General features: G+C 38.0%; 2 long non-coding RNA genes and 2 other non-coding genes across 4 annotated transcripts; all 4 read left to right on the top strand.

The window, feature by feature from the left end:
- The first annotated feature begins 46451 nt into the window (after positions 1-46451).
- On the top strand, positions 46452-51314 carry LOC113285543. The gene is made up of 8 exons (XR_003328721.1): positions 46452-47386; positions 48546-48617; positions 48883-48939; positions 49248-49583; positions 49733-49808; positions 50179-50275; positions 50853-51065; positions 51277-51314. It is a non-coding gene; the product is annotated as an uncharacterized LOC113285543 (long non-coding RNA).
- Positions 51315-53296: 1982 nt separating this feature from the next.
- LOC113292298 lies at positions 53297-53436 on the top strand. The gene has a single exon (XR_003331780.1). It is a non-coding gene; the product is annotated as a small nucleolar RNA snoR134 (small nucleolar RNA).
- A 108-nt stretch (positions 53437-53544) lies between these two features.
- On the top strand, positions 53545-53623 carry LOC113292251. The gene has a single exon (XR_003331743.1). It is a non-coding gene; the product is annotated as a small nucleolar RNA R11/Z151 (small nucleolar RNA).
- Positions 53624-60298: 6675 nt separating this feature from the next.
- LOC113286355 lies at positions 60299-61007 on the top strand. The gene is made up of 3 exons (XR_003329247.1): positions 60299-60354; positions 60492-60652; positions 60801-61007. It is a non-coding gene; the product is annotated as an uncharacterized LOC113286355 (long non-coding RNA).
- Positions 61008-72089: the final 11082 nt, after the last annotated feature.

The raw sequence follows: 72089 nt of genomic DNA, 5'->3' as shown, positions 1-72089 counted from the left end.
CAGCGTCCGAGAAGGATCAAGGAAGAGTGAAGTAAGCGATCATATACAAGGGAGTTCTTCAAGTAAGATTTTAATCTTGTTTTTCTTCTCTCAGTTTACTATTTTTAGCTATATATGAAAATCTAATGGAGATGATAAGAGACTAGGAAGAATTTCTAAGGGTCTTGTTGCATCCACTCACATAAGTAAGATTATACCAAGTGATCAAGATCATATTAGAATTGTGTTTGTTAATGATTCTAGTAGTAAGACCTTTGAAAAAATTTCTACTAGGGATTTCATCATAGAGAAGAAATTGGTAAAGGAAAGTGGTCAAAAAGAAGATTTATCTTTTTTTGAGAAGTATAATCTTGGTAACATCTTCAATGGTCTTGGCGAAGGATTTGACACTCTTACAAGAATCTTTTATGCTAACATCTATGATGTTAATCTTGATAAATTTGTCTTCATGACTATGATTAATAGGAAAAAGATTCAAGTTGATAGAGAGTTGATTTCAAAGATTACCAAAATTTCCTTAGGTATTTTTTGTTTTCCTAGACCAAAGGAAGAAAAGCCATCATGTGAAACTATTTCTTATGGTATTTTGTCATAAGAGTTTTGATTGGATAGAGGAAAAATCTCCTATCCAAGATCTTAGTGTACCTTTAAGGATCTTCGGTAAACTTGGCATTTCTAATCTTCGTCCCTTAACAGTTGAGAATTCTCGTTGGAGTCGTGAATTTTCGGAGTTGGTTTATTTTCTTGAAATGGGTGCTCAAGGTCTTGATATTTGTGGATTTATTATTCTCCAAATGATTTCAATGACGTCATCTAACAAGAAGTTAGGCTTCCCATGTTTAATTGGGAAAATATGTCGAAAACACTCCATTGCTCCCATTGGTAACTCTATTAAATCCCAAACCGGTTCGTCCAAGCATTATCAAAGTATGAAGATGAACTTCTACAAAAGACAAATATGTGATACCCTTGACGGTTCTTGTGATCATACCACCTTGAGTCTTCTTCAAAAAATTCACAAGGGTGTTTGTAAGGTCAATTCCAAGATAAAGTGTGTGCAAGAACAATTAAGTGTGATTGCTACAAAATTTCCCGAAATCAAGGAAAAAACGGATAAATTCAAGCTTATTGGATGTATTCCGATGATGATGAGGATGATGCTTAGCTTATTCGTTCTATATCATTAATTTTTAGGAAACTCCTTGTGAGAATTTATTCTTGTGTTCGAGAAGGATAATTAGGGTTTGGTATAGCATATACTATGATTACACAAGCTATTTCCAACATTTTTCATCTTGCATGTTTTTAGATTTGTTTATTTAAGTTCTAAGTTTTTGGAAGATGAACTTGCAGTATTTAATATTATTCGTTTTATATATTGCAAATGTCTTATGAGATATATGTGCCTTTACATTTTTTGTTTTGTGCTATCATCTCATAAATGCTCAAAAATTAAGTCTACTATGCTATATGCATATAGTGATAAAAGATAAAATGAACTTTTTGAGATATTCCACAGTATTGATTTTTCCCTGATCCCCTTTATGTGAAAGTACTGTATTTACTCCGTAAGTTTTCTTATGTTGAGTGTTTCCGGTTAAATTAATCAAAAAGATTATCTTATGGTTAATTTACTCGATGTTTACTGGATACAAATCCGTGTAATTTGTTAATGTCCAAAGAGATCCTTCTTTTCTCGTAAAAGTAAGGTCGCTCATGTTGTTCTCATGGGAGTGATATTAAATGGGGGAGAGTTCTTAAATGAACTTGTGCTTAATTGCTATATCTTTGTGGGGAGAGCAGTTGTGGAATTTGTAGGGGTTAATTTGTATCTTAATAAACTCCTTGACGAATACACTAAGTTTTGACAGTCATGAATTATCTTTTGATAATTCATAACGATCCCGTAGTTTTCATAACTTTGCCGATTTATATTGAAAAAAAGGGGGAGAATCATTTAGTAGTTCACACTACATACATATGGTTTACGGATCATTATGTAAGGGGGGGCAGATACCATTCTATAGGTTTTACCTATTGTGCAAAAAATGGAAGTATTGACTAAGGGGGAGTGATACATATCACCGTAGTATTATTTCAAAGTTGTGACACAATTGGACTTTGATTAACATAATAATATACTATGACACTGAATAACAATGATTAAGAACATTTGTTCTTGAATTGTTATTGCTAGAATCTTCAACAACAATGATGCTGAGTTGAACACATTCAGAATCGATGGAGAACTTGAAGTAACTAAGAATTCAAGGAAGTTGAAGATCCAAGGACAAGCATGATGGATCATAAGCGACAAAGTTTATTTATTTTGTAATCCATATGTATTGATAGTTTTGTCACTAAAATTGACAAAGGGGGAGATTGTTAGAGCACTGCTCAGTCGAACTCGCAAGCATTGCTATCTCAAGATTGTTTGTCAAGTTTAGTTGATCAAAACTATATCTTGGTTTCTAGTCTACTTGTAGTTATGTCTCGTATTAGGACAGAAGTGTGCAGTTGAGCATTAGACTTCACGACATTCACCAATTGAAAAACAAGATCTACTGAAGACCTTGGAGAAACTTCGACGACAAAAGGTATGTGGATACTAAGACTTATCTATCACTCAGAAGTCTATTCAATTTTATCTTCTAATGAGACTAAGTCGTATAACTATATAGACTTTGTGTTATACACATTTGAAATTTTGAGTCGAGTTAATATCGTTTATATAATTCTCGAAATTTGAGTTTAAAGCTTAGAATGCTTCATCATCTACTTGAAAAATTTAGTTGTAAACAATTCATTTGATGGAAACTAAATATTAAGTCATGATTGATCATGTGAAAATAACCTTGAACATCTTACATGATCTGTGTGAGACAATCATTTGATGTTAACTCGGGATGTTTCATATTGATCAAATAATCATTTGAAAATTACTCGAAGCTAGTGGTATGTGTAATATTACCATTATCGTATTCTAAGGATGTTTCAAATTGATTAATGAAAGTAGTTTTAGAAATACTACCAATATCTGGATACAACATAGTATGCGTACCCAGTATGCGAACTGTGAAGTGCTAGTTCAGGTCCGAAACTCTTATTTACGAATGAGTTTATCTGTGATAGGCCTGAAACTGTGGTTTGCGAATAGTGTTTGCAAACGGAAAAACTAGGCAAGGTCCGGAACGGTAGTTCGCGAACTCAGTTTGCGAACTCGGTGGTTAGGTTCTAAAATCGGTAAGTATGGCAACTTGTTCACATACTCTGTATGCTAACTATTGTCTACAGTCATGAACTCAAGTTCGTTTGCAAACCGTGGCATTATTTTCATGAATTGGTTCTTGTATAAGTACTTCGTACACTTACAAACCAAGCCGAATATGTTTCAAATGATTCATGGATATTTCTATGAGAGAGTGGACATTTGAACAACTCTCTTATAACACATTTAGATACATTTGATTATTTATGTCATTGGTTGATTATCAGATTTGATCTAGAAGTGTTAGATGAATATAACTAAGCTAAAAGTGTTCATATAGCTAACTTCGGTTAACTGTTATTAATCCAACTTGTTATACACGTTTAGGTACGGTTCATGCATATCTAAATATAAGTATATTTCATATGTGTATATCAAGCTAAACCATCTAACCATGGAGATTGATTGCTTATTTTCTAAGCAAATTCAGCTTGAATCTTAAATCAGGAGTTTATCTAACGGTGAATATTAATTGCTTTGTTATTAAGCTATCTTAGCTTTGATTGTAAGCATCCTTGATTTGAAAGACTATATAAGGAGAATCTCTAGCGCCTGGGAAAGAAACCTAATCCCGACACTTCCACATGTCCTAGTTGAAAATTAGAGTCGATTCTCTCTTAACCTAGGTTTCCAGTTCTTCTGAAAAACATTACTAGGTTTAACGACTTAAAGACTTCGGTTGGGATTCGTGAAGCCAGGTCCAACTATTTTCTTTGTACTAGCGTATCCTGATCTTACTTTTTCTATCGTATTGAGTTTAATCTTGTCTATGATTTTCTCGAGATTTATATCCGATAGGTAATAAAAAGTAATCACAACGGTTTCTTCGTTTCAGACTCTTGTGATTGCGCAATAACTTCTTTTCTTAATCAGTTAGGTTATTGTGAGGTGACTAATATTCTAGGATGCTCTTCGGGAGTATAAGGCCGGATTATTAGTTGAGTTTCCTGTTCACCTTGATCTTTATCTTAAGATGGAAGCAAAAAATAGAATAAACTTATATGTGGGAGACACGTTTGTTTAGAAGTCTTTGACTTTGGGTCGTAGCAACTTCTAGGCTGTAAAGGACGTCAGCTAGGAGAATCAAGTGCGCAGAGTCTTGCGAGATTCAAGAGGTGTAAGGAACGCGGCTGTACCTTAACCGATGTGAGACTTGGTTAGGGATCAAATAAATTCCATTTAGAAGTTAACTTGTGGCAGGCTAGAGTGTGTAGAGGCTTAATGCATTCTGGTGTTCAAGTCTGGACTAGGTCCCGGGGTTTTTCTGCATTTGTAGTTATCTCATGAACAACGCACAACTATGATTGGTCTTAGGTACCATCCGAGTTATTCACATAACAATCATATTCACGGATTCCTGTTGGATTTACTGATTGTGTTAAGAAAGGGATAAAACTCTTTGATATCTTTCTTGTTTAGTCCATACATATTTTTGAAAGAAATAGTTGGGTGTGATTGTTGTACCCCCGCTTCATATTGTTCAAGGATCATTAAGTTGGTCTACTTGCAATTATATTGGGTATTGTCGTATAGGTCCAAACAAAAAAGTTGGTGGTGTATTTTGGTACCCACGCGTTTTCAAAAATTAAAGTAAAAAATACTAGTATATTAATTACACTTAGTTATTAAATAATTTGTTCAGTCTTGATTTATGATTACATCAATGATGTATCTGATATACGTTAAAAGGAAAAAAAAATGCGAATTTACTCAGTACTCGTCTTTTAACATATTGATATTTGTGAATTTATCAAAAAATAATATTTTAAATTCGTAAGGAACTACTAACTATAAAAAGACCAAGATTATACGCCAAAAGTGGCACTAGATAGTGATTGGCTTATAAGAGAGTAGTGTAGATTATACTGGTCGGTATTGTAATAATAATGATTATATGTTACAATATTTATTAATAATAATTGAGGTAGTGGTGATGACAATAATAATTATGTGCAGCGAAAATGATATAGTGTGAATACTTGATTTATACTTGGTAATTAGCATATAGTTGGACCATATGGAGGTATTTGTGTTTAAGTGGAACACAATAACAAATAGATAGCTAGAGGTGGTGATGAGGATAATATTAGATAAACAAGGTGGTTACAATCCGTGACACCATGAGTCGCCGACAATATAGTAATTCATAGTTCCACTGTATAAACATAAATTTTACAAAGCTATCACATTAGCTCAAATTAACGTTTGATTATTGTTTCACGTTAACGAGCATACAGATGAACTAATACGTTCAAATAATAAAAAAATCAAGTGTTAACAAAGTTTAGACACCAAATATAAGATGGTGACCATGTATTGGTGCCTATCAATGATAAACTTATTAAGAATTAGAGAACATAACTAAAAATAAATACAACAAGGAAGAAGTTTTACCATCCCGCTTCTTCAAAATTATTGTAATGGTAACCTGAGGAAACTTCTCGACTAACTCACTTATTTACCGGGTATTTAAAAGGAGAAAATCAACACAAGGTCATAGCCTTCGATTATAACAATAACATTATTAATCCATCAGTTTTACGAATATTTGTATAAGTGCTGGAGTATCAAGTGAAAATAATACTTTATATATGACAAAATGAAGATCAGGAAACTATAGTTCAATTATTTAAAATCAAGTAACGATGTCGTTTACTTCTGGTTGCTCAAAATTTGAAACAAACGCTCACATACCGTAATAAAACATCTACATCTACTTCCCATGCATATGCGTCACAACGGATAGTTGCTCTGGTCCTAAACTTCCGGTTTAGACATTCGATATACTTCCCATTGGCGCTGCTCTCTTAGCAAGTAGTGTAAACGGATAACATCCATGCATAATGAATCATCAAATATAGAATTAACTATAAAAAATGCAAAACACTTTAAATTTCTTGAAATTTAGCGTATACATTGCGGTTTAAGCTTCAAGCATATAAATACAATGCAGTTTCACAAACTAACATGTAGGCACAAACATTTATTCATGACTCTTCTTCTCTAATATACCATCTATACTAATTTAATCAAAATGATATTTTTACCATACATTCATTGTTATATTAATTTTTCATGAATTTTAAAAAAAATAATGGTTCAAAGTCGAGTTACGAATGGTTCCATATGCTTAGCCTAGTTTGAAATCCAAAAGCGTTACTGCCAGGAATATGTTATTTGTGGCATTTCATGAGCCTTAAAGTTTTTCCAACTTAAACATAACAAAAATGGGTTACTCATATCCAAAAATCAGAGTACTCTATGTAGAATAGGTTGTTTAGTAAATGATGCCATGTTTTACAAAATCCACAACAATGTTCTCTATAATACAAAAAATTTATCACTTCTACTAGTCTGATTACCTGGAATTTTGGTCGAGTTCTTCTCACATTGTTAAATATGATATATCCAAAAATCGCCAAGAAATTAGGTGTATACCGAGTTAAGCCGACTGAAGTTCGGAAAAAATGTTTTTTTTCTTTGTTCTATTTTTCTAACCTATTCGAGTTAATGCATTTTATTGCACCTATAAATCAAGTTGTACATCCTATTACTAAACTAGGCTTTCAAATCAGGATTAATAATTATAACTTAAATACTAGAACTTATTCTTGTTTACGTTGATTTCTTCCTTGTTGTTGCTGGAATCTATCCTTATTTTCAACCAGAGAAAAACTATGTTTATTTACTCTTTCTAAGCTAAAGTTAGGGTTTCTGATTATCTTCTAGGTCGGTTCTAGAATAAAGCGGTTAGAAGATAACCAAAGAGGAGAGAGAAATATTAGAAGTCTGATTTCTATTAAAGAAATGATCTTGTTTACATTATCAGCATTTCTGGCTAATTATACATTGTACAAACATGGAAATTACATGTAAATGACTAAGCATGTGACGGAAGAGACCCAGTTGGATTTTCCTCCTTGCGCTTGTTTGGACCTGGGATAGCTCTTCATCATAACTAATCTATCTTTCCAGGTCTTTATTCTGCTGACAGCGTCAAGGTTCTTCTCAGCTATGCTTTTGTACTTAGGTCTTCCGCATCTCTGTTGTGTTTGGAAACCTGTGGTTTAATCTTCAAACATTTAAATCAGGTCCTCGACATCTGACCTTGAGTCTTATCTCATATCTCAGTTGTACTACTTTTCAACTGTGAGTTCTTGGATAGATGTTATATTTTGTCACCCCCCCTCCCATCCCTCCCGTTTAATTAAAGTGAGTATGTATACCTTTTTTTTTAATTAAGATTTAGCACATTTTTCTTTGACAACTCATAGTTCTTCGATAGCTCATAGATTTATTTGTGTCGACCTCTATCAGCTTATTTTTCTGATGTTTAATAGGATACCTGGGTATATTATTTAGGTGTCTACTCCACCTTTTCAAGTGACTTCTGGGTATTTTGGGTTTTTACAGGTTGTACACTTGTCTCCTTTCCTTACCAAAAGCAAAGTGTCTTTTCAAAGATATTATACATCAAATTTTCAATGATCTTGTAGTTTGTCTTGTTATGTCAGACTAGGTGGTTTATACCGTCTTAAAGACTTAGTTAATTTTTGTAACTTTTTATATTATGTCAGACTAGGTGGTTTATACCGTCTTAAAGACTAAGTTAATTTTTGTAACTTTTTATATTATGTTATGCTATTGAGCTGTTTTGCTTTGTGATCGAGCTAGCCAATCTCGTGATACTCAAATATTCGCTTAAAGTATTTTTTTGTACTGTCGCTATTTATTAGCACAATTTTGAATTTTGGAGTATTGTTCGCCTTAGTCGGCGCTAATGAAGATAGCCAACTTTACCGAGAAGCATACCTTCACAATTTGGTGATCGTAGTCCTTGATTTGAGAACTCAATCATTGTTATCACTTTAATCTAGGATCTATGATCAGATTTTCGGTAATATGAAGTTAGGGTATTTGATTATCTTCTAAGAAATAATATAAGTCTGATTTCTATTAATCAAATGATCTCGTTTACATTACCAGCCTTTCTGGCTATTTATACATTGTATGAACATGGGGATTACATGTAAATGACTAAGAATGTGATAGCTGGGACCAATTAGATTTCCCACCTTGCACTTGTTCGGACCTGGGACAACTCTTCGTCATGACTAATCTAGCTTTCCAAGTCTTCACTCTGCTGATAGCCGGTTCTTCACAGCTACGCTTCTGGACTCGGGTCTTCCGTATATATGTTTGTTTCTCTGTTGTGTTTGGAAATTTTTGGTTTAATCCCTAGACATCTGACCTCGAGTCTTATCTCACGTCTCAGCTGTCAGTTCTCAGGTAGATAGCTTTTCAAACTACTGAAATCAGATATAAGTTCTCATTGTTAATTCTCATATTTTTATCTAAAATACCGTAATTAAATGAAATGTTCATGCTAGGGTTATCTTTAACTAGAAATAACCCATGTCGTAATGGCACAACATTCATTTATTTTGTGTATGATGTAATTAAATTATTTTGAATCCCTTTTAGTTATTTATGCATCCATCAACATGTTTCACATATTATGTATTCAAAAAAGAAACCATAAATACTCTAAAATTTTCTATTTATTGTAATATGTGTAACGAAAGGCCGAATGCACATGAATTATTTTTACACAAAATGATGTTCAAAATCTGTAAAAAAAAAAAAAAAACTTTTGACAATTAATTTTCAACTAACCCATGGCTCTAATTAAGGGAACCCTTTTGTTTCATGTGCGGCAGGACTAACAATAGTTTGCCACACAATGCGAGTTTGAAATTTTTAGATACAGATGATCAGTATATACTAAATGAATGATATACTTTTCACTTAATTGTCTTACCTTTCGTCATCATTTACCCAAAAAATATCACCAGGTAGTCTGAAAGATGTTACATAACAAATTTAAAGTTAAGGATCTTGTGTGAATGCAACTGATATATGAATATATGTTAATAACCGAAAATTAAAACTTAAACATATCCGTGTTTGACGTGGTTGTTTGTGGATAAAAATTATGGAAGAAGAGACAGAGACAGTAATCAGTGTACTTAGATTACGCGTGTGAAAAATAATATGAATAGAAGGTGGAGTTTAATTATTACCATTTTTTTAATCGTAAAAAATAAATAAATAATTTATTTGGTTTTATTGGTTAAGTATGACGTTTTAGTAAAAACGAAAAGGTTATTAACCTAGTTCAACTTAAATTAAAAGATATTTGATAACCTCATGAAACATACGAACTTATGATAATTAATTTACTAATTCTAATTATGATCATGTTAATATCAATTTGGTTGAATGGCATAATTAATTAGTTTTAAGGCTCTTGAGTTATGAGATGATAACAAACTACATAAATATCCTAACATTGATGCATTGAGAAACTCCACAAAAGGTCAATCCATGTAAATTCACGACGGAGGGAGGTTACAATTCATAGGGTCGTCAGATGTCTATGGCTAAGATGAGACTATGATGGTTGGATCATTCGCTTGTCTCTCAAAATGTTATTCGTCCGTACAAAGTTTAAAACTCGTGTTTTTTTTTGTATTATAGAAGATAATATGGAAATTAAAAACATTATTTATAAAAGAGATGAGGTCAGCAGATACTCCAATTGCAAATCCCCTGATTTACCAATTGAAGGTATTATGAACCAATCCTTAACTTGTAGTTTATTGAACACTTTTTCTTATTAAGGCATTTTAACTCTGGTTTTTGACAGGATGATCATATATATCTTATGATTTTTACCAGGATTGTTCATATGGTATTGCTTCAAGGCAACTCTAATGCCCTGGATTCCAGGATAAAATCTTAAAGTGAATACACATATGTTCTTTCTTCCATTCCATTGAAGGAAAACAAAAGGTTGGTGTGGAAAGGGAAAAGATTTTGTATCACGCAATTCATGTAGATGATAACAAGTTTAAGAATTTTTCTAAATATATATTTACTAAATATGGAAACATATTTTGGTGGCCACTAAATATTTGTTCACTCAATATGGAAGTAAAGCATGATTTTTGATGAGAGTAAATAGAAAAATGTAGAACATAATTTTGGTGGTCATTATGCATTGATTTTTATAGCTAATATAAATGAGTTTTATGAAATTTTCTTTTACCTCCATTTGCTCCAGGGAAATAAAAGTATTAGCAGATTGATCACTAGAGACCTCCTCGGTAGTTACTATTTGCATAGTAGATCCAGGATCAACCAAATTATTAGCTCCAGGACATAATTTATAACTTACATATGTAAACTAGATGAGTTTGTGAAAGCCTCTCAAACAACTATAAATTCTCGTAAAGATTTAAAAGCACACGGACCTAAGTGGTCCAAAAACGCAAATACATTGTGACTTTAAACTGTGTGAACCTAATGGATCTGACCCGTATCCTGCTAAATTATTGACCCGTATTAGGATCGCATACGACCCATATTCGACCTAATATACAGTTAACTCGATCTACATCAACACACAATATGACTCACACTAGTCAGAATCTGACTCGTCTAAGTCACTTCATCTTCTCCATGAAGAACTTTAAAAATTAAGTTGACATCTTGTCTTCTAAACTTCATATCTTATTCATTACTGTTAGAGCACTGATCGGTCGAACTCGCATGCGTTTCTATCTCCAGCATGTTTGTCAATGTTAGTGATCAAAACTATAAGGCTTGATTTCTAGTATACTATAGCTACGTCTCGGACTAGGATAAAAAGTGTAGTTGAGCTCAAGAAATCCATGGCGATCATCATACAAGACGAAGAACTACTCAAGGAACTGGTGGAACTTCATCGACTAAAAGGTATGTGGAGACTTGAACTTATCTATCACTCAAAATTTTATCTACTTTATATCCTATCTTGAGATAAAAGTCGTTTTGCTATATAGACTTTGATTATACACGTTTGCTATTTCGAGCCGAGTTTATCTCGCCTATCTATTTCTCGAAATATGTGTTGGTAAGCTTTCGCTTTGGCCAAGTTCATCTTTACCTAGTGATGAAAGTCATGTTATGTTTCAATCACTTTGATAACGGCTTTGACGAAAAATGGTTTGTGAATAACAACTATATAACGTCCTCTAAGAATGTTTCAATGATTGAAATGAAAGTTTAGATTATATAACCAATGTTGGATATAAGCATTGTGTGGTAACACATATATGTATAAGTCCTTATTCCTTGAACCAAAGTATGCGTACTTTGTTGATCAGGAAAATCGGAACAAGAGCTGTGAACCCAGTCCGCGAACTGGCGGAGGTTCTCATCCCGAGAATATCTGCTGGAGTTTGTGAACTCCTCCCGGGAACTTAAGTCCGCGAACTAAGTTTGCGAACTTAAGTTAGTTATATCTAAAGACGATTAATTGTGAACTTATATTTATATAAACTAAGGAATGCAAATTGCAAATCGTGGATGTAGAGTTCATGAATCGATTCGAGTGAATCGAATCGTTTTTGCTTCGATTGCGTCTTGTATAGTTATATAAGATTTATACAATTGAACAACTCTCTAACTAGTTCATTTGAGTCATTTGAACTAGTTATGGTAAATAAGAATATGGTTGATATGAAAGTGCTCATATGGCTAACCATGCCTGGGCGAAGCCATATTCTTTTAGTATATACTTTCATATGTCTCTCTCCTAATTGCTCTGGCGACTTTTGATTTTTTTTTTTAGGTTTTTTTTTATTTTTTCACGTTTTCTTCATTGTTTGATCATCTTTGGATGGTCTACAATGGGAGAACAACATGATCATGGTTCGTCTAAATCTGTTACTGCTTTTACATCCTTTACAGACATGGTTAAAGCTAAACAAACGCTGAATCCTACCATTATTGATATTGGCAGCCTGCCAAACCCTATTTTTCATGATGATAAACCCTCTATGGAACTTCCATTAGATTTTTTTCAAGAGGAGTGTGCGGCCTGGAATTTCAGTCTCATTGGAAGATTGGATTTTAGGGTTTCAAAGTTTACTGATGTTAAAAGATCCTTGGAAAATCAATGGAGTTTTGGTCCAGGTAGGGTTAATTTCACGCCTATGAGTAAGGGTTTCTTTATTATCAAATTTTCATCTGAAGAGGATAAACAAAAAGTCTGTGAGGAAACATGGACAATCAATCAACAGGAGTTACGACTTCAGGATTGGTTTCCATGGTTTGATCCGGACAAAGAAAGTTCTTCCCATGCTGTTGTTTGGGTCAATTTTCCTAGTTTGTATGTAGAACTATGGACGGAAAAAGTTCTTTTATCTCTTGGAAAAAATCTGGGCGCTCCAATTATGGTAGATAAGAAGACGTTGAATCATGAGTATGGGTTTTATGCAGCTGTTTTGGTTAATATTGATTTTGCGAAGAAAATTCCAGATTCCATTCATGTAACAGTGGGTGGTAGAAGTTTTGATCAGTTTGTTGAGCTACAAAAGAGAACAAGAAGAATATTGTGAAGAACGTTCAGAAGTGCCAGCCAAAAAATAAATCTTTGGAAAGTGTTGATGATGTTATTGCCCATGCAGATCATGCAAATCAAGGAAAAGATGATGTTGCAGCTCAGAAAATCAATGATCAGTTGGAGAAAGATCTTGCAATCTCTGAATCTGAGTTTCGTGAAGCTCATATGAAGTTAATTAGGTGTAAGAATGCTATTGCAGCAAAGAAATATATTGATGTTCGTAAAGTAGCTGAATCCTTGAACAATTCTGGTAGTATTAACGTTGTAGCTGTTCAGAAAAATAAGATTGCTTCAGTTTCAACTCAAGCAAGTGGCGAATTATTGGTGTGCAACGATATTGCTTCTCAAAAAGCTATTGAAGCATGCAGATATGGTAAGTCAGTTTCAAAGCATGGTACGGAAGATGGAAAAGTGCCCATGGCCAGGTCCGTATCTTTGCCAAACTCTGTAGAAGAGTCCGTGTCTAAACAAACTACTTTGGAAGGAATTTCTGACGCTGATTTGGAAGCCAAGTACCCTGTTTTGGTAACCAATTCCGTGTCCTACAAAAAAGGAATTTCTGACGCTGATTTGGAAGCCAACCCTGTTTTGGTAACCAATTCTGTGTCCAACAATGTAGTAGACAATTCCGTGTCCAAAACTGCAGGCAAGTCCGTGGGAATTAATTCAAGAGAAGATTGGACACAAGTTAAAGGTAAGAATTCAGGAACCAAATTTTCTTTTACTCCTATTTCTGATGAGTTTCTCAGTTCTTCTGAGTTTGTTTGCCAAAACAAATATGATTCTCTAAGCTTAGAATTGGGTTTTAGAGATGATGTTGAGGAAGTTATACAAAGTGTTGCTGAAAATTTAGAAGATGAATATTTGGATGCGGCAACTATGGCAGCTGAAGTTATGAGCTTAAAAGAATGGGGTACGGTTGTGGAAGATAATAAAAACAAGAATAGCAAGGTTTCAGACAAGGAAACATAACCAGGGCTAGAGGATATTGTCTTTGATATGAATAATATTTTGACTAAAGAGGAACTTGAAGAGGCAAGCAACATTCAGAATAATGATGTGCGTCCTAATTTTATTCGAAATCCAGCTTTTAGACAAGATTATTTTAAGGAAAAAATGAGCTAAAGGATAGAATGTCAACCAAGAAAACAGATCAAAGGGAGGTTTCAAATCTGGGCACGCAAACTCAAGATGAGCGTGATAGAATTTTGAAGGAACAAAGAGAAGTTTCTTTGCAAGCCAAAGCACTTTTGGATGAATTGAAGGCTTCTCTGGATATAGTTAATAATAGTCTGTCTTTTAAAGATAAAAATGTAATGTCTCTTGGGATTAATAAGCATAAGAATTTAAATGTTAATAATCAGCAAGCTCTAACTCCAATTAAGCTAGTTCAGAGTAATTCTACTTCTACTTCTGACGAAGAGGAAGAAGAAGAATTTTTGGGTGGTATTCAAGTCTCAGGTATTGAAGTTACAGGTGTTATGGATGCTATTTTTTCCAAGACCAAGAAGAAAAGAAGATTGAGGAGTGTTAAACGCAAATAGAGTCTTCTCTTCTTTGTGTTTTCTCGTTTTATCATTGATTTGTTGTTTAATAGCCTTTTAGGTTATGTCAGTTTGTTATTTTTAAATACACCTTTGGTTTATGGGAGTGGGGAGGCCTTGTGCCTCCCATTTTGTAATTCTTGTAATTTCGTTTTTTTGCTTTAATAAACCATTTTTACCTAGCAAAAAAAATAATCATATGGCTAACCATTTGGTTAACTACTGTTGAACCAACAAATGTACATGTTTGGGTACGGTTACGCAAACCTAAAATCGTGCATTTCATTTGTGTGTAACAAGCTAAGTTTTCGATCCAACGGTTGAAAGATATTAGCTTGAATCTAATCAGGTTTTCATCTAACAGTGAATATTGAATACTTTGTTACCAAGCTAACATTGATTGCAAACCCTGATTTGAAAGACTATATAAGGGAGAACTATAGCAACTGGGAAACCTAATACCCACACCTCCTGTGTGATACTAGTTGTATTAGCTAGAGTCGATTCTCATTTAACCTTAGGTTTCATCTTATAAACCAGGTTAACGACTTAAAGACTTCATTGGGATTGTGAAGCCAGACCGATACTACTTTCTCGTAGTTGTGTGATCTGATCTTGCATATTCTACCGTGTTGAGTACAATCGTAACGATTGTCTTGAGATTGTTATCTTCGATAGGCAAGATATAAAAGTAGTCATAAACATCTTCGTCTCATCGTTTGTGATTCCACAGTATCGTCTTTCGCCGCATCGATTAAGATTATTGTGAGGTGATTGATAATTCTAGGCTGTTCTTCGGGAATATAAGTCGGGTTATCAATTGGTTCATGTTCACCTTGATTTATCAAAGGACGGAACAAAAACTTGTAGGTATTTCTGTGAGAGACAGATTTATCTATTACCATAGACTTTCTTGTGTGATACAGATTTGTTTATTAAAGTCTTCGACTTTGGGTCGTAGCAACTCTTAGTTGTGGGTGAGATCAGCTAAGGGAATCAAGTGCGTAGTATCCTGCTGGGATCAGAGATGTAAGGAGCGCAACTGTACCTTGGATCAATATGAGATTGATTGGGGTTCAACTACAATCCAGACCGAAGTTAGTTTGTAGGAAGTTAGTGTCTGTAGAGGCTTAATACAGTGTGTGTTCAATCTGGAGCATTTGCAGTTTCCTCGTTAACAAAATCCTGGTGTCTGTGTTATTTCTTTTCTGCATTATTTTTTGTTATATAATTGAAATATCACAGGTTGTGCGTTATAATCAATCAATTGGAAATACGACCTTTGGTTGTTGATTGAAATTGATTGATACTTGAACATTGGTCTTTGGTACCGTTCAAGTGATTTCTCTTGTATTCAATTAGACTCGCAGATTTCTATTTGCTTGAGTAAGAATTGAATCGAGAAAGAGAGAGATAACTCTTTGATATAGTTTATTAAGATTAAGTCTAGTTGATTCTCTTGAAAATATGTTGGAGTTAGTCCATACAGATTTCTAATCCAAATATTGGTTGTGGTTGTTGTACCCCCACTTTTTCAATTGGTATCAGAGCAGGCAAACACGTTTGAAGACCTTACAAGTATGTGTTTGTGGCAATCTGAGTCTGAGGATAGAATCTCTTCTCTGGGATATACGCATACCAAGATGTCTTCTAAATCTTTTAACTATGCCAAATGTCTTGGGAATACCTTAAAGGATTATTCCTTAGTTGATTCTTCTGAATCCCGAGGTAGAAAGGTTGTTTCATCAATGTTGACATCTCTCCTTCCGATGAGACATTTGGCACTATGGAAAAAGCTGAAATGGAGCTCACCAGAATTTCAAAAAACTCTACTAAGACAATTGTTTTTCAGGATGATGCTCAGCTTATTGATGAATTTGAAAAGTCTTTTGATCGAGAACATGAACTCAATAACATCAATTAGTCCTTCTCTAACAATATTGAAAAACTTCTCCAAGAAACTACTCTACAACGAGAAAAGATTAGTGTTCTTGAGGAGATTGTCAAGGAATATTCAATCAGAGATAAACGATTGATCGAAACGTATTCATCAAATCTTAACAGACTTCGTGTCGAAAAAGAGAAACTAGGTGCATCTCTTATTCTAGCCCATGAACAATGCAGATCCTTGGAAAAGGAAAACTCTGTCTTAAGGAGAAATTCTTTTGTACCGACTAATTCTCATGAATTACAGCACTTCAAAAAATGTCCTCCAGAAGAAGGTTGTGTTAAGAAGAATTTATGTGACTTACAATCTTCCCATTTGGCTATGAAGTTAAAACAGGTGTGTTGATGGTGGTTTTTCGAATAGGGCTAAAATTGTAAAACTCTGTATTAAATGCGCTGACGACCTGCAAGGGTATAAAGCCATTTAAGAAGTGATGAGGCAAAAAACTTCTTCACTCATTGAGCAATTCAATCTGTATGGAATTCATTCAGAATGGTGCAACAATCCCGAATATTCTACGAATTTTCCTAGTAACATTATCCATTTAATGCATTGTACGCCTGGTATTTTTCCATGCTATGTTCTCAGCCGAACTCTCAATACTAACATGACATGACGATCAATGCTCACTCTCAGCAGAGTAGCATGAATCTCCCGAAGTGCTAATATCGGGATCTGCGCAAAAATACTCATACATGCTACATCTCTCTAACAAAGAGATCAACGCGTTCACACACTTTTAATAAAAGTTAGCGTGACTGAACACACATTTATTCTTAAAGAAAGTCTAGACTGTTAATGTCAGTCTCAGAAACAATCACGACCACACAGTTTAGCCGCGCGATTTAATAAGCATGGCCTATTCCTAGCAGAACTAGGGAATCACTATAGTGACCACCAGCGGGCCCACGAGTGCCCTAGCCGGTCGAACACCACACATACATCTCCCAGCGCCGTCAAAACGCCTACCCCAAGCAGGGTGGCCGCGTTGTTTTGGGAGAAACTCGACGAGCATAAACTGTTCAGGGCAGTCTTAAAACTATAGCAACCATCCAACTTCGCCAGCCTGGTTGGACGGATTAGATCATCCCATGAATGATCAGGGAAGCGCTAACGCACACGTTGGCGGGCCCACTTTTCCTTCACCCAATCAGTTTCTCACGCCAAGGCCATGAAGCAATGAAACGTTTGCTCGAACTATGATAGGCGTGATGCTTCTAAGGGTCACGGAAGTCTACTAGTGTCTTAAATCGATCACAACCATCCAACTTAGACATCCTATTTGGATGGCTTAGATCGTATTTAGTACCATTAGGAAGGTGCACATGCATTCACCGTCAGCCCAACATGGGGCCCACTTGATCGATATCCCAAGAGGAGGATCACGGCGTGCCAAACCACTTGGCCAAAGTCACGTGTGCGTGACTGATTCAAAACCCTAATTAGGGTTTGCGGCACTGCACATCTGTCGTAGTTCAATCATGACCATCCATCTTCGCCAGCCTAAACGGAGGGTGTAGTTATAAACTCAAGAGGTCCCAAGGATGTCAACGTGATCACCGTGGGACCACCTTCGCGTGTGATCGGCCGGCCTATGCATACTAGGGCCCGGTACCTCGAAACGCACGCCCAAAGTTTGCATGCCACACGACTTTTAAACCTTTGCGGCAATGTATTTCGGTCGCAAATCGATCACGACCACTCATCTTTGCCGGTCAAATTGAGTGGCCTAGATCGAATCTTTGTGGGACCGAGAGGTGTAGACATGCACACTGACGGGCCTTCTCCACGCATGTGTGGTCGGTCCCTCCAAAATTAGTGCCCATGCTTGGATCTGATCAAGCCAAAGGATGTTGTGCACCTCTAAAAAACCATAAAATCCATCAACGACATCAAATATGTGTCGTAAATCATCTTGTCCGTCCAACTTTGCCAGCTTGGTCTGACGACTTAAATTAAAGTTAGGTGATCAATGAAGCGTCTCAATGATTACCGTCCGCCACTCGACCACAGGGAGTGATCGAACAAATGGTGGCCCGCCCATGCGGCCTCCAAACGATCACTCGAACATGGTTGGACGTACTGCCATTTTAAGACGCTTAATCCGCGACTTGTTCAATTAAGCTTTAAAACAACGATACTTCATACATATCGATTGTTTTGAGCTACTTTCTTAAAAGCGATGCATTACATGCATCGAGCATACACGATATTTCATGAATATCAATTCCTTAAATAACTTAGTTACTTAACCTAGTAGCACCGTATGCTATTTCTTACGGCAGGTCCCACGACTTGACCCACTCATTCGAGACATCAAACATGTCACAAACTGGGGGATACTTACTGGGGTATTGGTCTAGCGGTTTACAGCGTGCGGCGTGCAACGCGTCCATTACGAGAACGTGTCAGGAAGCATGGACGGTTAACGATGATGAGGGAATTGGGCAAAGGCGTGATCGTGTGACAATCACCTACACGGACCCACTACTCCATCACTCAACTTCCTCCACTTCCTACGAGATGAGGATTGCGCTCAAATGACTTGTATAAATAGGTTCTCCAACCTATTTCCAAACAACACGAACAACGCAAGTGTTAACACAAGTATCCAGAAAACGCCCAGAATTGATAGCTTACATTATGCAATCCATTTCCACATTCTGATACAAGTCATAAATAGCCACACCTTAAAAATTCAATATTTTTGATCTCAACACCTTCTTCGCTTCCCTCCCTATGATCTACCCTTTTCCTTCACTTTGTGACCGAAGCTAGTATGAAAAGACCATTTCTTGGTTTAGGACAAAAATGTACAGATTGATCTCTCGAATCTAAAGTACTCCCGTGCAGTGCATTTGTTTAGGGTTTAGATTCGTTTCTCATCAACACACCCCAAATTTACCAAAAACTACAGAAACAGTTTTCACCCATAAACAATCGGCGACCACATTGGGAGGTTGATCTCTCGATCGCAAAAAAATTGATTTCAATCTTCCTAAATTGAGAACGGGTAGATCTTAGTTCTAAACTAAGTGATTAACCTGATTTCATTCCAATTACCAATCTCAATATCCGCTCCGTGATGTATCCCTACCAGTTGATTCTCCGAAAATCACAAGTGATCAGAATCCAATCACTATGAAAGACATGGCCAGGATGTTAGAAGATGTTCTCGCGAATCAAGCTAACATCGCCAAGCAGCAAGACGAGATGCTTCATATTCTAAGGAATGTAAACCGAATGTAGGAGGAATCGGCACGCGTCCACCCAGCGAATGCCATCAACGATGCAGACATCAGACATGAGAAGAAAGGAAACAATCCACAAGATTCAACCAACAGCAAGGAGCTGGAACAGTTTCACGGGGCAACGACTCTCCAAGAGAGTCATGGTACCGGCGAGATAAAAGATAAGCACCCAGCTTATGCAGATTTATTAAAAAATATGTATCAAGAGACCCTCGCATAAGTCTGGAGGGTTATTCAACAATGCGCATCCTCAACTGCTCATACTCTCCGCCAGAAGCACCTGAAGAAGGAGAAATCAACCAAGGCCTTCAAGAAAACAAAGACTGCGCTAATGAACGGTGCTTAGTTCACCACCTCATAGTGTTACTGTTACCGATGCATAGTCCTTGAGAAAATTTATGCGTCTACAAGATCGTCGAGCTGAACGGTCTGCGTTTGCGTCAACATACGCTCGCGTCTCTACTCTGCCCTTGAAACGAGCTTCGTACCAAAGTCCGCGGAAGTTCTCACGACGACAGTTGTTAACGCAAGAGAAACCAGATATGGAATACCCGCACTTCCCATTTCCAACAAGGAAGATTCTGGAATTACTAGAAGTTTGGGTGCAAGACGGGGAAGTTCAATTACCTCCCGTATGGCGTCCTCCAAATGATCAAGAGATGACGGACCCGAGGTACTGCCACTGCCGCAGATTCATTCATCGCTCTACCAGTGAATGCAACGGCCTGAAGCATATTCTCCAAAGGAATATTAACTCAGGAGAGTTACCCCCTTTCTCCGAAGATTTTCGTGCGCATTTTCATCGAAGTGATCGAACCAACTACGGGTTTCTCGTGGAGCGCCATAACAACTTGGATTCAAAGCGATCACCCTTGGAGAATTCAAGTCTCGTTCAACCTAGATATTGTGAACAAGTAAGTTTTGATAAACAATTTTACATTTTAAGCCTGGGGACTTGACGCATGCGTCCCACATCGAGGAAGGGAGTCAATGATGCAGTTGTTCTTAGACACCACATTATCTTCCTTTTACATGTTTCCCTTTTTATGCAACATTTTTAATTTTTACGAGATACTCAGAATGATTGTATTCAAAACCAGAATGCCGGCTTTCAGCCGATTCAAACATAATTCCTTTCAGAAATTCATTCATAAAATCATCTCAAAAATAAACCAATTCAAAATTCAATCACCTACTAGTTCAAAAACCAGAAAATCAAATTGTGAAAGGAATTCCTTACATCACTCAAGACACCTAAAAGGCAAATATAAAAGAAAATACGCAATTATTCAAGGGAAGCCTTTCAGCAACAACTCATTCTTTTTGGAAAGAGCGCCTTTCATTTTGCGCAGAACAGCCTGCTTCAGCTTCAATTCCAAGGATAGCCTCTTGATATCCTCCTCTTGACGAGCAATGAAGTCCACGGAGGGAAATTCGTTTATTTAATCTTACAGCTTCTGGATTTTAGAAAACCCTTCATAGAACCAGGAAGCATTGAACACATCTCAGTAGAACTCCCAGTTTGAAACCACCTCCTCAGAAACAGTGCACCCAGTCACGCTGGTCATGACATGAATGGAGGATAAAGCTTCTTCGACACGTCGGACCAACAGGCAATACAACCTTCAACCTTCTGTAAGCGGTTTCACTGAAGCAGCAAGAGAAAAACCACCGAGATACAACATCCTGCGCATCCAAAATCGCCCACTTCAACTACAGTATCACATGCACGACTGCCACAATGATAAAACAACATCCAAGATATTCCATATCTGGCTCGACAGCAACAATATCTATGAGGGACGCTTTCAGAATTTCGTCTCCCGTAGAAGAAGTAGTTGCATCACCAAAGGAGGTTGCGCCTGAGAATTAAGAGGTACACACAGACTCTCCATGTCAAGAGCTTCATCATATTTGCAGGACCTATTAGTTAAGTTATTCACATGAGGAGACTTCCCTACTCCTCAAAGAGACGATCCAAAGATGATACAGGCAAAGGAGCATCGCTGGAGACTTCTTAGCACTACCCATCTCAAAGATGCTGAATTTGGAGAGACGCAATCCCGCTCTCATTATGATTCCAAGATGCCCAAAGACGTAGACGTATTCGAGGGAGCAGATGTATTGTTTAAAGACCAGCGATATGCCTGGATGTCTATGAAAAGCAACGTAGGCGCAAAGACGTCCTCATGATCAGCAACTGGTATTACCCTCATCAACATTGGGTTCAACTCCAACTCTCTCCCAAATTATTTCTTCAGAAACCCAGCGTGACAACATCTATGAAGTTGAAAGCTCAGTAGATACTCGTGGTTAGGGGATTGTCTCCCTCCTTTCCGTTTCATGAGGAAACATCAAGGAAGCTATTGGTTCTATTATAAGCTTCTCCCTCTAATAACGAGACGATCTCTACCATTATATGAAGACTGCCAAGATCGTGCAAGTATCTACCACGCCTCACCTTGCCAGTATCTTCTGATCACAGCTGCTGCCAAGAACCGTTTTTGCTCGTTGATTTATACTAGCTAGAGCTTCACCATAGCAACAACCACTATGGACAGAGGTAAATCACGCTTGGGGACTGAGGCTCAGCATGAAATTCCTTTGCCGTCAGTCAAGGACTTCTTCAACAAAAGAGAGACGGTCAATCAAGAAGCATGTAATTTGCAAGGGAAAATCAAACTGAAGAAGAAGCCGCTTCAACGCTCTCTCCAGAAGCTGCTTCAAAGTGCTCTCTCTAGAAGAAGCCGCTTCAACACTCTCTCTCGAAGCTGCTTCAACACTCTCCCCCAAAGCCGCTTCAGCGCTCTCTTCAGAGGCTGTAGACACTACAACCTTACCAGCAAATGCAGTGGAAGTACGTCTTTCAAGAGAAAATAAGCTCGGGATAATTACACCTGGGGACTTCCAGGATGCCTTCACATCCCTCAACCGGTTTATTTCTAATATCAGCATCATCACTATTGAAGCTTTACGAGCCGCAAAAAATTCTCAACATGAAGACGTACATGTGCATTAAAGACTCCAAAAGTACAAATCGGAGATGGTTTCACGTATCCAGCCATGCCATCGAATATGAAGTGTAACTGGGGACTGCTCATCGCATCCCATTCCATACAACCATCCAAGATTCAGAATATGGTTCAAATGACGTCGCTTAGAACGAAGTCCTTGAAGACTTGATAGCAGCACGTCGGCAACAGAACGCCTCTCGGCTCGTTTACTTCACTCAAAGACTCCGAAAAATTTTGCCGATACAAGCATTCCAAGCATTTCACCATCGGAATCAGAAGGGAAACAATGAGCCTATGAGATAAAGGGTCAGAATGAACGCAATTCCATTCCAGTTAATGTTCAGGAGTTTAAAGAAGATTTTCGTTGCGACTCAGAAGTCCGGACTCCAAGCAACTTAAGTCAAGGCCTCTCGCAATCGAGCGCAATGGAGTTTAGCAAATTTCGAAATCTACCTGGAGGCAATTGACGTATGATAGGAGGACGATCACTGCAAGCCTTGATACTTCGTTAAGCGTATCTTGCTCAAAGACCTAGCCGGCCTCTATCCTGGAAATATCTGTCTACCTTGCCTCATAAGTTTTATATTTAACCGTCACTATCCATTGCTTATCCCGCAACAATGTCACTGTTACGTGCTAAGCAAGGGACTTAATGTTGATGGTGGTTTTTGGAATAGGGATAAAATTATAAAAACCTGTATTTAATGCATTGACTCCCTGCAAGGGTATAAATCCATTTAAGAAGTGATGAGTGCAAAAAACCTCTTCATTCATTAAGCAATTCAATATGTATGGAATTCATTCAGAATGGTGCAACAATCCCGAATATTCTATGAATTTTCCTAGTAGCATTATCCATTTAATGCATTGTACGCCTGGTATTTTTCCATGCTATGTTCTCAGCCGAACTCTCAATACTGACATGACATGACGATCAATGCCCACTCTCAGCAAAGTAGCATGAATCTCCCGAAATGCTAGTATTGGGATCTGCGCAAAAATACTCATACAGGCTACATCTCTCTAACAAAGAGATCAACGCATTCACACACTTTTAATAAAAGTTAGCGTGACTGAACACACATTTATTCTTAAAGAAAGTCTAGACTGTTAATGTCAGTCTCAGAAACAATCACGGCCACACAGTTTAGCCGCGCGATTTAATATGCATGGCCTATTCCTAGCAGAACTAGACAATCACTATAGTGATCACCAGCGGGCCCACGAGTGCCCTAGTCGGTCGAACACCACACATACATCTCCCAGCGCCGTTAAAACGCCTACCCAAAGCAGGGTGTCCGCGCTGTTTTGGGAGAAGCTCGACGAGCATAGACTGTTTAGGGAAGTCTTAAAACTTTCGCAACCATCCAACTTCTCCAGCCTGGTTGGACGGATTAGATCATCCCATGAATGATCAGGGAAGCGCTAACGCACACGTTGGCGGACCCACTTTTCCTTCACCTAATCGTGTTCTCACGCCAAGGCCATGGAGCAATGAAACGTTTGCTCGAACTATGACAGGCGTGATGCTTCTAAGGGTCGCGGAAGTCCACTAGTGTCTTAAATCGATCACAACCATCCAACTTAGCCAGCGTATTTGGATGGCTTAGATCGCATTTAGCACCATCAGGAAGGTGCACATGCATTCACCGTCAGCCCAACATGGGGCCCACTTGATCGATCTCCCAAGAGGAGGATCATGGCGTGCCAAACCGCTTGGCCAAAGTCACGTGTGCGTGACTGATTCAAAACCCTAATTAGGGTTTGCGGCAATGCACATATGTCGTAGTTCGAACATGACCATCCATCTTCGCCAGCTTAAACGGAGGGTGTAGATATAAACTCAAGAGGTCCCAAGGATGTCAACATGATCACCTTGAGCCCACCTTTGCATGTGATCGTCCAACCTATACAGACTAGGTCCCGGTGCCTCGAAACGCACGCCCAAAGGTGGCATGCCACACGACTTTTAAACTTTTGCGGCAATGTATTTCTGTCGCAAATCGATCACGACCACTCATCTTTGCCGGTCAAATTTAGTGGCCTAGATCGAATCTTTGTGGGACCGAGAGGTGTAGACATGCATGGCGATGGGCCATCTCCATGCATTCCTGGTTGGTCCCTCCAAAATTATTGCCAATGCTTGGATTCGATCAAGCCAAAGAAGGGATGTTGCGCACCTCTAAAAAAAACTTAAAATCCATCAACGGCATCAAATATGTGCCGTAAATCATCTCGTCCGTCCAACTTTGCCAGCTTGGTCTGACGACTTGGATTAAAGTTAGGCGATCAATAAAGCGTCTCAATGATTACCGTCCTCCACTCTGTCATAGGGAGTGATCGGCCAGATGGTGGCCCGCCCATGCGGCCTACAGACGATCACTCGAAGATGGTTGGACGTACTGCCATTTTAAGACGCTTAATCCGCGACTTGTTCAATCAAGCTTTAAAACAACGATGCTTCATACATATCGATTGTTTTGAGCTTATTGCTTAAAAGCGATGCATTACATGCATCGAGCATACACGATATTTCATGAATATCAACTCCTTAAATAACTTAGTTGTTTAACCTAATAGCACCGTATGTTATTTCTTGCGGCAGGTCCCACGACTTGACCCACTCATTCGAGACATCAAACATGTCACAAACTGGGGGATACTTATTGGGGTATTTGTCTGGAAGTTTACAGCGTTCGGCGTGCAATGCGCCCATTACGAGAACGTGTCAGGAAGCATGGACGTTTAACGATGATGAGGGAAGTGGGCAAAGGTGTGATCGTGTGACAATCACCTACACGACCCCACTACTCCATCACTCAACTTCCTCCACTTCCTACGAGATGAGGATTGCGCTCAAATGACTTGTATAAATAGGTTCTCCAACCTATTTCCAAACAACACGAACAACGTAAGTGTTAACACAAGTATCCAGAAAACACCCAGAACTGATAGCTTACATTATGCAAGTCAGTTCCACATTATGATACAAGTCATAAATAGCCACACCTTCAAAATTCAATATTTTTTTATCTCAACACCTTCTTCGCTTTCCTCCCTATGATCAACCCTTCTCCTTCACTTTGTGGCCGAAGCAAGTCTGGAACGGCCATTTCTTGGTTTAGGCCAGAATTGTACAGATTGATCTCTCGAATCTAAAGTACTCTCGTGCAGTGCATTCTTTTAGGGTTTAGATTCGTTACTCATCAACACACCCCAAATTTACCAAAAACTGCAGAAACAGTTTTCACCCATAAACAAGGTGCTAGTTATTGCTTCTCCTCCACGAACCTGTACTTTATGTAGGAAAAAGAATCACTATGCTATTCATTGTTTTTCCAGAAGGAAACAAATCTCGAAACTTCATAATTTGCTTCTTTATACTATCAATACAGTATATAGTCTGCCGACTTCTGCAGTGAATCTCGTGCCCATAGAAAACCAGAAATCTTATAAAAATAGTCTCTACTCTAGAAATCATCACAGGGCACAAGCTCATCTCAATGGTATAAATTCTTGTGCCACTAATGAACACATTCCCTGTGCATATAAGAATGAATCTGGTAAATCTAAGCCTAGAAAATGGATCCGTGTCTATTCTGATCCTCTTGAACCAATCTCAAGAGGTCCTAGACTTAGTCCTCAGAGAAATCCTTCTGACTGATATGTTAAACAAGTTGTGTCTTACTCTTCTAGGATGAGTGTCAACCGAAGAAAGGCGAAGAACACAAAGATCAAACTGTCAGATGATATGTACATCTCATTTCTCAATGATCATAGTGGGATTATTTCTCACTCTACCACCTGATTCTAGGTATTCTTTTCCTTGTTTCTGACTTGAGAGATGCAAGGATAATTATTGAGAAATTATCAAGTATATTGTATATTGGTTTTCTGTTAAGTTTTTTTTTGTGTGTGCTGACAGTCCACGAACGTTCGCATCCTCCTCTTGTGAGTTCATAGGGTTTCCAAAAAAAGAGTTTCCTTCTCCTGTTTACATACACATATATATTACTCTATATTGTGTTTTTCCATCCCCAACAAAAATTATATGGAGAACTCTGCAAAATCTCAAGAGATTGCGCATCTTGATATGGAGGAAGACACTCAAGAACGAGAGTCGATTCAAGAGCTGGTTCTAAAGAAGATGCTTGAAACAAAGGATCACAACTCTTGGATCAATGAGTCTGTCAAGGATTTAATTCGTTCTCAGAACGATTCAAAGGTCGAGTTTGCAAATCTTCAATTGCAAATAAACCAACTATTAGATGGTCAGGACAAAATCCTTGCTAATCAGAATATTCTGATACGGAATCAAAAGAAGCTCATCATGGACTGCCTCAAGGCTAAACAACTTGCTAGGGTTGTTGATCGCGAAGTTAGTATTCTAACTCACGAACATGGTGTGACTACGGTCAATAGAATAAAGGAAATCAGTGACACCTTCTTTGATGGATTCATTGAAAGACATGAGGTTCTCAATGAACTCTGATTTTATTTTATTTTCCTAGTAAATCTTCTATTTTATTTTTTTGTTTAGAAGAATAACTAGAGTTTGGAATATCCATTATTGTGATTACACATAGCTATGTCCAATGTTTTCATCTTCATGTTTTTAGGTTTGTTTGTTTAAATTCTAAAATTGTTTGGAAGATGATTTTTTCAGTACAAATCTTTATGGTTTTATATATTGCAATTTGTTATGGGATATGTGTGTTTGCGTCCGTGAACTGTGATTGTCCTATACCTTGTCAAAAATTAAGTCTTTCGTATGTCGATATGCATGTATTGATAAAAGAATGAATGAACTTTTGAAAAATACAAAAGTTAAGCCTATTATGTAATTATTGATGGAAGATAGGATGAACTTTTGTTGACAAGGATTATGTCCATTGTATGTCATTATGCGAATAGTGATGGAAAATAGAATGAATCCTTGTATATTCCGCAGTATTGATCTTCCCTGATCCATGTTTTATGTATATACTGTGAGGCTCCATAAGTTCTCTTATGTCGAGCATGATCAATTAAATTCATCACTTTTTGTGGTTAATTTGGTTGTATATTTTCCCGATTAGATTAATTATGGGTTCTCTTGTGATTATTCTAATTGAGTACTTTTGGATTCAAATTCATATTCGTATGTGATTTGTTATGTCCAAAGAAATCCTTCTTTTCTTTTGAAATTAAGGTCGCTCTTTTTGTTCCTTCGGGAATGACATTTTATGGGGGAGAGTTCTTAATTGAACTTGTGCTTAATTGCCAAATCTTTATGGGGAGTGCGGCTGTGGAATATTATAGGGGTTATCTTGTATCTTTATAAACTCCTTGATGAATGCATTTAGCTTCGGATTTATGATTGCATCTAAACAAGTTGATATATGCTTTCTTTTGGTCATGAAATGTCTCTTTTGGAAATTTCATTAGGATCCCGTTTTCGTACCTTTGACAATTTTATTGATAAAAAGGGGGAGAATTAATATGTAGTTCACACTACAAATACATATGGTTTTCGGATCATTATGTAAGGAGGAGTGGTTTCCATGTGAGATGGAGTATTGACTAAGGGGGAGATTTAACTTTGACGTTGTGATACTTATACCATGACATTGTATAACAATGATTGAGAATACTTTTTTTCTCATTGTTATAGCTACGGATTTTCAACAACGATGATGCTTAACTTACAACCTTTGGGATCATTCGAGTACTTGGAAGTGACGAATATTTCGAGTAATGTTGAAGATTAGGCATGTGGAATAGGAATTACAAAAGTTTATTATGTATTTTTGTATTCCATATGTATTGATAGTTTTGTCATTAAAATTGACAAAGGGGGAGATTGTTAGAGCACTGCTCGGTCGAACTTGCATGCGTTGCTATCTCAAGCATGTTTGTCAATGTTAGTTATCAAAACTATAAGTCTTGATTTCTAGTCTACTATATCTAAGTCTCAGACTAGGATAAAAAGTGTACTTGAGCTCAAGAACTCCATGGCGATCATCATACAAGACGAAGAACTACTCAAGGAACTGGTGGAACTTCGTCTTATAAAAGGTATGTGGAGACTTGAACTTATCTATCACTAAAAAGTCTATCTACTCTATCTCTTATCTTGAGACAAAAGTCGTTTTGCTATATAGACTTTGATTATACACATTTGCTATTTCGAGCCGAGTTTATCTCGCTTATCTATTTCTCGAAATATGTGTTGGTAAGCTTTCTCTTTGGACAAGTTCATCTTTACCTAGTGACGAAAGTCATGTTATGTTTCAATCACTTTGAAAATTGCTTTGACGAAAAATGGTTTGTGAATAACAACTATATAACGTCCTCTAAGAATATTTCAATGACTGAAATGAGAGTTTAGATTATATAACCAATGTTGGATATAAACATTGTATGGTAACACATATATGTATAAGTCCTTATTCCTTGAACCAAAATATGCGTACTTTGTTGATCTGGAAATCCGGAACAAGAGATGTGAACTCAGTCCGCGAACTGGCGGAGGTTCTCATCCCGAGAATATCTACTGGAGTTTGTGAACTCCTTCCGGGAACTTAAGTCTGCGAACTTAAGTTGGTTATATCTAAAGACGATTATTTGTGAACTTATATTTATATAAACTAAGGAATGCAAATTGGAAACCATGGCTATAGAGTTCATGAACCGATTCGAGTGAACCAAATCGTTTTTGCTTTAATTGTATCTTGTATAGTTATATAAGATTTATACAATTGAACAACTCTCTAACTAGTTCATTTGAGTCATTTGAACTAGTTATGGTGAAGAAGAATATGGTTGATATGAAACTGCTCATATGTCTAACCATTTGGTTAACTACTGTTGAACCAACAAATGTACATGTTTGGGTACGGTTACACAAACTTAAAATCGTGCATTTCATTTGTGTGTAACAAGCTAAGTTTTCGATCCAACGGTTGAAAGATATTAGCTTGAATCTAATCAGTTTTTCATCTAACGGTGAATGTCGAATGCTTTGTTACCAAGCTAACATTGATTGCAAACCCTAATTTGAAAGACTATATAAGGGAGAACTCTAGAAACTGGGAAACCTAATACCCACACCTCCTGTGTGATACTAGTTGTATTAGCTAGAGTCGATTCTCCTTTAACCTTAGGTTTCTTCTTGTAAACCAGGTTAACGACTTAAAGACTTTATTGGGATTGTGAAGCCAGGCCGATACTACTTTCTCGTAGTTGTGTGATATGATCTTGCATATTCTATCGTGTTGAGTACAATCGTAACGATTAGCTTGAGATTGTTATCTCCGATAGGCAAGATATAAAAATAGTCACAAACATATTCGTCTCATCGTTTGTGATTCCACAATATCTTCATTCGCCGCGTCGATTAAGATTATTGTGAGGTGATTGATAATTCTAGGTTGTTCTTCGGGAATATAAGTCCGGGTTATCAATTGGTTTCTGTTCACCTTGATTTATCAAAAGGCGGAACAAAAACTTGTAGGTATTTATGTGGGAGACAAATTTATCTATTATTGTGGACTTTTCTGTGTGATACAGATTTGCTTATTAAAGTCTTCGACTTTGGGTCGTAGCAACTCTTAGTTGTGGGTGAGATCAGCTAAGGTAATCAAGTGTGTAGTATCATGCTGGGATTAAAGACGTAAGGAGCGCAACTGTACCTTGGATCAGTGTGAGATTGATTGTGGTTCAACTACAGTCCATACCGAAGTTAGTTTGTAGTAGGCTAGTGTCTGTAGCGGCTTAATACAGTGTGTGTTCAATCTGGACTAGGTCCCGTGGGTTTTCTGCATTTGCGGTTTCCTCGTTAACAAAATTCTGGTGTCTGTGTTATTTCTTTTCCGCATTATATTTTGTTATATAAATGAAATATCACAAGTTGTGTGTTAGGATCAATAAATTGGAAATCCGACCTTTGGTTGTTGATTAAAATTGATTGATACTTGAACATTGGTCTTTGGTACCGTTCAAGTGATTTCTCTTGTATTCAATTAGACTCGCAGATTTTTATTTGTTTGAGCAAGAATTGAATCGAGAAAGAGAGATATAACTTTTTGATATAGTTTATTAAGATTGAGTCTAGTTGATTCTCTTGAAAGTATATTGGAGTTAGTCCATAAAGATTGCTAATCGAAATATTGGGTGTGGTTGTTGTACCCCCGCCTTTTCAATTACTGAACCAAAATAAAGAAATTATCATATGACACTAGAAACGTAAGATGATAATTCAACTTACGCCTAGTACAGCTTACGTCAATGCTTATTCCAACATATCTAGAATTGGTCGTAAAAATCCATATACATAACTGCAACCGTATTTGACACCAATGAAAATGAACAACATATCAAGTATAAAGATTTCTTTAGTTTAACTAGGCTATCATAATGTCAACTAATGAAAAAAGTGTTTGTCTTTTCATAAAGTTTATCACAAGTCTATTTTGTACTTTGTTTGTATCATATTTTCACACTTTTATTTTATTAACAAAACTAGGTATCACCGGGGCCTTACGGCCCCGGCTCAACCTCCCATGGTTGTGAAAGTAACTTGACGCATTTATTTTATCTTTCTTTTGTTTATGCATTCACAAAGAAAGACTACCGTACTATTTTTTTGTCTTCTCTTTTCGTTCTAAATATATATGATCCTATTGTAATGACCTTTAATCCAATCTTTTTTAGATTCATAAATCTCAATCAGATAATAATGCAAAAACGTCATCTTGTGCCACTACTGTTATCCATGTATGCGCCATTCCAACTCATATTTTTTATTGGTATCCATCGATTTTTTATTGATAAAATAAGGACGTTATGTGTAGGGTCTCTTTTGTTGTACCGTTCCTAATATTTGTTGATTGATAACGCTTTGTTCTTTATTTATTAAACTATTTTGATGCGAAGTTGAAGCAATCTTGTTGTGGAGAGATATTTTTCTCTTCATATTGTTCTCCAAAACCATATCTTTTATTGTTCTCAAACTTCAGTTGTTGTAACACGAAAACTTTATTATGTGATAATATAGCGTGAGAAGATGATAATAAGAGTATTTAAGGTTTTAATAGTGTGGGATGGCATTGATTTTAGGTTAGTTAAACGGTTACCATTTATATGATGTGTTAAATTCAATGAAAGTCAAATAAAATGTAATGTTGATATCACGTTATTCATTAACGTAGATGATTGGACGTAATTCTCATCCGACAAATGCTAAGTTTATACTAGTTTAGGTTTGAATATCAAGTTATTCAATTAAACTTGAACAATCTGGAAAAAAAATGCACAATCTCAATCAAATAGTTCTTTGTTTGCTGTGAAGGTAGATATCAACAAATGACCATATAAATGCCACTCGTCCTCGGGTGTTCCAATAATCATTGTGTTGTTGTATCTCATCATATTCATTGATAATTAATGTTGTATTATCATGACATTTGCATATATTCTTTCGAAGTTAATCATTACCACATATAAGTCTCTAAAATCCTGTGGGGGTTCAATCAACCAAGGGAAATTTATTTTTCCATGGAGAATACATTTTCCAAAGAGTGATGAGCATGCCCATCTTTCGTTGATCCAATGTAAGCTCCGCATAAGGAGAATTTAATTTCTATTCGCCCAAGATAATGGCATATAAATTAGTCTCGAGTCACATTATGATTTGAATCATTTTATCTATGTTTGTCACTTTCTTCATCTGAAGGAATATTAAAATCATTTGAACCGTCTGATGTTAAATCTTCAGCATCAATTGATATGTACACGAACACAGATGGATGCAATTAACCTCGGATCTACTTAGACACATGTCTAAAAGTATAAGACTGATGAACAATTCGGTAGAGAAGTGATATGTTGAAACTAAAATACCAATAATTAGATCCACGGGCTGGATGATAGTGTCAGAAATCACAGCTGTATCTGATATGTTTGTATTTCCCAGTACATTTATTTTTTACCGCATTTCTTAAGACAACGAACCTTTTGAATAATTTGAACCTTACTGAGCGAATAAATTTTGTCAACAATTTAGAAGTAAATAATTTAGTCTGAACTATAAGGATATGAATATTCAAACTTGACGCTACAGATCAGTGGATGTTTTACTAACTTTGGAAAGTCAAACCTCCGCTGGGAAATTTGTTAATACATTTCCACCGTTCCACGAACCAGGAGTCATCAACACCATCTCCATCCTCCAGCTCCACGGTCGAGCCAAAGTTTCAACGTCATCTCTACCCGTCATGTGGTCAAGAAAACGAAGTCGTTTCCACCACTCCACGGACTGGAGCCAAGCGCCATCTCCGCTCATGCCGTGGTCAAGCCAGACATCATCATCATTTTGTAGCTAAGGTTGCACCGCCAGCATTAGCATTTTGCAGCCGGACCTGCATCACCAACGCCAGCACCCTATGGCAAATCCGGAAGTACGCCAACACGTCAATGCAAGGATCACGTATTCCTCCTGCCTCCTGCCAAAGGTTAGCCAAATTCTTCTTGGAAATCTCCTCATGACTTGCCCTTTTGATTTTTATCCTTGTCTGTCACCATCTTATGCTTACCCCGCAACAATGCCACTGTTATGATCTAAGAAGGGGACTTAATGTTTATGGTGGTTTTTAGTTCAGGGCTAAATTTGTAAAAAGCTATCTACCTGACCCGACATCAGATGTAGTAGACATTGATATGTCTATATTCCGCAAGGAATTTGGAGAATATATCTGATGAGCACCTATGTCTCTCTTCATATTATATTAAAACTCAAGCTCCTAGATGAATTGTCCACTAGTATAGAGCCTAATGAGTGTATAAGCTCCTAGTTGCATTACTCGCAAATGCCGGAGCCTGCTGAGTACTTTTCTTGTGCTTATGTTCCCTGGCAGAACCCTTAATATTGGTATGAAGTGACGGATTTTTGTTCACTCGCAGCAGAGTAGCACGGACCTCCAAGTATCAAGGTTAAGGCCCTTACACAAAATACTCAGTCAGAAAGCAAAGAATAAACAGAGTCGCGGAGTAGGAGCAACAACGAGGGAAGCGTGGCCATGCCATAGGCTAGCCGGCGCCACTTGGCCACGCCCGATGCTACCCAACCGGCCCTTATTCCTTTATCGACCAATCAGGTCGCATTAAACCTGCCAAACTCCCAAGAGTTGTGGCTGGGCCCATACTAGACGGCCCTATTACCCATCGACCAATCAGGTCGCATTAAACCTGCCACGCGCACCAAAAGGGTAGCCACGCCCATGCTTGGCCGGCCCCCTACTTTTATTGACCAATCAGGTTGCCCTAAACCTGCCACAACATTAAAAGAGGTGGAAATTGCGTCAAATGGTCGCCATGCCAAATTGGCTTCCCAAAAACCGCGCTAACATGCCAAACGAGCATGCCGAGTGCACATGCCAAAGAGACATGCCAAAACACGCCGAACGTGCCAACGCGCCATAAATAGAGCACCTACGTGCCAACCCAATTTCTGTTCGTGACCAACGTCGCAACATACTTCAATTCGGCTATCCTAACCAGAAGCACAACCATGCTCTAGTGGCGGTGATGAAACCCTAATTTCTAGTCGTAGCACAAACTACGCCACTCCGGGCCCACAACATGCCACGAGCCATGGAAACCCTAATAAAGGCATCACAACATGCCACTCGTGGAAATATTGACTCATGTGGCAATTTTCACATAACGGTCTGACTATGGTTCTTTTGGCATGGCTCTGGCACCGTTTACATGAAACGCCGTTGTGCCACGGCCACATGCCGCATGCCATATGCGCTAATTAGGGTTTCGACATGCCAAATCCTAATTTAAGCAAAGTTGCTACGCCAACCGAGTCAAACAATGTTCCACAGAACATTGGGATCGATGTGGCCACTGAAACTGATGTTGCCACACCACATTCGAGACTTACATCATCATGCCGCTGGCATGCAAAAACTATGCCAACCATTCCACCGTGCCACTGGCATGCATGAACTATGCCAGCCATGCCGCAGTGCCACTGGCATGCGCCAAAGGCGCCACTATGCCATTATCAGGCGCCAACAAAAGGTAGACATAATCAACGGCTACCCTTCCTCATGAGATGCAATCTCAGCCATCCAAGTTTCACATCGAACTGACAGACTCGTGGCAAGTTTTAGGTGACCAGCCGCCTAATTCCAGTGGCCATGGCTACGTCAGGCGCCACTTGCACCACCGTGCCATTGGCATGCACGAACTATGCCAACCATGCCGCAGTACCACTGGCATGCACTAAAGGCACCAACTGTGTCATTATCAGGCGCCAACAGAAGGTAGCCATAATCAACGGCTACCCTTCCTGATGAGACACAATCTCAGCCATCCAAGTTCGCCACTAAACTGACAGGCTTGTGGAAACTTTTAGGCGACCAGCCAAGATAAGACTGATAGCATCACACGCTATTTTCCTGTGACAAGTCCCTTGACTTTGACTTTCAACACGTAGCAAAGTGCTACATTTTTTCCACAAAAACACTTGAGACATCAAACATGTCACAAACTGGGGGATACTCATCAGGGTATTGGTATGGCGGTTTACAGCGTGCGGCGTGCAATACGCCATTTACAATAAAGTGTCATGAAGCTGGGCGGTTCGCAATGGAAAGAAGTAATGGTGTAAACGGATCCACTTCCTTCATCATGGAAGCATAAATTCTGACGTTACACGTTTCTCCGCTCTTCGACCACTCAATCGTTTCCACTTCCTACGAGACCAGGGTACGTTTTATTACGACTTGTATAAATAGGTTTCACCTATTTCCACCAGACAACAAGTTTTGGTCGGAGGACAACACAGTATCCAGGAATCACCTGATAGATTTCCATTCTGCTAGCAAGTTCCACTTTCTGATACAAGTCGTAAACAACCACACCTTCAGAATCAACGATTCTGGTCTCAACACTTTCTTCGCTTCCCTCCCTAAGACCAACCCTTCTCCTTCACTTTGTGACCGAAGAAATCCTGGAACGGCCATTTCTTGGTTTAGGCCAGGATTGTACAGATTGATCTCTCGAATCAAAAGTACTCCCGTGCAGTGCATTGTCTAGAGTCTAGACTCGTTTCTCATCCACACACACACACATGAATTTACCAAAACCAGTAGAAACAGTTTTCACGCACAAACAATTGCCGACCACAGTGGGAGATTAATCTCTCGGTTGCAATATCAATTTTTAATTTTCAATTTCATTTTCATCCCAATTGGTCTTAGGCTAAATTCAAACCCATTTCCTAAATTTCTCAAGATCGTTGATCTTAGGAATGCTTCAGAAACCCTCAATCCCAATTTTACTTCTCCTAGCACCGAAAATACTCCACATGTTATCCCTGAATCCGTTCTTTCATTCAAAACCATTGTCGAGGCTATAGAGTCTCGATATTTAACAATTATTCACGACTTGACGAAAATCCTGAATGATGTTGTCGAGAATCAAGCTACTATTGTCAAGACGCATGACGGAGTATTTACGCTATTGAAAGCGCTCACGGATCAACTGTCAAAGGAAACAACGCGTATTAATTTTGTAGGAAACGTTATCAACCATTCATTTCGGATCAATGCTGATGGTGGTAGTCCTTTTTCCAAGATTCATATTCCTACTCCTAGTGAGGAGGATGAAGCATATGGTCACGCTGAATAGAAAGGCATCCACCAAGCTAACTTGTCTGCTCATGAAGATCAAAAGATGTTTCCTCAAGATCAGAAAGAAGACTCGTGGGATTTATCACGTTCTCATCAGAGTCCTCGCAATGAAGAGGTGATTTCATTATGTGCATCCTTCCTGGAAAATATCAATTCCCATATTGCATCAGAAGCTGCTAAGAGATCTGATGCTGCTTTACTCAGTCGATCTGAACCGTTCCAAAATGAAGAAGCTCGTAAAGACATTCAGGATAGCAGACGTCTTTCTAATAAAATATCCAGCCTCCAGTCAATCGATAATGAAGGAAGAAATAGAAAAACTCCAGCAGAGGAACAACAACCCAAACGTGTGGCACCAGCGCATCAGATGGCTTCACCCCAGAAGGTCGTGGCTAAGGTTCCTGTGCAAAAGCAAGAAACTGGATATGCTGCTCCAAACTTCCCGTTCCCGATCGAGAAAGTAATCGAACTCCTGGAAGTATGGATTAAAGACGATGTCGTCAAACTATCGCCTGTTAGGCACCTACCAATTGAAGAACAAATGGCAAATCCCAAGTATTTCCATTACCACAAGTTCGTCAATTATCCTACCAGTGAATGCAATGCTCTGAAGCGCATCATCCAAGAATAGATAGATTCAGGGGAATTGCGCCTGGGGACTGGAGATCCTCCGTCTTTTCGCGGATCGGCATAAAGATGTTACACAAACAATAAAGGACGATTGGGGACTTCTCGCGGCCAGAATTGCGTCACACAATAAACTTGGATTCGCAGCCTGAAAATTCAGTTTTGTGGAGAGACCCTTAAGAGAATAGAGTATGTGGCCGTATCGGACGAGAGAAAAAAGGGAATGACCAACACTATGGCGTTACACCCTCTACCGCCGACACCATCAACACCAGAAGGATCCTCTCTGACATGACGCCTCTTATTACCAGAGCCAGAGCCGCCGCTACTCCTAATATTTCTTCGAGAATGACGCCTCCAATCATTACCAGGGATGCCACCACTTCTTCGTAAGGACGCGAGGCTGGAGGAGCCATAGGAAATCGATCTTTCCCATTACCATTATCGATTTGAGAGAGAGACAGGAAGTTCTTTCCAAGACTCAGACGGACATGACCACAACTCAGAAGTAGCCGCCTCAATATTCTCTCCAGAAGCCGCTTCAACGTTCTCTCCAACTCCTCCCTGTCAAGGATCGTGATCACTACCAGCCAAGGTTCGTAGTTGTGGAAACTTTTTGATCCATCTCTCCAAAGCTCGTGGTCGTGGACAGTTTACTCGCTTACGCGTCTGTTTGAGGGGTAAAAACTGATTCTGCTGTTTTTGGTAATTTGGGGTGTGTTGATAAGAAACGAGTTCAAACCCTAAACAAATGCACTGCATGGGAATGCTTTTAGGTTCGATAAATCAATATGTAAGACTCTGGCCTCAACCAAGAAATGGTCGTTCCAGATTCAATTCGGTCACAAGGTGAAGGAGAAGGGTTGATCTTAGGGAGGGAAGCGAAGAAGGTGTTTGAGATCAGAGTGTTGAATTATGAAGGTGTGGTTTTTTATGACTTGTGTATCAGAAAATGGTTTCTGGCTACTTCTATTGATAACACTTGTGTTCTCCTTTGTTGAAATGGATTGAAAATCTATTTATACAAGTCATTGAGCGCACCTTGATCATTTAGGAAGTGGAGGAAGTGAAGTAGTGGAGAAGTGGATTTGTGCGGAAGGTAGTGATTATCGTGTTTCCATTATGAAGGAAAACTAATCACACGTCCTTCCACTACTCTCAAAACTGTTAACCGTCTGTCTTTCCTGTCACGTTCTCGTAATGGACGCGTTGCACGCCGCACGTTGTAAACCGCCATACCAATACCCCAGTAAGCATCACACAGTTTGTGACATGTTTGATGTCTCGAATAAGTGGGCCAAGTCGTGGGACCTGCCGCGGAGAATAGCATGGTGCTATTAGGTGAAAAAACCAAGTTGTTAATGAGGCCGACATAAAATATCGTATGTATTTGATGCATGTGAAGCATCGTGTTTATGCAGCTCAATTTAATCGATGTGTATGAAGCATCATTGTTTTAGAGCCTGATTAAATAAGTCGCGGATAAGTGTCTTAAAAGGGTAGAGGGGTCGACCACTTTGGGTGATCGTTCGAGTATCTTATGGGAAAACTACCATATGGTCGATCACTCCCTGTGGAGGAGTGATGGCCGGTGTTCACAGCGCCACTTTGTTAATTTTCTGAGAATAAATCTACACCGTCCTACTAAGCTGGAGAAGTTAGATGGTCTTGATTGATTTGCGGCAGTTATTCAACACCGTTGACGCGATTTTTAGGGTTTGGAGGCCGATCAACCAACTCCCTTTTGAGCGAGCGATTCGAGGTATTGCATTTGGATTTGAGTAGGTCGATCGACCATGTACAAAGTTGGGTTGCTAGCAAGCACCCTGACATCCCCTGGATCACCTAAAATTAAATCTAAGCCACTCAATTCGGCTGACGAAGTTGGATGGTTGTGATCGATTTGCGGCAGTAGTGTGTTGCCGCAAACGTAATTTAGGGTTTCTAAAGCAGCGCGTTCACCCTACTTTGGTGAACGATTCTATACGTTATCGTCTTGCCGTGAGCAAGTTGATCAACCATGAGTGTAGCTGGGTCTCCAGTGGAAACGCCAGCGCTTCTTTGATCACTCAAGATGCAATCTAAGACGTCCAACTAGGTCGGCTAAGTTGGACGGACGTGATGCGTTTTAAGGCCGTCTTTGTCGGTCTCAATTCGTTTGAGCTATTTTACACAGCGTGAAGGCCCATGTTTGGGTAAGCGATTGAGCACTCTATAGGTTTGCCGCATGCAAGTCGATCGACTAGGGAACTAATGGGCCCACAGATGATCATGCTTGCGCTTCCTTAACTGTTCGTAGGATAATCCAAGCCGTCCAACCAGGCTGGAAAAGTTGGACGTTCGTGATGCTGCTAAGACCGTTTTTAACGGTCTTAGCTCGTTTGAGCTTGCGCGAACATCCATTGTAGAGTTGATGTTCGGGGCGCTTCGGAGTTAATTGAATAGAACTCGATCAACTAGGGATTTAGTGGGCCTGCCAGTGGCCATCGTAATGATTGCCTAATTCCGTTAGGAGCAGGCTAGGTCTATTGAATCACGTAGCCAAATCGTGCGGCCGTGATTATTTTTGAGACTGACATTAACAGTCTAGATTTATCTTAAGGAATTTAAGCGTGTTCGATCGCGCCAACTTTTAATTAAAAAGTGTGGGAACGCACTGATCTCTTTGTCAGAGGGTGGTGTAGCCTATGTGGGTGTTTTCATGCAGGTCTCAATACTGACACTTCGGGAGATTCATGCTACTCCGTTGCGAGTGAACCTTAATCGTCATGTCATGCCAATATTGAGAGTTCGACTGGGGAATATAGTATAGGAAAACACTAGGCAGGCTATGCATTAGTGAATAATGCTGGTGCAAAATAAAATTTATAGAATATTTGGGATTGTTGCTACATGCACCATTCTGAGTAAATTTTATATACATAAATATATTGAATTTCTCAATACATATATGAGCGAAGAGGCTTTAGGCACTTAACACTTTTAAATGGCTCCATTTCATTAGTGAATAATGCAACCAGGAGCTTAATTACTCATTAGGATCTATACTAGTGAACAATTCATCTAGGAGCTTGAGTTTCAATACAATATGAAGAGCGGCATAGGCACTCATCATATTTCGATATATTCTTTAAATTCCTTGCGGAATATAGACATATCAAGGTCTATTACTTCTGATGTCGGGTCAGGTAGATAAACTTTTACAATTTTCGCCCTAAGCTAAAAACCACCGTCAATAGCGTCCAGCCAATCCCTTTGCTTCCATGGACTCCCATGCAATTCCTTCCAACCTATTTTATTTCCACGACAATGTAGTCTCTTAGGATCACATCTACTGCCAAGAACTGTTGTTGCTCGTTTGTTGATACCAGCCAGAGGTTTACCATGATAACAACTACTACAAAGCTCAGGAGGCACGGTCAACCCAAAATCCATAGCCACGACGAGGTCATCTACTCTTCAAAGATGTAGCTAAGTATATCATCACCTCTCTGCCCAGAAGGCGTGTGCAACACTTTACGAGGCCCACGACGGATCCCAAGCCTACTCAGAGGAAACAACTTCAGTAACCAAAGAGAAGTGCAATTGGAGACTGCTCATCGCGTCCCATCCCCGACAACAATAAAGCATTCATGAGATCACTCCAGATACAAGGCTGAGGCATTTTATTGAAGAGACAGAGGGAGCCACGATTAACGACATAACTCTCTCACTGCTACCTCTTCGTTATCCAGAATTTTTCGTCCATGAGATGATTCCAAGAATCCCAGCATCACATCCGGAAGAGTACAATAAGCTTGTATCAAATCCCATAAGCGTGGATTCAAGGCGATGCAATTAAAGTAGGCTACAGTTGGGGACTGAAGCCTCCTTCAGGTTTAGAGGTTTGAACGCAGTCACCACCTTACCAGTGAACGCAGTATAAATACATCTTCCACGAAAAAATAGGCTCAAGATAATTACACATGGGGACTACCAACATGGGTTGCTTTCACTCCCCTCAACCAGGTTATTTCTGATTTCAACATCATCACTGTCGAAGTTTTACGAGCCGCAGGAATTCCTCAACATGAAGCCGTGCGCGTGCATCAAAGACTCCAAAAGCACTCCACAGAGATACATTCACATATCCGGCCACGCCATTGGATATAACATAAGTATAACTGGGGACTGCTCACCGCATCCCATTCCATACAACAATTCAAGATTCAGAAGATGGTTCAAAGGATGTCGCTTGGGACGAAGACCTTGAAGACTTGATAGCAGCACATCGGCAACGGAACGCTCTCAGCTCGTCTACTTCACCCAATGGGTCCAGAAGATTTCGACCATGCAAATATCCACAACATATCATCATCGCAATCAGAAAGTCCATGCACCAGATAACCTAAAGTCAAGGATGGACCAACAACGCAATATATTTCATCCATCAATCCCAAGAGCGCAATGGAGTTTGGTAAATTCTTAAATCTGCTGGAGAGGTCAGATACTCATTCTTCTGGAGTCAGAACCTTATTACACATTCTGGAGAAGATCGATGGTATTGTTGAGTGGCTACATGCGCAAAATGGAAAAGAGCACCTACCTTGAGTTCTCCTGGATCGCCTTACTGCTGATTACAACTGCCGGAGATTGCTTTGTTTTTGTTAATGCTCGCTCTACCACCGCTAAAAAATGACGAAGTGGAACCGGACGCTGCAGACAAAAGAACGGAGCCGTACGAGCAACAAAACAGAAGAGGGTCGATACCCCTTTTCATACGACCAGAGTTTCTAGAGTTTGAACATAAGCAGGATTCCTCCTTGCCCCATGAACGGGAATAGATGACTGGGTATATCACACTCATGATCCATAGCCGAACAAGCCGTGTGCCAATATCTCCACTCCATGGTCGAACCAGCAGCGCGCCAGCATGAGGAACACCAGCCGCTCAACCTGCAACGCTCCGTGGTCAGTCCAACGCCAACGCTCCATGCCACCAGCACTCCGTGGTCAAGCCAGCGCCAACACTCTGATCGCCAACATCAACAGTTCGTGGCCGAAGTTGCAACACCATCAGCGCTCCGTGGTCGAAGTTGCAGCACCATCATCACCGCTCTGTGTTCCGAAGTAGCAGCGCCATCCACCGTTCCACAGACTGAAGCCAAGTGTCATTTCCACCGCTCCACGAACCAGGAGCCATCAACACCATCTCCATCCTCCAGCTCCACGGTCGAGCCAAAGTTTCAGCGCCATCTCTACCCGTCCCGTGACCAAGAAAACGAAGTCGTTTCCACCACTCCACGGACTGGAGACAAGCGCCATATCCGCTCGTTCCGTGGTCAAGCAAGCCATCATCATCATTCTGTAGCTAAGGTTGCAGCGCCAACATTAGTATTTCGCAGCCGGACCTGCATCACCAACGCCAGCACCCTATGGCAAAGCCGGAAGTATGCCAAGACATCAATGTAAGGATCACGGATTCCTCCTGCCTCCTGCCAAAGGTTAGCCAAATTCTTCCTGGCAATCTCCTCATGACTTGCCCTTTTAATTTTTAGCTTTTTCTGTCACCATCTTATGCTTACCCAACAACAATGCCACTGTTACGAGCTAAGCAGGGGACTTAATGTTGATGGTGGTTTTTAGTTCAGGGATAAATTTATAAAAATCTATCTACCTGACCCGGCATCAGATGTAGTAGACATTGATATGTCTATATTCCGCAGGGACTTTGGAGAATATATCTGATGAGAACCTATGCCTCTCTTCATATTATATTAAAACTCAAGCTCCTAGATGAATTTTCCACTAGTATAGAGCCTAATGAGTGTATAAGCTCCTAGATGCATTACTCGCAAATGTCGGAGCCTGCTGAGTACTTTTCTTGTGCTTATGTTCCCTGGAAGAATCCTTAATATTGGTATGGCATGACGGCTTTGTGTACACTCGCAGCAGAGTAGCACGGACCTCCAAGTACCAAGGTTAAGGCTCTTGCACAAAATAATCAGTCAGAAAGCAAAGAATAAACAGAGCCACGGAGTAGGAGCAACAACGAGGGAAGCGTGGCCATGCCATAGGCTAGCCGGCGCCACTTGGCCACGCCCCATGCTACCCAACCGACCCTTATTCCTTTATCGACCAATCAGGTCGCATTAAACTTGCCACACTCCAATGAGTTGTGGATGGGCCCATACTTGCCGGCCCTATTCCCCCTCGACCAATCATGTCGCATTAAACCCGCCACGCGCGCCAAAAGGGCAGCCATTCCCATGCTTGGTCGGCCCCCTACTTTTATTGACCAATCAGGTTGCCCTAAACCTTCCACAACATTAAAAGAGATGGAAATTGCGTCAAGTGGTCTCCATGCCAAATTGGCTTCCCAAAAACCGCGCCAACATGCCAAACGAGCATGTCGAGTGCACATGCCAAAGCGGCATGCCAAAACACGCCGAACGTGCCAACGCGCCATAAATAGCGCACCTACGTGCCAACCCACTTTATGTTCGTGACCAACGCCGCAGCAGACTTCAATTCGGCTATCCTAACCAGAAGCACGACCATGCTCTAGTGGCGGTGAAGAAACCCTAATTTCTAGTCGTAGCATAAACTACGCCACTCCGGGCCCACAACATGCCACGAGCTGTGAAAACCCTAATAAAGGCATCACAACATGCCACTCGTGGAAATATTGACTCATGTGGCCATTTTCACATAACGGCCTGACTATGGTTCTTTTGGCATGGATCTGGCACCGTTTACATGAAACGTCGTTGTGCCACAGCCACATGCCGCATGCCATATGCGCTAATTAGGGTTTCGGCATGCCAAACCCTAATTTAAGCAAAGTTTCTACGCCAACCGAGCCAAACAATGTTCCAAAGAACATTGGGATCGATGTGGCCACTGAAACTGATGTTGCCACACCACATTCGAGACTTACACCATCATGCCGCTGGCATGCACAAACTATGCCAGCCATTCCACCGTGCCACTGGCATGCATGAACTATGCCAGCCATGCCCAAGTGCCACTGGCATGCGCCAAAGGCGCCACTATGCCATTGTCAGGCGCCAACAGAAGGTAGCCATAATCAACGGCTACCCTTCCTCATGAGATGCAATATCAGCCATCCAAGTTCTCCACCAAACTGACAGACTCCTGAAAATTTTTAGGTGACCAGCCGCCTAAATCCAGTGTCCATGGCTACGCCAGGCGCCACTCGCACCATCGTGTCATTGGCATGCACGAACTATGCCAACCATGCCGCAGTACCACTGGCATGCACTAAAGGCGCCAACTGTGCCATTATGAGGCGCCAACAAAAGGTAGTCATAATCAACGGCTACCCTTCCTCATGAGACACAATCTCAGCCATCCAAGTTCGCCACCGAACTGACAGGCTTGTGGCAAATTTCAGGCGACCATCCAAGACAAACCTAATAGCATCACACGTTATTTTCCTGCGGCAAGTCCCTTGACTTTGACTTGGCACACATAGAAAAGTGCTACATGTTTTCCACAAAAACACTCGAGACATCAAACTTGTCACAAACTGGTGGATATTCATCAGGTTGGCGGTTTACAGCGTGCGGCGTGCAATACGCCCGTTACAAGAAAGTGTCGTGAAGCAGGGCGGTTAGTAAAGGCAAGAAGTAATGGTGTAAACGGATCCACTTCCTTCATCTTGGAAGCATAAATTATGACGTTACACGTTGCTCCGCTCTTCCACCACTCAATCGTTTCCACTTCCTACGAGATCAGGGTACGTTTTATTATGACTTGTATAAATAGATTTCACCTATTTCCACCAGATAACAAGTTTTGGTCTGAGGAAAACACAGTATACAGAAATCACCTGATAGCTTTCCATTCTGCTAGTTAGTTCCACTTTCTGATACAAGTCGTAAACAACCACACCTTCAGAATCAACGATTATTGTGTCAACACTTTCTTCGCTTCCCTCTCTAAGACCAACCCTTCTCCTTCACTTTGTGACCGAAGCAAGCCTGGAACGACCATTTCTTGGTTTAGGCCAGGATTGTACAGATTGATCTCTCGAATCAAAAGTACTCTCGTGCAATGCATTGTTTAGGGCCTAGATTCGTTTCTCGTCCACACACACACACGAATTTACCAAAACCAACAGATTTAGTTTTCACCCACAAACATGGTGATATTTTTATTACAGTCAACATCTTTTTCAATGCTGATTGTTGTAGGCGGTATTGAAAATGGCGGTATCCCCCGAGTTCCCCACCATTTTCAAGAACCCACATGTGGATGATATGGACAAAAGTGGTCTGATGGTTGGTATGCTCCCTCCCACTGCGGAGGTAGGGGTTCGAACCCCGTAATTGCTAGAAATAACTCCATATAAGGAGTTAAGAATGTAGTCCAAGACTATTCTTCTAAACCATCAAAAAAAAAAGCATTTAGAAGTAATTCTCATAACCACTTATCCATATATATTTTTTAATGATGAACTATCCTTGTTCTTTTAAATAATTTTTTTTATTTTTTTATTTTTATTTAAATTATTTATATAAAAAAAACTTCCCCCCTAAATCGGCATGAATTCCGTGCTGACTCTAGACAGTCGGCACGGATAACTGATGAATACCAATCGAATGTGGTAAAAAAAATCTCAAAAAAATCACGGTTGACTATACGTACCATGTCTGCAATCAGCATGGTTGAAAAAAAATTCTATGTCGATCAATATTATTTATGTAATGAATACTGTGTTGATTGTTGTTAACGAAGAATACCATACACTTTTGGCATAGTATTCAACAAAAATACAGTGTTGATTGTATGCCATCACGTCAGCATGGTTGATGATGGTGTTTTTGGAAAAAAATATTGAAAAAAAAATCGATAAGGAAAATAATATTCGAAAAGGATTTTTTTGTCCTTTTAAGATACCCGTTGGCAGAATACAAAGGATGGGGATAAAACTAATATCACCCTTGAAATTGTGCATCCCCTATCAATCCGGAAAGTATGCGATTTGTCTGTTTCTCCACGACACAAAAACAATTCGACGGACAAACAACAGACTCATGGACACATATATGTCCCAAAGCCCAAATAACCCGTAATGAGTATATAATTCTGCACTGTATTAATCAAACGATGATGTACTGAGAGACATATGGATTGTTATGAATCTAATGTTCAGCATCACCCCAAATCATCCTTCATTATACAACTGTATAAGCTTCTGACTAATTAAAGTTATTATATGAACCATTTTCTTGACCAACCTTTTATACGTAACTCCGAACGCAAAAATAGTATTGCAAGATCTGTCAATACCCAAGTTCAAGTCTGTCCCTAAGGTGTGAGTCAGCTATCACTCAGATTATCACACGAAGTGAATGAGAGGAAGCTACAGAATTGATTACCATGTATCACAAACAATGCAGTTGGCTAGTAACTTCTAGGAACCATCTTCTCCTCGGTCATAACAAATTTAGTGTAGAAATTGACATTTAGTGCCATAGTTATTGGGATTTGGACGCTCTAGTCCTACCATCACAAGCCTAGTACTGGGAAGTCCAAATTTACTCAATTTAGAACGAGTCGGTCCTTTTCCAAGCCATTCGGTCCAAATTATTTTTGTTATGTTTACAGAAATGACCCTTATGTTGAAACAGCAAGACTGATTTGGGACTAAATCATTTCTTCATCGTCTTTTAATCGACAGAGGTCTACAACAAACTTTCGGTTTTAGTTTCAGCTTGATTAACCTTACGAATTTCTTTGCTTTCTCTCTCAATACGTTGTTCTTCTAGATCTAATTTTTCTCTGAAACCCTAGAAATTAAGAGAGAATGCCCCAGATCGGTGGAAAGGTTTATGTATATATCATATTTGGAGTAGGAGATCCAGAACTTCTGTATGTGAGAATCAATCTTTTCTAGAAAGCCTAACAACTACGATTTCTTTTCAAAATCCTCTTTCGGTTCACAGTTAATGTTTCGATCAGTTATTTAATGATGATTCTTATCATTCTGAACTTGTACAATCAATAGGATTCAAGTTTATTTGCATGTCTTGGGAGAAATGATGAGTTCTGTAGGAGAGATCTTGAAGTTCGTAAATATTTTATTTATCTTTTTGTTTGATTGACTATAAATTGAATTGGAAATTGGATCTTGTTTTTATTTTGATTTTGTTAAATTTGGGGATTCTTGTGGATTCGTTTATATCGAATTGGAGATTGGTTTACACGATATTGATAAGGATTTGGTTCATGAAATTTATGATACGTCTTTACATTTTTGGAAATAAAAATGCCTTATAGAGTTTATGATATGGAAATGAAAATCGAAATTAGGGTCCAAAACGAATGATTTTTATCGAACATTCTTTGAAAATTGGTTTCTATCGTGCACTGTATGCATTGTATCTAAGAGGAATTTTTTTTATTGATTTTAACCTTTTCTTGCATTTTTCTACGGACCCCTCAAAAACAACTTCACAACTCCATTGCTGGAGTGTCAAACGATGGAACAACTCTTGCTCCTGGCTCATCATTGGGTAATAAGAGTGTTGTGATGGATAATGTTCCAACATAATTCGGTTACTTGGGGTAGTGCACGGATTAATCAACAGGTTTGTAATTCGTTCATAAGTTTTTTGCTGATACATATAGGTCCTGCAGTTTTCAAATGCTTAACTTGTACTTTTGCGGAAGTTTGTGTTAGCCATAAAATGTGTTTAATGGATAGCCCATTTCGCTTCCAGTGTATCGGTATGCTGCTTCCAATCTAACGTGTCAGGTTCATTCTTAATCGATTAATAGTATAACAAAAACTATTTAAATACCAAGTTGAGAACCTGCACATGAATAATTAATTTCCATTACTTGTCTAAAAAATGTCTCCTAAGAGTTCTTCATGATTACATTGGTCAATTTTGTAGGGGGAAGCCCAGGCTTGCAGCAGCTGTAGAAGTAGTTAGTTTTCTAGATTAGGAGCAACAATCTAGTAGATAATTTTATGCATAACATCTCTTATTTGATTTTGAAAGTAACGAAGTGTTTCCGGTACATGCATATTTTCCGACTCCCACAATCTCTTATGTCTAGCTGCTAAACGATAAACGATTATTTATTAGACTTGATCTTAACCGTTGGGCCAAACACATAACAAAGTTATTGCCCCTTGTTTATTGTATATGTATCACCTATAAAGAAACAAACTTATTAAGTCCTTAGAATGCATCAGTGCGTCACTCACAACTGTGTTGTAATTATATAAAAATGAGGCGCTACTAATTTACTATACCGCAATCAAAAAAATTTAGCTATCACCATAACTGTGTAGATTAAGCGATCCATAACCAACGGTTTGAGTGGGCATGGGATTTAATTGGGTTCGCTGCTTAATCTATCGATTATGCTTAATCCTAAAAATAAGAATTAACCGGTGTATTTTCTTGTACACCAGTTATATGGATGCACATAAAAGTGCAGCAGTTAAATCATCGCATTCCCACCATGTGTACTATCAAATGTGAATATATGTAAGAAAAAACTGCCAGTTGTATGGTAATATATAATCAGTATCTCTTATCGATGTTGACGTCTATCTAACTAGTGGTCCTCCTTAAGAAAAAACTGCCAGTTGTACACATTTTAATTATTATGGTGTACATAGTTGTACATGTGTTGTTCTTTTTGACGTTGGGCATAACTTTGCAATTTAGTTGTTTTTTATTTATATTTTTTTCTTCAAAACAGCTAATTGAAGTCTAATATTTTAATTTTCAGGTTGAAGATTATGAGGATCATATCTAAGAGACGCATTGAAGTTGGAGAATTTTTTTGTGGATTTCTGTTTAGGTGATTTTTTGGCATCATTTAACATAGGTTAATCTAAGTTGAAGCTACTCTAAGAGTCACCAGTAGTTTGAATAGTTCATACTTTGATTTTGAGAAGTCTACAAAAAAAAATAGAAAAGCATTTTAAATGATCGATGTGCAAAATCTATTTTATGCTCTCTGCTATTTCTCTCGTTACCCTTGTTCTTCAATCTATTTTATTTGTCTTATATTTTCTTTCATCCCATCTTGGTGTGCCATGATTTCTTAGATTTTCTTTTTGTAGGTAACAATATCGGCATTAACAAAACGAGTTGCATCTCACAGTAGTAAAGTTGGCAAGGTAAATTCTTCACATGTAACCTCTCTAACCACTTATTCCTTTCCTTGTAAAATCTGTGAACATAATCTAGTAGAATCTTTATGTGCATTGCCAGTGTACTTATTTGTGCACCGGTTGTACGCAGTGTACTTTTAAGTACACTAGTTCGTACACTTTGTTTCTACATTGATTATGAACCTGAATTTATAGCTATCAATCTAGTATTTTGCATTTAAAGATTTCTTCCTGACTCGAGGAATCACCACACTGATCCATATCGGCCTCTACGAGACCTGACTTCCTGAATCGAAGACATTTTTTTTTTGTAGTAATATATAGAAAGCTACAACAACAGATAGAAGATTTGAGTTGATTGGTTGAGGTGCTATAGCTGTTTGCAACAGCAGGGTTATGAGTGGTTGACTAATGAAGCTGGTGTTGGTAATGAGTTTGGGTTGTAAACAGCTTGCAGTTGAAGACGATGATATTGAAGTCTGGGAAGTTGGATGTTGTTAGTGAGTTATAAAGAACATTTTGTATGAAATGAAGTATGCAGAGAAGTATGAATGAAAAAGGAAAGTTGTGTAGAGTGATGCACCAAATGACTAGATACGAGCTGATAAATAATTCCAAAAGAAATGTGGAATCTGGAATCGACGTATCAGGTAATGAGGATTAAGTTTTTATTTCTTTGATCTTACTTGAGTAGTCATGTTTATGTACTAATAATCTATTTACTACCAAAATTTGCTTGCACTAGTTAAAACTACGTTATTCTGAATAACTGATTGATCACGGGGTCGAACCTTTGCAGGAAATATGACAGAGCATCGATGCAGGGTTTATAAGAAGCTCGAATATTTTATGGTACCTATGAAGATCTTCTCCTGGTAAATTTCCAAAATTACCTTATAAAAACATTCAAAGTGATGATGAACTACTCTAACAACCAGTAACATGGCTAACTCAAAACTACCTTTGGATGCTTCCATTATAACTTAAATTTTTTTTCTTACCAGTTTGTGCACATGCCGATTTATGTTGATTTTTAATGTGTACATAGATGTACACCTATTAATCATTAATGTGCACATAATTGTGCATATATTCTGGATTCTACAAACTACAACTAGGTCATATAATTTGGGACGGAGGGAGTATTTGATACTTGATACACAAATTGTTTAAGACAAAAAATGGTTTTGTGCAAATAGTGCTTAAGTTCATTGGGTAATAATTTAATTTTCTTTATGTTTGCAGTGTGCATCCTTGTTGTGGACTTGTTTACACATTATCCCTCAATATGGTCATTATCATCAAAGTTAATTGATCGCGAACTGGTGCACCAACAGCTAAGGTTAGTTCCTTTTCCACCGTATTTTCTTATATTTTTCTAAGCATATATGTATTCTGATAAATATAATAATAGCAAAATATATTATCGAAGAGTGGGATATCTATTATGGGAGATGGGATTCTTTCGACCTGTTTTTGTCTGGAAGTTAGTGGTCTTGTTGATAACTTGTAATAGAGTCGCATGTTCCTAATAATTGGATTGTGAACTTAATGTGTACACATGTTGATTTATGGTGTGTACACAACTGCACACGTTGATTTATGGTGTGTACATAGTTGTATACCTGTTTATTGTCAATATGCATTTAGTTGTACACCTGTTAATGGTTAATGCGCATTGTCTCTTGCTATAGTGTTTAAAATTCTGTTTAGTGCTTATTTACCCGAAAATGCATGGTTAGTTAAATGAAAGAAATACCATTGAAGAATTGTTATTGTTAAGACAGAGTGTTAAGGAGCTTGAACGTTTACAGTATGCAGATTATCGATTAATTTTTTAAATGAGCGTTTTGTCCATATTAATTTTTTTCTATCTGGTTAATTTGTTGATTCTACTCTAAATTTTTTGGTATAATTAGGTCGCTTGAGTAGCACAATAATAAGGTTGCTCATAGAAAATGTTCCCCATTTGCTGCACTACATAGTCGTACCACATGTCAATTCTTTTTGAAGCAAATTACTGAAGCTGATCTTACCAACCACATCGTATCGCTTCTGAGCAAGGATACCGCCGTCTCATTGAACTTTCGTTAATTACTACTAGATTTTCTGCAGTGCCAGCAGTTGATGTGGTTTGCATTACTTTAACTCATTGCCTATATTCCCTGTCAAACGATTAAACTCTTGCCTACAAGTTCTCTCTTTTTTATGATTAGGAGTTCATAGTTTACTGAAGGACCTTGTGCATAATGATAGACGCATTTTTGTGTCTAATTTGTCCTCAATGTCCGTATTGTTGGAACTCTATTTTTGTACTAATATTGTGTTTTTATGTATTTTTAGGAAATAAACATTTTTGGAAAATTCGGCTCGAAAAGTTGATTTTGGCACCCTTGAAGGACAATTGTTATTCGGACTCTCACTGTCGGTTAAGGGGCACCTCAGTGGACACCTGCTATTCGCACCCCAGTTCAGGATAGAGGGACACCCTTTCTTCTTCGTTTGAAAACTGTTTTTTGGCGGGAAATGAAATTCTCAACTGGCAGAAATTTGATCACAAAAATGAAGGGGTTACGGGTCGATTCAATGGCTGAAATTTGATAGAGAGATGTGATATAGGTTAAGGAACACATTTTGGGCAGTGGGTTTGATCGGAATTGGCTGGAAAATGCGTGATGATTCACACACCCAAAACAGAGCACGTGTACTGTAACACGAGAAAAATTGAAGTTCTTGTGTGCATGGAGGAGTTCTCTGGCGTTGGAAGAGTGTTGAGGCGTGAATAAGTCGAATGGGAGCGTGCAGGAAGCAAGTTGGCGTGAGAAAATTCTTTAAATGGCAATTATTCTCTATTTTTGGCAGTAAGGAATAATCGAATTAAAGAGAGTATATACACAATCAATGGTCGGATTTTTGGCCTCAATTCACTATAAATACACGTAAAATTGAAGCTAGCAATTTTGGAGAGTCATTGGGAGAGAGTTAGAGCCGAGAGAATCAAAAGAAGAGGTCGACAGGCGAAGAAGTTCTGCTGCTGCTCAGCCAAGAACACGAAGAACATTGTACAGTCCAGGAGAGTCGTTGACTAGTGTCGCATATTTGCGACAATTCTCAGTTCCTTTCCCGCGACTTCGGTGTTGTGCTTACAGCACTTTTAAAGTGCCGTTGTTCCCTGACGCTTTCTGTGGATCGCAAAGAACGGCCTTAAAACGTTTTCTTCTTATTTCATCATTTGTAATCAACTTTTGAGCATTAATAAAATCTTTTGAGTATTTTTCCAACATGATGAGAGGCTAAATTCTTGGTGATTGAGGCAATGGAGGATCTATTCACTCATGTTTGATTGGTAATATTTTTATTCATAATTTCTTTAATTATTTACTTTATTTAATTCACTTGGATAAATATAAAAAAAAGGATAAAATGGTTTTCTTAATTAGTTGTGAATCAGTTTGATGTTTTATGCTTAGAATAATTCTTTGATAAATCATGCTTAAGGATTACAACTTAATATTTGGACACCTTTTAAATTAAAAAGTGATTTAATAAGAAAAAGAGCTTAATGATAATTTCTGAAATATTATTTATAACCAATCAACTTGAAGTGGTAGTGAATCCTGAGCTTTAATCCTTCTAAAATCTTGTCATTACTATTAATTTCCTTCATTTATTTATTTGCTTAAATATTAAAAAAAAAGAGTTACCTTCACAAGTTCGAAAAGGACCCACCTTTTACCACAATCTACAAAAACATTTGAAAATACATCACATAAGGATGTTAGTGTGACCGCGGTAAGTTCATAATGGTTCTTGATGTGTACATAATTATACACATGTTTATTGTTAATTTCTACATTGATGCATATCTGTTGATTGTGTGTACATAGTTGTACACGTGTTATTGATGGTTCAAAACAGTATTATTACTGATGTGTCTTTGACGTCAATCATTTTTAGTTTTACGTTTTAAATTTAGGGACTCATAAGCTCAAAATGATAGAGTGCCCAAGCCCATAACAAGGTTTGCGGAGGCTGATGGTTCAAATCCATCTGTGTTTCCATATTATGTTTATCCAATATGGATAGATTGTGCCTAGGTAGACGATTTTATGCATGTTTTTTAGGGGTGTACATATTGGTGCACCCGTGTAATTCCCATGAAAAAATAGGTTTGTATGTGGTTATGAATGATCGATTTTATGCATGTTTTGCAGGGGTGTACATATTGGTGCACCTATGTAATTCCCGTGAAAAAGTAGGTTTGTGTCAAGTTATCAATAATTTAGGGACTCGGTATTAACATAGTTGTTGAGTGCGCACCCTCTACATCTATTTGTTCATTTTTTGTTTTGTTTTGTATTATCTGCATGTTGCACCCGGGATTCTCTGAAATATACTGTGACGAAAAAATCCCCAATGCTCATGCTAAATTTTTTTCGTTTAGTGTTGCAGGTTTGCTTAGTTCTTCAACAGCTTATTTGTGTCAAAATAACTGCCACATTTTCTTATTGTTTCTGGGAGTAGTATTAAAAGTTGCTTATCCGGTTAAGGTTCTGTAGAAGTCATGTTCTGGTTTAATTTGATTTTATATCAAATGCACAAATTATTAACATGCTAATGATGATAAATTTTATATCTTAGTGGATTTCAGTGAGATTTTATCAATGATCTGATTGTCATACATAAGCCTAAATCTCTTTTTAATGATCTACTCATAGAGCTTGCTTCAAAATTATACTCTCCCAAGGTGTTGGATTATGTATAGATTTGTACATAGTTGTACACCATTGTGTTATTCAATAATTGATGCATGTTTTATAGTATACAGTCTGTTTTTGTGTGTATGGATGTCAGATTTATTTAGGTGTGTACATAACTGTACAGCATTGTGCTCTCTCATAAATATAAAAAAACTAATTCTTGATTAAATCCTAAGTTGTTGTTTTTTGATATCATGAGATGATTTTGATAGTATGCTTGCCATGTGTTTAGGTACTTTTCGAGGGAGCTTAAGAAAGTGGAGAAGAACAATGGACAGGTTTTGTTGATGGGTGATTTTATGGATTTTCCAACTTGAATAACATGCTTGCTATGTGTTTAGGTGCTTTTCGAGGGACCTTAAGAAAGTGGAGAATAACAATGGACAGGTTCCGTAGATGGACAATTTTCTGGTTTTCTGATTTGAATAACATGCTTGCTATGTAGATGTGTACATGTTTGTACACCAGTGTAAACTAAGATTTTTTTAAAAATGAGAATTATATAGTCATATGGATACTCATTTTGTAGCTCTCAGAAGGAGCTTTCGGAATATATAAAGTTTGTGAATTTTGGACAAACGGTTCAAAAGATAAATCGTTTTTTAATTATTTTTGTATTATTTAAAATTGTTGACATCATCATGAGTCATTTGGACTAAACTATAAATATTTGGACTAAATTGTAAATCAGGAAGGTTATATGTGTATTTTCCATATTTTAAATAACTTTTGGACTAAATTGTACCTAGTTAACTCGGCATGGACTAATCTATACTTTTTGATGCGTTTTTGGACTAAACCGTATTTTTCTCAATTTAGTTAGATCACAGTGAAGACGGTTCATATAAGTTACTAACCAATTATACACATTGAATTGTATCACACGGGAGTTACTCCCTGTTCCTGTGAGTATCTCCTCAATTGATGTAACTGGTAACTTTTAGAACTGCCATCTCTTCGCTGATAACAACGCTCTTATTCACCAAAGAAAAGAGAGTTTCGAAAATTAAATTTAACCATTTCCAAAATTAAGATCTTTGCAATGAATGTAGGCCATCACTTGTATGAATAACATCAGTTGGATCAAAAAAAAAAAAAAAAATTGAGCTAAGCAGCAGAGAAAAAGGCAGGCGGAGGACCTTATCTTTTGTATTGTAAAGAGATGAGACAACTAAATAGTATTGTAACACCAAAAAAAGTTGTTTCCCGGCTAATTTTTCCAGTGAAAGAATTACCAAAGAACTTCAGTAGCGTTGCATACACATAAGGGCCTCATATGCACTATAGTTAATAAAACATATCATGGTTTCTTGAAGGTAATGCCTAATTATCTTCACTGATAATCAAAACTCCCGATACGAATACAGCGCCAATGGAATAATGAAAATTACTAATCTGATGTATGTTAGGGTTGCACAATACTTACCCCCAGCTTCTTTTTCCATTTTCCGAATTATCATCTCCTTAGTAGATTTCGCAATTTGGTATACATTTATTGATATTGGACAATCATTAAACATGAAATGGCAAACATCACTTAATTGCAAGGCTTGATATGAAGATTGAATTTTCAAATTTGTATTTTACCTTGCTGACTTCACACAATGTGCAAAATAGGGAACTGGGTTCTATAGGTGTTCACTTAGGAATGGAAAATAGGGAATTGTGTTCCAGAATTCATAGACAGGAAAATTCATTATGGTGTTCACTTAATTTTTTATCCTTTTCACCTTAACCAAAATAAGAATTGCATGCTTAGAAGCCTAATGCCCCTAGAAAACAGTAAGAACAACACATGAATTCAAAATTGCATAACGAATTATGTCAGCCAAATTATTCATATTTCTGTAAGCATATCCCACAATGTAGCGACATACAGAAAGTTTCGAACTCACTATATAACCATCGCAGTTCCTGCAAGAATCAAAATGGTGAAGACCGTTAAACATGCATCTTGCAATTTCCAAGCACCTAGTCATTTGTAAATCTAGTGCCAAAAATACATACATGTACTGGTGTACACGCACACATAGATAATAGCTAGTAGATCAGTGAGTAATGGGACACAAAGGAAAACTTACACCACCAGCAGTTGCAAATGGTATCATGTAAATCAATGAGATAGTTGTGAGACCGTTCATAAAAAACAATAGAGAGCACAAAGTTTTCAACCATTATTCTTTTTACGTAGAGACTTGGTACCACTTCGATACATTTTTCATTACACTGTAAACTCAACCTAACAAAGTATAAGAACCTAGATTTCTCGTGGATATTGGAATTAGCTACTATCAAGTCACTATGCATTCAGTTACAAACAAATTATCTACGACAAAGAGATGCTAGGCAGTAGGAAGTACAACTTACATATATGTTCCGAAATCCCTTGTTTACTCTAGTGTTCTGCATTCTATATACTGTAAACTCAACCTAACAAAGTATAAGAACCTAGATTTCTCGTGGATATTGGAATTAGCTACTATCAAGTCACCATGTATTCAGTTACAAACAAATTAGCTACGACAAAGAGATGCCAGGAAGTAGGAAGTACAACTTACATATATGTTCTGAAATCCCTTGTTTACTCCAGTGTTCTGCATTCTATATAACTAACAGGAATATCAAGAATGATGAATTTCATGAAATTTACTACTAATTGTTACCTTTGCTGATATATTGTCATTTCTCTAAGCAGCTTTGCTAATTTCCTTCTCCGCAACTTTCCCCTTTTTCTCCACATCTCAAACATCCGATTCTAAACAGTATAGCAAGCAGTTTCGCAACACCTAATTCATTTGAAACTCGAGTGCCAAAAATACGCAAATGGTACACACACAGTAGCTAGGGGATTAGTTAAGCAAATCCAAAATCATATAATGGGAGAATTAGGTGAATGGATGTAGCTCATATCACAGAATTTATGATATCTTGTGATTAGTGACCCAATCATCACAAAGCCAAAAGACGTTTCATTCCTCATCTATAAAAGAACTATTATAGTTGTTAATACCGGTGAGGACACAAACGAGTGATGCATTATGGAATGGAAACATTTCAGCAGGTGAGACAGTTAGTACTTGTAAGTTAGTTTAAAGCATGCAGATAACAAACGGTTACTATAGAGGACTGAATCTGGTGTGAATCGAACACACAACCTTCTAACTTGATGTTAGACGCACTACCGTTGTGCCACAGACTCATATTCACCAATTAACCGCTTTGAACAACGAGACTTTGTTCTAAAAGAAATAATAACACCATTAAGTATTGTGAAGTGGTCAATCTATCAAACGTAATGAAAATCATAAACACCTGGATTACAATGAGAAAATGAAGGATAAAATCGTACAAAATCTAAAGAAAGCCAAAAATCAATATTTTGACCCACTACCCTTACACCCAGTCTCCAAGAAACATACCTCAAGCCATAAGATCCAGTCTCATCCATCATAGTTATTCATCATAGTAATCATTAACTAATGTAGCCAACCACGCGACATATGAGTTAAGGTGGTATAACCAAGCATAATAGATATGCTTCGAAATTAGTCTCTCTTCACCTATAAGATCAAAACAAAAATAAAATCATAAATAAACCTATACATTAAAAAGAAAAAATAATCAAACACAACGAAATAGAAAAGCAAAGATCTAGGATTTCCGTGGGAGAGGAAAAGGTATCGCGGAGGCATCAAAAAATAGAAAGATTACATTTCAACAGAACACCGAAGCTGTTAACCCCGAACATATAAAATACTATCTGAACTGAATACATATAAGGATAGAAACCAAGAAAAGATTGTAGCAAAGGATACCATCCAAAAATCACCCATTCTTTGAATGAGTCTCTCTTCACCTACAAAATCCAAACAAAATTTTGAAGCAGCCTCTCTTCACCTACATAATCAAAACTAAAATAAATCATTAACAATGTAAAAAGAGGACACATTCAAACACAAACCAAAGAGAGAAGCAAAGATCTAGGGTAGAGGAAAAGGAATCAGAGGCAGAAAGAGAATCCGATTAAAAAAAAGGTGGAAAGAAGGTTTTACATGACACAGATTGATAAAGCAAATACATATTCAACGGCCAGAAACAGCAGGGAATATCTCGACGGCCCCAGAAATCCCCTCATCAATTAAAGAACCTAAATTAGGGCATACCTTCATGGCCGTCGAGGATATATGGACTCGCATTATATCTCCGCGTTTAATAAAAGCACCTAAAATTGAGGTTCCCTATATGGAATCAGCAGTAATCTTGAACAAAAAGAAATGCAAACAAAAGCTTGTTATGCACTAGAGAGTCAACCACATGCACACTAAAGCAAGTAACGATCCATCAAATGCTTAAACAAACACAAAAAATGAACTGATCATATAAAATTCCCCATAACATTTATTTTGTCTGCAACCAATAATGCAGCACCTTCTTCACATCCTTGCACCAAAAAATTGGTAAAGCAAGGCCCTTGCATATCATTCATGCCATAAACACCAAACATCATTAGTTTTCCTGTTCACCACCCTCCATTTTCATTTGTGGTTTATATTTATTATATCCAGCCGCGCTCAAACAAAAAAACATAAAATTAGTAGGCCACAGTCTTGGAAGGATCCGTTGAGATGGTACATATCAAATAACGGAAATGATGTGTTGGCGCAAGGTTAGTCGAGCATCACCTCTTAAGTGTGAAATAAGATAGAAGCTCTACAATTGCATAATTTGTGTTAGGAATTTACAGAGACTAAATAAAACATTTGTGTTAAGAATTTACAGAGACTAAATAAAATATAATAAACTCTAAGCTTCCCCATAGCAAAAATTAGGCTTGAGCAAAGTTAGAGTTGTCTTTAATCACTTTTATTTTGGCGTAGGCTCGACAGTGTAAACGAAAGTACTGCAAATGAGCAGGGCAGAAGATTGCACACTTTTACATGATCCTCTAAAAACAAACCCATGTTCAGATTGGGAAACAGAGATATAAATATTGAGGTTGAGAAACTACGTACTAAAAATATGTTCATGAATATACCCCGCCACACATTATGCTATGCATCTATGCGCACATATGCAACTATTCAATGCTCACCTTAGTGTGCAATGAACCCTCCTTGTAAAAAAAAAAAGAACCAGCAACCCACGCTTCTGCACCCAAAAGTAAAGGCTTAGAAATTACTATCCTTCCTATGTTTATCTCTACAATTTAAGTATATCTAGAATCTAATTTTAAGTATCGGTGGTACACAATGCTCATATAAACGCAATCATAGATTTAAAAAATAAAAGGAACGATAAATGAAACACTTACCCAGCCCTAATGGAGAGCCTGGGAAAAGAGTATTTCATTATATGCCTGCATCTAACTCACCATGCTACCATAAATGGGATGCGCTAATCATTTGTTGTGTCATACACTTTAATCCCAGGATAATTAGCCCATGCAATATGGCTTGTTTCCCACTTCATACCATGTATTGGACCCTCACCCAAGTGTATGTAAAACCTATAGCAAAAAAACCCACTCAATTAATGATCAGCTTATAAATTTTTCAAACGTAAAATGTTACTCTGTATTAAACTGACACCCTATGGATTCTGACAGACCTTTTTCTTCGCGCTAACAACCAACTACAAATTACCGCTCGCAAAATTAGTGTCATTTAGGGAGGATGGGTTAACATATATAGTTATACAAATATGTTTATCATCAGGAAGATAATCAACGTAGCAAGACTTATACTTATAATAGTAAAAAGGGAACCCCGGGATGTCTATATTAACTGTTGAAAAATGCAGATTAATTAATTAATAGCTATATCAATGATCTTTCTTTGTCAGACATGGTTGGCACACACAATGCATGCATACACCCATTGCAAAGTAAGCACAATCTTAACCAACCCATTTCACAGTGCATGCCCCTTCTAAAGAAGCTGAAGATGTCTACCTCAAGTTTGCCCACTGGACCTGACCCCATAGCCCTTGCAGTTGAGGAGCAACCGTGCAAATTGAGATCTCCAGATAACATAGAGCAATGTCCATGCCTGAGCTCCACAATCAAACAATTAATCAATAAAAGCAACCGACGCAGACAATAAAGAAGGCAAATATTTTCATAATATAAAAGCATATTTTAAATGACAATCTCAAGACCATAACCCCATTAAGAAAAGTACAGAATGTGCTTCTAAGTGTATTGGGTCACTTTTTTAATCCCATCAGTTTTTTTTACCGTAATTGTTAGACCCTTTATATTCCAAAACTCCCTAGGTATCTCATAAATGAATTTCAATTATTCCAATCGTGAAATAATCATAATCATAGTCTGAGGATTCCCTTGATATTAATACCCTAACCCTAAAAATAAAACGGAACAAAGATAAATGTCCTTGCAAAGAAATTTATTTAAGAAGCCAATTCTCATCCATAGTTCCTCTCTATGCAAATTTTCGAGCTCCAGGTACTCTTCCCTTTAAACTTCTCTGCTTTTGGAATTGCTATGCAAATTTTCGAACTCCATGTACTCTTCCCTATAAATTTCCCTGCTTTTGGAATTGTGTTCATGATTGGTTTATCCAGATGTTTTTATTTCTTTGTTTTTAAGGTTAATTGATACAGTTCACATATCGACAATTGGAAGGAGTAAAAATCATTAAAGGTATATATGGTTTATTACTAGCAATTTTTGGTGAAAAACAATGTAGATAAATCATGTTTCTGCAATTTGAATTAAAATTTAATAGCAATACAATTACAAAGACAACGACAAAATAATCCTTTTGTTTACTACTGCAGGAGTTAGAAGAATGAAGTGGAAGGTCAGGAAAATTTAAAGTATATCGATTGCAAAACTTGATAACAAGAAAAGGATTATCCAACCCAGATCATCTTTATCCCAGAAGACATTTGCGAGGGTTATCCAAATTGAAACTTTGTTGTGCATATTTCTAGCACAGGTGAGGATAGTGGTATACTGTGAAAATTTGTTTTCCTTCAAGTCTTTCTTTGAGTCAAAATTCATCTGACTTTTTTTTTCTATAAAAGTTGTTGGATGCATATAAAGATTCCCTGTTTGTTGGTAACATGTCTATTTTGTTTTCAAAGTATGAGAGGCTTATGGTGTGAAAGAGAAATTCCTGAATATAAGCACTTCAGAAATGTTGGAGGGGAACCTATAGGCAAACATCCGCGCCGTACTTGGGTTGGTTGCTTAATTGGCTAACTTCTAAACATGTTACCGCTATAATATTTGAGAATATGACGTTGCCCGTAAAATTCATGAACCAACACCGGAACAAGAGGAATCTCACTTTTGGTCTGATAGCAGGTAATCCTAAATTTTCATTTATGTATTGCCTGGAACGTAGTAGGTGTGAAGATCTTATTTCCTGTTGCGGAGCTAACTCTTAAAAATTGGATGCTTATGTTTTGTAGGTGTGAAGATATGTAAAAATAATTATAGACAATTAGTAAATAAAGGTCATGGCATCACTCTAATATTTCAGTTATGCTCTTTTTTACGTCTGGAACAAGGTATCTACTGTATCTCATGTGAAAATTAGCGTAGTTGCAGGATGTCGATCCACTGGACAAGCATTTCATATGCAGTTGGTAAGAGAATGATGAATATATGATCCAAACGTTTTTCCCATGTTTGTTTTGCCTTAATTTTCTACTTTAAAAGGTTCAAAATGTTTTCAGGTTTTAAGCATGCCACTGTGGATTACAACATAGAACCAGAACGCTGCTGACTGAGGAAATAGAGAAGGCGACTTACTCCCAGCTGTACATATACGATCCGTCAGTGGCAATATAGAGATTGTTGAACCGAAACCCCCAGTTTTGATGAATACGGGATATTTTTTTTGTACCTTAAGGGAAGCCGTGGGTTAAGGAGAATAAACGAATCCCCTCATGGTTACCTGCCACTCCATTATGGAACTGATATGATTTTCTTAATGTTCCTTCTAAAGAAAGAAGTTTCTAAAGCTATTTTACAATGAAATGTAAAGTTCAGATAAAAAAAAAGAGAGAGTAAGGAGAGGGGATTGGTGGTGGTAATAACCAGACAGAAACACAAATGGAACAAGAAGAAAGTAAGGTGGACAGAGTTTTGCATTAGTTTAGAAAATGGATACACGCTGGAAGCTTCAAAGAAAAACATTTTTCTATTTGTCAATTAACATCGAGACAGCTTAGATCAAACCCAGTATCTAGAGATGACATTCTACAGGGTTCACGAGTACTAAATAACACTTTTCTAAAGGCTTGCAAGACCGCCACGCTTCATCACACCTATATACTGACAATGAGTGACAACTTCCCCTCATTCCTTTATGGAAGCATTTCCAGACACCTTGCCGGAAAATTTTCCAAACTCTTGAAAATTTTGTTGTGTGTCACGGGTAAATAAATGTTTTCCAAGCGTGTATCAATTAACATTTTGCTTTATCTCGCGGATCCAAATCAATCCTAACCATTGATTATAATGACATAGACAACGTAAACAAAACACGGAGTTTTTGGAACCTATTCCGACATAAACAAAAGATAAAGTAAGAAGTCAAAACTCTTACGGACTGTCCAACTCCCCATCTTAAAACAATGTGTAACGGCACGGGTCATTCCCTAGCATAATTATAATTAAATAAATTTATAAAAGGATTTTTACAGTGCAAAAAAAGGAGAATGTATAAAAAAAAAATTGGGGAAATTAAGAGACCACATATTTTAAATCAAAATAACTGTCTAAATTAGGTGAGGATATACGTATCTTAGTAATCTAGGAGAATACCATAACTGTATTTTTTAGCTTATTAAAATCAAAAAGGGTTTAAATATGAATCCTATTATTGGGGCTTTGAGGGGGTGTGACTTTGGAGGCTTAAAATGCTATGTGGAGACTAAATGGTATAGGGGGCGATCAGATTTATGTGAAAGTTCAAAAACACCCTCAGTCATTTTCATTTAAGACACTTCTACCCTTCCATTAACTTAAATTATTAAATGCAAAAAAACTGAAATGAATTAAAAGAAAGAAAATTGAAACCCCCAACCTCTCCCCCACCCCCAATTCATTTCCTTCTTCTTCTTCCTCTGTCCCTCTTCTTCTCCTTTTCTTCTTTTTTCTTTTTCTTCTTCCATTCTCTTCGTTTAATCAACGATTCCAAAAAAAATTATCGTCGATTAAACTCCTAGTATAAAAGCATGAAAGAAAAGAAAAATTAGGTCAGTCTTCGTCGAATCAACCTCCTATTGAAGCAGGGAAACCAACTTCAACTAAAATAGTGGTAAGTGAAGATGAAGATGAATTTAATGAAGGGGATGCAGCAGCCTCCCAGACTCCTGAGATGACAGTAATAAGGTATGAATTGAAATACCCACTCTTTGTTTAAGCATTTTATTGATTATTCAGTTGGTTTCTAGAAAATTTAGGTCTGAAAAAACAGTTTCAGAATTTGATTATGGCTGGGAGTTCTTTGATTCCCAACCATAAATATGTATCACTGTTGGGATATGTTGGTTTCCCAGCCGTTTATATTTATCACGGTTGGGAGATCTAAAAACTCCCAGCCGTTTTCATTTTCACGGATGGGAAATTTTTGAATACCCAGTCGGAATGTAGTCGATGCGTACGAGATAGAATATTCCCATCCGCAAAGACTTAATCACGGCTGAGACTTTCCTAGCCGCATATGTCTCTGTGTTCAAATGCATGTTTCAGCGGTAGTGGTTACATCTAGTTTTTTCTGTCCGTAATTGGTTTTCTAAACTGTAAATAATAGTTATCTAGCCGATTTTATTAGACGGATAGGTATTCCTATCCGTAATATGAGTAAGCAATGAGAAGAAAAAAAATCCCAGACGTTATTGTTTTTACGGCTTGGTCGATAAATCAATTTCCCATCCGTTATGCTTATTGTGGCTGGGATTTTCTATTTATCCTAGACGTTTTTCAATTACGTCTTGATCCGTTGATAATAATCCCATCTGTAATTATGTTTTCGTCTAGAACTTTGTACACATCCTAGCCATGTTTATTTTTTCGGCTAGGTTTTGCCTAGTTATCCTAGTCGATGTGACTTATCTTCTTTTGCATTTTGGTCTGGTTTGTCTTTGAACAGAAAAGAAGAAAAAAGGAAGATAAGATCAGTAGAAGTAACACCTTCTAGTGATCCCACTCCTAAACCCCGTCACGAAAAACCATTGGGTGCAAACGCAAGGAATACAAGTGAACTTGGAGTTGGTGGAGTAAGTTAAGGTGTACTTCCTATTAGTGGAGGTGAGACTGTAGGAAATGAAGGTGCAGGTGAGACTGTAGGAAATGAAGGTGGAAGAAATGAAGGTGGAGGAAATGAAGGTGGAAGAAATGAAGGTGGAGGAAATGATGGTGTTGCTGTTACTGGAGGAAATGAAGGTGGAGGAAATGATGGTGTTGCTGTTACTGGAGGAAATGAAGCTGAAATAAATGAAGGTGGAGGAAATGAATGTGTAGTTGTTACTGAAGTTGGCACTTCTAGTGGTTCTACTCTTGATAAAGGTAAATCAGTGGTTGAGGAGGACAAGAAGGATGGAAAAAAGAAGTATCCACCAAAGGAAGGTGCAAGGGAAATCAATGATGCCATGAAGTTTTTACCTGATAAGAATAATGGAAGACCTTGGGGTGTGCCAAGAGATCGTTTCGTCTTGATTGTTTACGAATCATCATGGGATGCTAGAATCTGTGCCGCAAAGGTGATAAATCAAACTTTTATATGTTGTTTTCATTTTATTATGGATATTCAATCATAAAAACCAAAATTTTATATCATGTGTAGTTTCCCGATAAACCGGTTCCTAAACTAAAGCACTAACAACCAAGGTTTTGGCCGTTAGAAGGTGAGCATTCAGATGTGGTAGCTGTGGTAAAAGCTTCGGGGTTATGGTATGGAATCGAGGCGCTGCAGAAGTCGTACGATGTTGTGACAGTTTGTAATTTTAGAGAAAGATTATGGCCCGAAACCATGACTTTCCAACTCCCATTCGGCGAGATGATAATGACTCATGATGCAAAGTCAATCACCGGTCTTGCTTTGGAAGGAAAGGTTGTGTTTGACGATTTCAACAAATCTCTACCTTCTGATGAGCTTTATGCCTTGGATAACCACTGTCTTGGATGAAGCAAAGATCAAGCGGAATAAGAGTTTGAGATTGGTTATGGAGCGCCGCCCAGAGCTAAAAGGGGATTTAAACAACCGGGTGAACGTCCTGAAACAGTTAATATGTCAAGGAAGATTAACCTGCTTCGTCTGAGGGAGCAGTTTGAGGATTCTGATCATAGGACCAAGAATGGAGAGATCGTGATGGACGTAGAAAGAGCTAGACATACGGCTATACATTACTTGTTGCACGCTCTTGGAACCGTCTTTTTTCCCGATTTCTCAGGAAATAAAGTAAATGCTTGTTATTTGCAGTGGTTGAAGACTCTTAGTCTCGATCCGGAAACAAACGAGGTTCCTAGGTACTCCAGGGGCATCGCCCTTCTTGCTAGTGTGTTGGAAGTCCTTTGCAAAGCTTCTAGGTGGAACATAACACAAATTACGGGATGTGTTGCTCTTATCCAGGTATATTTTTGTGTTAATATAAAAAATGTTGGTTTATTTTACTTTTATATATATATTGGTTTGTATGTATAATTGATTACTTTTTGTTCCGTAGTCATGGGTTTACGACCATTTCAAATCCTTGAGGCCTACTCGGGATACAAAATGGCCTCTAGAGAAACCTACAGGAGGAGGATACCCCTTTAACGGGACCCAACACAAGGATAAAGAGAATGAAATGGTCAAAATAAGGAGAAAATTGGATGCTTTGACAATTAATGATGTGGTGTTTGATCCATATTTGAAACTTGATGAGGATGGAGATGAGGAAGTTGGTGATAGAGTATTTTATAATATGGCGACCTATACGAGACCTTTGTTTCATTCAACCGGGTTCGTCATTTTGTATCTTCGTAGAACGCTCCGCCAAATTGGTATTATCCAGAAAATTGTACCTCAAGAATCTCGTTTTCCATTGAGCATAGCCAACTCTATTTTTAAGGAGAACCAAGTCAAATTGGATTATACAACAACAATAGCTCCGTCGATCGAACATTGGAATGCTCGTTCCCAACAAGCAAACCAAATGAGTACAAAAATGCTTGAAGCTTCTCTTGGGACTTCCGAAGCGGATCTAATCACATGGGATGGTATCAAGAGTTGGATCATCCTTATGTGGAAAATATGGATCCCGAGGCGCGAAAACACTTTAAGAAGGCGACGAAAGAGAGTTCAAAATCAGCGGAAGAGATAAATGAACAAAAAGAATGGGAGAACATGGTGGTACGTGTACTACTAATTATGTTTATAAATTTATTTATTTTTGATTAGCTATGAATACGTGTATTTGATATGAAAAATAGGTTAAACGAGTTAATTGGTTGTCCAAGAACATCACCGGTATGATTGATTCGGGAGAGAAGTTAACCGTCCCTGAACTAAGATTACTTCGGAATCGAGTCCAGGGCATAATACTCTCTGAGAAAGGGGGTTTATATCCTCAAGAAGATGCCCGGTCAAGGAGAAATAAGAGGGCCAGGTCTCCTTCTTCTAGTGACAACTCGGGTACTTCCCGCCATCAGCAAGCTCCATCAAAGCAAGGAAAAAGCGGTTGAGGTGAAAAAGGAGGTCGTGCTGGAAAAAGTGTTAAAGGTGGAACAAGTGCTAGAGGTGGAAAAAAGGGAGGTCTTGCTGGAACAAGTGTTGCTCGTGGTGGGAAAAGTCGAGGTGGAACAAGTGCTCGAGGTGGACGTGGTGGAGGTAAAAAGACTAGACCTCAAGCTGGAAATGAACATGAGGTAAAAAGGCTAGATTTGTAGAACAAGTTGTTGAACCGGATCCAGCGGACGATTTGGATGAGTTTTTGCAAGAGTCCACGGGGGAGGACTCAATTGAATCAAGTGAATGACAATCTACTCGGTTTTTAGTATTTTACTTCATGGATATTTTGTTAGCCTTTGACATTTTAATGTTTTCGTTGTTTGGTTAAGGATTAAGATGGTTGGATTTTTATAACTTTGCATTTATGAATTAATTTTAGTCTTTCAATGTGTTTAACCTAAGAAAAATGAGGAAAAACACAACATCATTGTTTTTTCAGACATTTTCGGCTAGATCGCTGCTTTATAAAACCTACCCGAAAATGCCTATAAATGTTCAAAAATAAACTTTCATAGCCGTAATACGTACAAAGGTTAGGAAATCCTAGTCGTTAAATGTACAGCGGTTAGGAAACCCGTCCGTGGCATGTTCACGGTTGGGAAAAACCGTTGTTTGGTCTAAATTCCCTGAACTACAATGAGTCATGTTTACGGCTAGATATCCAAGCCGTGTTAAAATCACGGTTTGGAATTATATCCGTAAATATATTTACGTCTTGACCTAGACAATTCCCAGTCGTTATACTTTGCACGGTTCGGAAACCCATCCTTCAGGGATTACGGTTGGGACATTCCTAACCGTATAGTACTCTGGTAAACCAAAAGAAAAGTCTCCTAGAAACGGCTACATATCCAAGCCGTTATTGCTTTCACGGACAGGAATCCCAGCCGTTATTCTAGCTAAAAGTAAAAAATCAGAATTACGGTCAGGAATCCCAACCGTAACTCTGACAGACCACCAACTCTCCAGGTCATACATAATTACAGCTTGGTATACCTAGCATTTACTAGCCGTAATTCGCTACAATTTCACTTGTACCACTTCAAATCGGCTAGTTTTTGAATTTTGAAAAATATATCTGTTTGAAGACTAATCTATAGAAGGTTCTAGCTGTTCAAACACCTATTTAAACTTGAAATAACTCCATCTCCATATAACCACCCATTCCAAATCAAAATCACACCTACAAACTCTACTAAAACTCCTACAAACTTAATCCAATGTACTCAAAGGATAAACCCGACTTTACTTTGGATGAAGACTTATCTCTTTGCTAAAATTTTGTGCTATGCTATCCAAAGAAGGGAGAAGAACGAAGGAACGGTGGTGTACCAAGTCAATCTTATTGGAAAAAGATTTTTGAAATTTTTTGTAGTGAAACAGGTAACACTAACAACCGCAATGGGATTGAATTGTATCTAAGATTCTCAAACATACGCAAAAAAAATGGAAGAGTATATGGCTTTACTTCGTATGTGCAAGCAACTTCGACTTAGAGGTGATACTGATGAAGAATTCCTAGCTCAAGCTAACAAGGAATAGAGAAAATGGAAAGGTTGTAATTTCAACTTCGAAGATCAAATGACCATCATCAAAGATTTCTTGATACATCAGAAGGGATGTTATTAAAACCAACATTGTAATGGGGATATATTAAGCATGTAATGAGTTTTATTGTGGTCTAGTTAACATAAGTATCAGTAATTTTCAATCGTATTAAGAATTCATGTTGAATCAAAAAAATTCTCAACTTTCAAATCTAATTACGGTCGGGAAAGTTTGTAAACTCAGCCGTTTTACAGACTCAGGTAATTTAGGGAAGAATAACGGCCAGAAGTTCGTAAATTCCCGTCTGTTATTTCAAATCACGGCTGGGAGTTCCTAATATCCCAGCCGTTTTACATTATTACGGCTGGGAAATCTTAATATCCCAACCGTTATGCTGGGTGTCGGCCGGGTCGACAAGTTTTTCCCAGCCGAAACAGCAGAAATTCCAGATTTTTTTTCAGATTTTCGACGGATTTGAACTGATAAAATTGATGTTGGGAGTTGATTATAAGGTTATCTTGAGTTTTGTGATGAAGGGTTTCGTCATTTGTCAAAAACAATTCACCAAAATCACCATTTTTTCTTCTTCAAAACTCAACAAAATCAAGTTTTGATTTTCAAATGATTAATGTTTTGATTAGTCTAATCGATTTACTAAGACTGATTAATTAGCTTAATCAATTTAGTTAGCACTAATCAAATGAAGGGTAGATTAGATACTAGAGAAAAATATAGATAAAGGGTCCTAACGGTTGTTATTTCATGACTACAAAAAGCCCCCCAAAACACATCTGTTTTAAGCCCTAATAATAGGATTCTTAAATATTATTATCCAAGATTGGAATTTTGGTGAGATAAACATATACTATTTTTTTTACTAGAAAAACCCACCGATAATGGAAATCTAAAACACCAAACACGACATGCGTTTTTCATTTTTCCGAATTTGACAGCTATCACCAAAACCTGCATATGGCCCTCAAATCTAATCTTACATTAGCGTGTAATATATTTTTGGAAATCTTGTTTGAAAAACTTTTTTTTTAATACTAAAGAAGAAATTTTATTACTAAATAGGGTGAGTTACATATGTTCTATCTTTTTCAATTGCAGAAGCAATGAAATTTGGTGGATCGTGTAACCAGACTTTTGAAGTCTTAAAGACCCTAGAATGCCTAGCCATTACATCAGCTGGCTTATTACAATTTCTTTTGATAAATTTGCAACACCATAGAGGGTTGTTGCTGAACATAAGCTTAATATCTAGAATAAGAGATTGGTTTTCCCAAACTACTTTGTGTTGATCTCCATTGACTCCTTCTGTTACTATTTGCGCATTCAGTTCAAAACACGCATGTTGTATTCCTTCTTCTTTTTCACATGTTAAAGCTAGCCAAAGACCTCCACATTCCGCTTGTTCTGCATTTACATACGCATCTGCATAGAAGCATCTCCCGTATTCATATTGACCTGCGAAATTTCGCACAATTAGACAAATTCCAGAGTTATGAATATTGTTACTTTTCTTATAAGAAGCATCACAACATATAGAAAGATAAGGTGCAGTGGGTGGTATCCAATGAGATATGTTTTCTGTATTTTGGTGAGTATTGATAGCCGCTTTTCGCTGCAGTCTCATTGCTTTTCCAGTTCCTAGATTCAACAGCTGCACACACTTGATTATTCCCACTGGGTTCGGAAGGATGTTCTGAAAAGTATTGGTGCAGCGTGCCTTCCAGATTTCCCATGATGTATTATCCATTCTTACAACCCAATCATCGACCAAATCTTTCAAACTATCTGAGAACCAACTTCTTATCCAAGTTGCTATGCAGTTTCCATGATTTTGAATGTTGTGCAGAGCGCCAGGCACTGTAAGCCAAACCGCTCTAGAATAGATGCATTCAGTGAGAATGTGTCGAGTAGTTTTTATGCCTTGATGACAGATGTTACACAGTCCTCCTCCATAACCTGTAACTCGAGCCATTCTCTCACTTGATGGTACTATGTCAGTCAAGCATTTCCATAGGAAGTGTTTTACCTTTGGTAATGTATCCAGGTTCCATAGTTTGTTCCAGAATTTTGCTTCTTCTCTGTTGTAAGGATTGTGACCATTCTGCTTGAGTTCAACCAGTCTTCTATATGCCGACTTGACAGTAAAAAGTTTGTTCCTTGTTAAAATCCATACCAACCAATCCTCCGTAACCCAAGGGATACGAATGTTTAGAATATCAGCTACATCTTCTTGATTGAACAAGTGTTGAACAAGGTGTTTCTTCCAAGTTCTTGTGTCATGATCAATTAACTCAGACACAAACTTATAATTCTGTGCTTCCTCTGTGGAGACTACTGAGATTGGTGGAGAGCTTTTACCAGGTATCCATACATCTTGCCAGATGCAAACTTTGCTTCCATTTCCAATAGCCCAAAAACTGTGTTGCGGAATAAAATTTATCATATTGTATACACTCTGCCAAGCCCAGGTGGAATTCTTCTTCTTTTTTGCATGCATTGCATTCGTTGTTGGGAAGTAACATTGTTTTAGAGCATTTGACCAAAGTTGGTCTTGTTTGTTGCAGAGGCGCCATGCTGTTTTTGCAAGAAGAGCATGGTTAAAAGCATATAAATCTCGAAAACCCATACCTCCCTGAGCTTTGTCTTTTCCCACAGCTGGCCATGAGATAAAATGGTAACCCTTACCATCTTTTCCCCCCACCATAACTTGCGCTGAACTTTGTCCATCTCCTTTATTGTCGCGTCTGGTATTTTGAATACACTCATATGATGGTTGGATGTGGTGCTGAGGACGCTTCTAATCATTAATGATCGGCCAACTTGATTTATAAACTTCCCATTCCAGTTCGACAATCTTCCATTCATCTTTTCCACCATACCAAAGAAAGAGGTGGTCTTTTTCCTATTTATAGATAATGGAATACCCAGATACTTTTCTTCCAGCGACAACATCTTTTTCATTTTTAATTTTCTCAACAGGATTACGCAGTGACGAGGATGTATATGCTTTGAGAAGAAGACTTCGGACTTCTGAAAATTAATCCGTTGTCCAGAGATATCACTGAATTTGTTGATGACTTCCAATAAAGTATTGACATTTTGTATATCAGCTTTTGCAAACAACAAACAGTCGTCAGTGAATAGTAAATGGGTTACCTGAGGTGCATTCCTCAAAATTTTAATACCTTGCAACTTTTTTGAGTGTTTAGCTTTGGCCAATGATCTTTTTAGAACCTCCATAGTGAGAATGAATAGATAGGGTGATAGAGGATCACCCTGTCGAATTCCTCTTGTCGGCTTGAAAGATTTACATGGAGAGCCATTCAAAAGAATCTGAATGTCCGTGGTACTGATGCACTCATGCACCAGTTGGCGCCATTTGCAGCTGAAACCAAGCTTCATCATAACATTATCTAGAAAAACCCATTCAACACGATCGAAAGCCTTACTCATGTCAAGCTTGAGAGCCATGTAACATTTTTTTTGTTTTCTTTCTTTTCATGCAATGAATAATCTCTTGTGCTAAAAGAATGTTGTCACCAATCTGCCTTCCTGACACGTATGCTGCTTGCGTAGGTGAGATGATTTTATCGAGATGCTGCTTCAGTATGTTTACCATGATCTTTGTAATGATTTTGTAGGTTGAGTTGCACAATGCAATCGGCCTATAGTCCCCTGGTGTGTGAGGAAGTTGAGTCTTCGGTATCAAGCAAATGTTGGTTTTGTTCATCTTCTTCAATAATTTTCCTGAGATAAAGAAGCTCTGCACCATTCTTATAACATCATCTTTGACCACCTCCCATTGTGTTTGAAAGAACCCTGGTGGGAAGCCGTCTGGTCCGGGAGCTTTCCAAGGTTGCATATTTTTTAGTGCTGCTTCAATCTCCTCTTCATATGGAACTTTAACAAGGGATATGTTGTCTTCTTCAGTAATACAAACTGGGAGTACATTTAGGAAATCATTGTCTTGCATCGGGTCCGTAGATCTCATTATAGTTTGAAAATGGTTGATAAGCATATTCTCTAGATTGTCTCTGCCGCTACACCAGCTTCCATTCGGCCTTTGTAGAAACTAAATTCTATTTCG

This window comes from Papaver somniferum, chromosome 6 (assembly GCF_003573695.1).
Source record: "Papaver somniferum cultivar HN1 chromosome 6, ASM357369v1, whole genome shotgun sequence".
NCBI lineage: Eukaryota > Viridiplantae > Streptophyta > Magnoliopsida > Ranunculales > Papaveraceae > Papaver > Papaver somniferum.
Note: the sequence above shows the minus strand (reverse complement) of the source record. Positions and strands in the feature narration are given on the sequence as shown.